A 72089-nucleotide genomic window follows, 5' to 3' on the forward strand; every position below is an offset into this window, starting at 1 on the left:
CTATTTGGATTTTACAAATAAATCTAGATTAACCCCACCACAGTTTTTGCCTTTTCCAAGCCAGCCTGTTTTTTCTTAGTATAGGCATTCTTTTTTTCTTGTTTCGTAAATTTCACTTCAGTAATTGTCTTTTTGATGATTCACGTGTATTGAAATATCTGCTATCATCTTGGAGAAATAAAACAGAGCATATATATAAACATACATTAATACAAAAATACATACATACATTACATTACATATCGACAAAACTGAATTTTCTGTATAATGTATTGTAGACCATTAACTAGTTCACCATTTCTAACTGAAAGAGTCATTTTGATTTGAACAGCTTTTGAAAAAAAACAATATATTAATTCATGTTTAGTGTTTGAGTGTATTTTCCCATACACTGCGTTCAGTTCAGTACTTTTCAGTTGATTTATATGTACTTTAAGTAAATTCATTGCTTTTTTAAACAGTTAAGAAGAGTTATAGAAAAGTTTTTTTATTACTAATTTTTTACCTTTTACATATGTATTTACTTTTTAGTCGTACATGATCTTTAACTTCGTATTTATTTTGGATGAAAGTGCCAATTTGAGTTTTTTGTAGACGAAACGCACGTCTGTCACGTTAAATAAATTAAATTGTATAACTTTGATGATCGTGTATAACACTGCCTCTGCTATGTCAGCAGTGGTTATATTGGTAACTGTATTTGATACTGATATTATACTTTTTTGCCACATTCCATTTCTTTGATACATGCATTCTTTTTGATTTATGAATTTTGAAAGTTATGATCTTGGTTATTAGAGAACTAACTACATGTACATAGAAAGCGAATTAATATTTTAAGTATATTTTCAAACTATTTATAAGTTGTGGATTGCAGTAAGGGTAGCGGATAGTATGTTATTGAGTATAATAAATATAACCCGTATTAGTTTCATCAAGACAGTAAATACATATGTAATACCTGAAACAAAAACAAAACGGTAACAGGATTCCATACAGCCTTCAACAATAACAACAAAACTCTCTAGACTTGTTTACTCTAATGTTTTTCTTTCTATCAGACCTTCTACAAGCTGTGAACTTGAAAAAATGTGTAGGCAAAAAATGTTAAAAACAGAGTATTAAGCAAGATTTATAATAACATATGTTTCTTTTACAGTTAGGGTGTCATATTTGAAGTCAACATCGGGATAAACTGGCAAATATGTACAGGAACTGTACTGACGAAAGAGGAATGATGCAGGCATATTATATCCACAAATTAAGGGAATCAGAATTTAGTTATTTTTGTTAGAAGTTTCCCGAAGAATGTAGAGAAGAAAACACTGCTGTTTTATGTTTCTAGCACTGACTTAAACTAAATATAGTACATGCAGCATTTAGTGTGTTTAATAATAGACATTACAACAATTATCATGTCAATTGGAAGAGAGAAAGTTAAAAACGATGAAATATATAAATTGTATGTATAGCTTTGATACGGGTTAAAGAAAAAAGTAAATAAGAAGGATATTTTATTTTGATTTTTTTTAAATAGAAAAAAATAGAATGAAAGACTCGTACATGCTTAGACTCATTTCGAAATACAATACAGCTTATTCCCTTTTTTCTAATATGACCTATCGAATTAGATTTTTTACGGGGTTAGTAATAATATGAGCACAGGATGTTATCTCCCAGTTGTTGATAGAGTTCGTGTTGCTTAGTCTTTAGTTTTCTATGTTGTGTCTTGTGTACTATTTTTTTTCTGTTTGTCTTTGTCTTTTTCAGCCATGTATTGTCACTTTGTTTTCGATCAATGAATTTGAACGTCCCTCTGGTATATTTCACCAATCTTTTATGGAATAATATAAAAGAAACTCCGTTGAAATAATCAGTGTCAGTTGAAATATTAGACGAAACAGCACAGACAAACATGTTACGATAAATAATGAACAAAATGATGTACAAAATTAAAAACAATAGTATACGCGCTTCCAATCTACAATGTTTCATTTGTAATCAAAGTCGTAAATAAATGTTGGTTGAAAATTTATAGGACATTAACGAAAATATATGCTTCTTTCGAAGGCAGATTGTGAGCGTAAATGAACGGTGACCTCATTTTTTTATTTCATTTTTCTATTAAGCAAAAGATAAAGTTCATTTATAGAGAAATACAGCGAAATCCTATATTAAATTAAAAAAATGATTTAGACCCGCGAGCCCCCTTCAAACACGGTTATGTGAAATTAAGCTATCTAAGTGCTCTAGAATTAACGTTATAAAGACAATAATAAATATCACCTTTTCTACCGGTTTACTAAAATTATTTCAAACCACTTTGGGTTTTCCCAGAATCTTTTGGACTTTTCTCTACATTCTTCAAAGTCATGTTTTATCATCCCGCCTTTTTGGTGGAGTTCGTTCCGGTAAGTCTGTAGTTTTCTATGTAGTTTTAAAAAGTTTTTTGAAAAGTTGATTGTCTGTTTGTCTGCTTTTCTGTTTGTCCTTTTCTTTTTCAAGCCATGGCGTTGTAAGTTGATTTTCGACTTATAAGTTTGAATGTCACGTTTATATTTTGCCTCTGTTTCTTTCTTAACTATATCATATGACTTTTGAGAACAGTTTGTTAGTGTAAAGTCAACAAATCATAGAATTAGAATAAGTACAACAGAAAAATATGAAAGTAAAATAAATATTTTAGGTACAAGGCTTATAACTTGGAACACCAGATGAGGGTTCTGTTTATAAGGTCGTAATCAGAAAGTAATAAAACCAGGTAAGTCAACAGGGAAATAATGTATCACCTAACATACGATTTATTTATTAATTGTCTAAAAGCATCACGACTAAATTCATTAATTGAAAACAGTGAAAATATTGTAGTATTTGTCTTTCTAAATTTATAACATTTACTGTTTAGTCCATTTTTGGTAATATCCTTTTGATATGGCTCTGTACTTTGTATCCCGCCAATGTGTTGTTGTGATGTGGTCTGGTTTTTTTTTTTGCATTCCTCTCTTTCATGTTTGAGTATTTGCGTTGTCCTTTTGCCTTTTTTGATTTTCCTCGTTTACATATTTGTGTTTTTTTTGTATAGGGATCAAGATTATAATACAGTATTGGATGCAAAACCCATATCTTGACATTTTTACCTATTAAGTCTGTTTGTTTTGTTCTCACATTCTTTTCAATATAATTGAATTTTATACGACTGTTTTACAAGCGAGAGGTTAAGCTACATGTAGCTATAAAACCAGGTTCGAACAGTAATTTTCTACATTATGAAATGCATGTACTAAGTCAGGAATATGGCAGTTGTTTTCCATCCGTATATTGTATTTAAGCTTTTGAGTTTGACATATGAACAAATCTTTTCCTTGCCACACATGATGTAAAATCCAACTAAGTACGATACAATATTTGAGGCGTCACCTTCTCTTTAGAGTTGTATTGTATTTTATTAACTGATGTATACAACGGAGAGGCAAATAGTATGCCTGTACAACAAACATTGATTCAAAAGGTAACCGAGCTGACTGTACCAAATTAAACGCAGTGGTTTGTTTATATCGTCCATACTCGATCGGTGCTCGAAATGCTCATAAAAACAAAGAAACGTTCATAACAAACTTAAATAAAGCTGTTCTTCTAGTCTATATCTTTTTGCTGCCAGGCATTTAAGATGGTACCTAACACTACAGGGAGATAACTCTGTGAAATCAGCTAAACGTTTTAATTACATTGTGTTGTTAAGGGAATATTAAGCTTCTCAATTATCAAAATTAGTGTCTGTCAAACTGCTATATAACCAGTGTAATTTTTCTGATAAAATGGTTGGTTCAAATATTTTGAAATTTTTATATTTTTTTCAAAGGGTCAAAGTAAATACTTTTACAAAATTTTATTAAAATTAAACGAACCAAATTGATTTTAGTGAAGGTGTTGGGTACCACCTTAACTTTTCCTTTTGCACACATGTCTGTACCCCTAGTAAAGTTAATGGTGGAAATACAGAATTGTTATGTTAGAACATTAAAATGAATCTTGAATACGTCAATTGGTATAGTGCATATCCAAGAACAGAAACCTGTAACCCAGTATCTGTCGTTAGTTGCTGTAAATCTATTTCATATACATCTTCTCATTTTTATAATTTTGAATAAGTATCATTGGTAAACTTATCGATATTTTAAATAAATCTAAAATTTTAGAAATACAACACTTTAATTAGATCTTTTAATATGTTTTTATTGATATTAATATTGATTTTGTTACTATTGAATTCAACTCAAACTATATATCATTTATATATACATATGCATATTCATGAGTCTACAATCTGTTGATACCTGTATCTAATTAGTATTGAAAAAGGTCATGTTTTTCTCTTGACTTTTAATTATGTCTAAATCCATTGGATGTTAGATGCGTACTTGTAGATATTTGAGTCTTTGGTGCACATTTTTGTATTAGTTGTAATTGGCCTTGAAGTAGTTGTAAGTGACTGCGAGTATTCTTAGATCTGTACTTAGTGTCTTTTTGTGTCTGGGATGTATAAGTACCCTGTATTATCCACTCTTTGTTTTTGTTCTAAATTGATTCCTGCTTTGTATTCATTTGATAATTTAAGCCCTTTTAACTGATTTTTATAGTTTGTTCTCATGTTGTATTCTTAACCCACTGTTCCAGGTTAAGGAAGGATTTGCACTTTCAAACTAGCTTAATCCCGCCAACATTTTGTATGTACCTGCTCGAAGTCAGGAGCTCGTAATTCAGTCTGGAAATGTAACTAGACACCAAATACATTTTTATTGGTATTTACAATTGAATTAAATAAAAAAACTATGTTCACATTTTTAAATATGAAAATATATTGTAGTCTTAATTTACTAGAGACTTTTCATATTTTTGTTCAGTTAATAATGAATGTAAGCCGAGTCCTTGTGGCAACGACAACATATGTATTAGCGAACAGAATGGTTACAGTTGCCAATGTCTAAGTGGGTATAGTGGTGCCAATTGTGACATTCCACCAGACTTTTTCAAAGTAAATGGATGTAAAAAATAATGCAACTTGTGTGATCAATTATGCCAATTATTCCTGTGTATGTGATTCATATTTCACAGGAACGTTTTGTGAAACACAACTTAGTAAGTATTGTTTTTAAGAATTGTTTGAATTAAGATGTTGGTAACGTTCATATAATAAAACTTAACAACACATGATATACAACAAAAAACAAACAGACGTTTTCAATGGCTAACACAGTTTAAATGCTGATATCAATGATGAGTGAGTTTATTTAGATACGTTGGTGGATGTTTCCACCAACCCATTTAATATCTATGATACGTATTTTTTTTCTTAACAAGCTATAAAATTCATTACATAGTTCAGATAATAACGAGCAACGCGGTTATTGAAATTTGACAGCAGCATGAAAACATCACGTGCAATCTTGTAGAGAAATAATTAATTGATATTTTTTAGATGAATACTATCTTTGGTTTTAGTCTTTGACAAAAAACTATTCTTGATAAAAAAATTTAACTGATAACATAGCCAGTGAATCTACAATTAAACATTGAATATACATCTTATATGTTAATTATGCCTTTTCAAATACAAGAATATCAATCTGGATGTGCTACGATATTCCTTTCAATCATATAAAAAGCGCTAGCAAAATTTTATGTCCGGTTAAATTGAGTAAATCAATTAGGTATTTTATTTTTCAGTGCATGGTAATTGGGGCTCATGGTTAGATTGGTCAAAATGATTACAATCCTGTAATGGTGGAACCCAGTCAAGAACGCGATACTGTGATAATCCTGCACCTGATCTATATGGATTGGAATGCACTGGAACAAACATGTCATCGAAGACTTGTAATACAGATATTTGTTCGGGTAAAATATATATATTAATCATTTGAATGGCAATGTTTACCTTTAATCTGAATCATTCTCAAAAATTCGACTAGTTAATACTATTTTATTATTATTATTATACATACAGTGTGGATTAACAAACTAAAAATAAGAAGATGTGGTATGAATGCCATTCAGACAACTATCGAACATAATTCATTCAAATTCAAATTCAAACATATTTCTGGGCACTGAACCATCCGCCTAACCTGAGATAATGGTTTAACAACACGGCATAAGGACACACTACCTAACTCAATAGATTAGCACAAAGAAACCAGCTATACACAATAGTATAAAAGTACTCGCAGAACAGTCTGATAGATGCTTGACCTTGTGCAAAGCTGGTCATATATGGAATGCTATTCCACCTCCATGTGCTCGTGAGTTATCATCTTATATCACTAAGTCTTTTATTGTAACATAAATGTACTAGAAAATTGATTTGAATTTGATCAAGAATAAATTTTAGAGTATGCGTTTTTTGTTGAATTTTATGTATTTATGTATATCGAAAAGGTGTACTTAGTCTTAAGTTGCGAAAGTGAAGCGAAGAAAAGCTTTACAGAGGATGACATCAAACTAGTTACAACAGTTCTTTTTTTTGTGTTTAATAGAATCAATTCAATTCCGCAACAATATCACCCCTTGTTTAACTACTAGTATGCCTTAAATATACTACTTCTCCTTCTCTTCTTTATATACAGAAAAAACATGAACTGGTTGATGATTACTTTCTGACGCATGCCTGGTTTAACAGTATTGTTATAGATTAAAAATATATTTTTAGTTTCATAATGATTTTTCGATTTTTATATATACAAATGTATATGTATAAGTAATATTTTTCAATTTTTATTTTTAATTTTTGGTATAAGATAAAACAAGATACATATTAAAAATGTACGTATTTGTAAGTGTCAAGGAGTGCTGCAGGCTGTTGGTTCAGGTAATTTGTTCCAGTCTTTTATAGTTTGGCAGAAAAATGAAAATTTGAAACTGTCTTTGCTGTCTCGAGGTTGTCGGTGTGTTTGTTCGTGGCTAGACCTGGAGTTTGATTTGCTTTTAATTAGTATGTCAGTATGTGGTATGGCGGTTTTGTTGTTTATAATTATATGGAACATATTTAATCGGCTTTTGAGTCTTCTTTCTTGTAAGGTTGACCAGTGAAGTGTGTTAAGCATGTTTGTTACTCTTTCAGTATATTGGTATTTAGAGCATACGTATCTCGCTGCACGTCTTTGAACTTTTCTATGGAGTTAATGTTTATCTGTTGTGTAAGAGTCCCAGACAGTGCAGCAGTATTCTAGTTTTGGTCTAATAAGTGCTTGATATACTCGGTCTTTGGTGGTTACTTAGTTTATTTTTTAGATATCTTCTGATGAATACAAGGGTCTTATTTGCTTTTGATGTCAAGTTCTGAATGTGTTTGTTCCATTTTAAATTTGATGATATAGTTATTTATACCTAAATATTTTGCATTTTCAACTGACTTAAGAATGTGACCGTGCATATCATAATAAAAATGGATAGGTGTTTTACTGGAAATAAATAGAAGCTTTCTTTAAAGTATTTTCACGATAATTGAATTAGTTCATTTTTAGTATCTTGTGAATCAAGAAGCAATCATCTGTGATATATTGAATATCTAAATAAATATCTGCTGTTGTCCACGTCATAATTTTTAGGTCTCCTAGTTACATGATTGTATAATCACATTAGATGTATGTTTCATTATAATACGTTATTCTGATTGGCTACATTGCAATCTCGCGTTATTCCTTAGTCAATTTCATTACACAATCAAATGTATCATTCATGATGACACGAGGTCACACAATAAAGTGCACAGGTAAATTAAATAAAAACTTGATAATAATTGTGTTTTCATGATCCTAGCTCAAAATGTAATTATAAGTATTGAATGCTTCTTTTTGTAACTTCATAGGGTTGTAAAAACGTTGACCGTGCGCACATTTTTAGAATGAAGTTCTTCCGCGCTTCATACAAAATGAGCTTCGGTCAACGATTTTACACCCAAATAAAATTGCAAAAAGAAGCATTCAATTTTTAAATGAACACGCTATTCTTCTAGATAATATACATTGTACCAGACATTTTATAATCAAAGCTATTAATTACATGTACCTGTACAAATTTAAAACACAAATACAACATTCTGTATTTTAAAAGGTTCCGATTCACCTAGAGCAGTGCGTGCAACTGCAGCTGTAACGTACAATGATGTGGATTGTAGTAAGGACGAACGAGAATTTGCTACGCTTAATCTGAATTTAAACAACCTCCAATGTGTGGAGAATAAAACATGTACGGTTAGCACGACTACATCTGAATGTGAAAGAAGACGAGGGCAATCAACTGTAACATCTGTTCAAACTGTTATACAAATTTATTCTGGACTGTCAGAACACCCGTTAATTTTAGAAGAGTTTTATTCTAACAAAATAGGTTTGTTTATATTTGTGTTCCTATGTTGAGTATGCGAAGGACCCCTAGTTTATTCAAAATTGATAAAATGCGAGTGGAGACAAAACATGATGCTTTTTTGCACAGATACTCATTACAGGATCATCCATATATTCACATGGAACAAGTGTTTTGTAAAAGTAATTACAAATAATCTTAGTTTAAAGGTAAAGCTGATGGTATTTGACCATGCCATGTATTAGCATTAATTTAAAACTTTTACTCATTATAAAAAAAGAAGGAGATGTGGTATGATTGCCCATGGGGCAACTATCCACCAATGTTCAAATGAAGTGAATGAAAGCATTCATCAAAAAGCGTGTTTCATAACCTAAGTATGCTTGGAACGATTTTCTTAATACTTTACATTATTTTTTAAATTGGTGAATAAGGCATAAGAGAAAAAGGGTCTTTCAAACTTGTTGACATGAAGTCTTGCTTTTGATTGTGTGTTCGTGGATTAACTGGATTAAAATGATAAATATTACTGCTTAACTGAATGGTAATTGCATTCACAAAGAATTGATATGTTTATTTTTTTAAAGTTTCTTCTGGATTATTGGAAGTGGTTACCACGGATGTTCTGACTATATATGACAAAGGCACTATTTATGCAGCTGATATGTCTTCACTTATATAATTAAAATAGACATAACATGTCCAGAGGGAACTGTCGAACAACAGTTAATTTGTGGTATGAATAAATCTGTTTAACCGTAAATCATATAACATTGTTCTGAAAGTTAGAAACGGACGAACCATGTTTTTACAGTGTAAGATGTGTTTGCCAATAAAAAGTTTGAAATCAGTTTTAATGTTCAGAATTTTTCACAAGGGGTTTAAAAGATAAGCAACGATAAAACAGATACAACTGAACTATAGTTTATTTTTCTTTAGTTACTTTCTGAACATTTTAAAAATCCGTTTTGTTCTATGAAAGTGGAATATAATTGGTTTTGAAATTCTACAAATTTATATAACTAAATTTCCGTATGGACAAACAGATTGTATAAAAATGTACAGAACACTGTTTCTTTTCTTACTTTATTTATTGGCGGTACTTACTTTTAAATGCTGATGCTGTTTGGTTTATATTTGATATACAATCCAGACAATTATAATATCATAGAAGTGCATTCAATGATTGCAAGGAACATTATTTACGATTATTTATGAAATATTTGTAGACGAATGTCCTTTTGGTACATATTGGATCAATGGAGTTTGTGTTATGTGTCCCAAAGGAACTTACCAAGACGAAAGTGGACAAGTTAACTGTAAAAGTTGTCCTAATGGTTTAACAACCTATTTTATCGCTTCTAAAAATGGAAGTGAATGTACGGGTGAGTAGAAACTTTTTTTCATAAAATTGTCCTAATGGTTTAACAATACAGTAAATCGCTTCTAAAAATGAAAGTGAATGCACAGGTTAGTAGAAACAATGTCTTTACACGAAAACTAAAGACTGAGCAACCAAGAAGACACATAGATATGCAAAATAAAAAACAAACAAAAACTGAACACCATGGCATATTCAAGAAACAGAAGTCATGACGAACACACACTAGGAACACCCAGAGTCAAAAACAGGACAGGATAGACAATGAATGCTGTTCTATTAGATCGTGGTACTTGCCAATGAACCTTTCGAGAAAAAAAGACAATATGTTCTTTAACAAAAGGCTGTCTCATTGATTGTTTGTTCAAATGACGTTTTACAAAGTTTGAGCTACAGATGTATGCTCTATAATATCGTATGAGTTGAATGAGAAATACATACCCTAAACGCTTGTAAAGTTTGAATGATGCTGCTAAGGTGAGGAATAGTCATTTTTTTAAAAATAAAATGGTCTCGTTTTTCAAAGATTCTGTTACTGCGATTATCTCTGTTGTGAAAACCGATGTTAAAAGTAAAATCACAAAAATACTGAACTTCGAGGAAAATTAAAAAATATACAATAAATGTATACAAGTATATATGAACCATAGAAATCTGTTTCTTTTAATTCTTTCGTCTCTAGTTGAGGAAACTCATGTGCCCGGAAGGTTCATCAGGTCCTGCTTACTACCCTTCATGTTATTCCTGTGTATCATATTCATTACTGTCCTTGCTCTATATACAACTGATCGTTCTCTTGCTCGTTTTTATTTTGTGTTTTTCCCTTGAGTCAAAACTGATCAAGTTGACAAATGGTAGAAGTAGTTAGTACATGTGAAGTTTAAAATAACATTAAATTATTCTTTTCATCAATTCATTTATTTGGCGAAGTTTAATAAGTAAATTACAGATATACATTTATCAACAAATAAAGCATGCAAGTTGTGTGTACTTACTCTTTTCCTCAAACACAGAATTGCTGGCTTAATTGTGTAAAAATCAAAACAATGTTGTATTTGTTAATGGAATTATATTTCTTTTTTTTCAGTGTACGACATCGTTACAGATACTCTAGTGACCGAGTCTTCAGGTAAATCTTACCACATAAATTGATAAAAAGCTTATCAGTTCAGTATACATAATGTTGTGTTTTTTCTCAAAGATATTAAACGTTACTACCTATACAAATTAGTCGAAATGTCTTGCTGAGAGTTTAGCTTGTTGTATAAAACCAGCACAAACCTACCTAGTAGATGAGCTGTTGGAGTATAATACTCGTAGATGGTCCTTTGATTTAAACCTAGTATACTATCTTTAAAATTTGTAATATATCATTATCATATATCCGATTAAGAATTATTTAATAGGATCTATATTCTATTCTGCATATAAATTTGCTTGCGTGTACAATCATTTCGAAAACGTTCAGTATCGTTTCTTGATTACGATATTCATACTCTTCTATAAGGTACAATAATAGTCCCTATAATAACTTAGCTTTAATATAGAAAAATAGGTTTTAATGACTAGTTATTCTGTATCTATTGTTGTTCCAACGGTCTAAGTAAAAGGAGGCACTAATTGTTAAAGTATCTATTTTAACCTCGTATAAAGATGACCATAGATAAATCTGCTATATTTGAAAGTCCTTATTTGTCATAAAGCTCCTTGAGTATTACAATATTTATTTACCTTTGGCTTTCAAAGGTTTTAGTTGGATGTTTCTCTGATGAACGTAATCCTGTAAAGCGTTTCAGATGCACCAGTTTTTTTTCAAATTTTATTTTCTGTAACCATTATACTAAAATCAGTCATAATTTGATTGAAACATTAAAGGTCATTTTTTTTTTACTTTTTTCGGTATTTTGGTGTTGATCGCATATGTTTTATGTATGTTCAACTTATTCTTAAATATTATCGAATCGGGTCAACTGATATATGGTCTATTGCCGAATTCCTTAAAACTCATTCATTTTAGCGAATGACAATATTAATGTGATACAAAAATGTGCCAAAAACTGCAAACTTATTTTAGACCATAAAAGACTTTTTTTATACCGATAATAGATGTAAATATTTTTTATGATTTTTATAAAACTTTTATAAAAAAGGTGTAAATACGATTTTTTTTAATCGTCTCTCATAATTCATATGACATATCATTGTGTTTGTTGTGGAATTCTACTTGAATGTTATACAAGTAAGAAGTTTAACTAGCAAATAAAACCATTTTCTGTATAAGGAAATGTCTGTCCGAAACCAGGAAAACTCATCATAAATATCATGCAGTTATACGTATCTATCACAGTTACGTGTCTAGTTCCCTGACACGTGGATTGTACGCCATATGGACATCATACGCCTATTAGTTCTTTCAATAATCAATAAAGCATGAATCACATAATATACAAGTACTGTGACTGCAAAAATGTCTGTTTAAAAACCATTTATTTAATCATAGTTAACCTTAAGTTGCAACACCAATTCAAAACATAATAATTTTATATTTTTCTAGGAAATCAATATGTTGCTGGTGTAGTCGTTGGGATAGTTATTCCCTTGATCATGATTGTTTTTATTGTGTATTTTGGATGGAAGAAATACAGGTAAGTATATACAAAAAAACTACAAGTATATTTTTCGAAGATATTGTTTTACTCAACTTGAGCATGTTGAGTGTTCATTGTAAACCTTGATATTAAAATAAGGAAATGAGTTGTGATGGCTAATTAAATAACTATCTACCAAAGTTGAAATGAAGTGGATGCAGGCAAATGCCTTCAATAGTTAGAAAATTTACACAGCAAAGGGGGCGTGGAAGGTAACAACTACAATGATACAAAAAATAAAATGTTTAATAGCAGTAAAACATACGACCTCTGCAGCTTAATGACTAAGCTGTAGTGTAAAGATTTTATTTTTATTCTTAAAATCGAACCTTTGCAATTGGGCTTTGAATCAAGTATAGTAAAACGTTGGAAATGTGTTAACGAAAAAGCAATCTATAAATACAACAAACCCATAAAAAGACAAATCATAATTGTTCTCATTGTTTGTTTTAGGACATACATATATGAAGTTAGAAGGAAGGAAAAGTTGAAGAAATTAAGGTATAAAATTAAACAAAAAATTAAAATATGAAAGAATTGTTTTTCGCATTAACACACAGATACACACCCAAACAATTTTAAATTGGAAAACAGTGTCTTTTATCATCACAATACAATACATTATGCATATTTGTTAGAATTTAAGCAAAAGATTCCAAATTGTAGTAATAAAATTAACGGTACCAATTTTCTTGTACCAGATGCGCATTTCGACAATACATGTCTCTTCAGTGATGCTCGTGGCCAAAATATTTGAAATCCAAAGCTTATATAAAAGATAAAGAGCTATAATCCAAAAGGTCCAAAAAGTATAGCCAGATCCTTGAAAGGAATCAGAGCTTTGCATGAGGGAGATACATTCCTTAATTTATAATAATTTTTATCATTTTGTAACAGCACATTTTAATAACACAAAAGATCTGTATTTTCATGCCAGTACCGAAGTACTGGCTACTGGGGTGGTGATACCCTCGGGGACTAATAGTCCACCAGCAGAGGCATCGACCCAGTGGTAGTAATGAAATTAACGGTACCAATTTTCTTGCACCAGATGCGCATTTCGACAATACATGTCTCTTCAGTGATGCTCGTGGCCAAAATATTTGAAATCCAAAGCTTATATAAAAGATGAAGAGCTATAATCCAAAATGTCCAAAAAGTATAGCCAGATCCTTGAAAGGAATCAGAGCTTTGCATGAGGGAGATACATTCCTTAATATCTAATAATTTTTATCATTTTGTAACAGCAAATTTTAATAACACAAAAAATCCGTATTTTCATGTCAGTACCGTAGTACTGGCTACTGGGCTGGTGATACCCTCGGGGAATAATAGTCCACCAGCAGAGGCATCGATCCAGTGGTAGTAATATGCATAGGACACGTTTGACACTGGATGTAAGCCAATTAAACAGCAACTAATATACATTTTCAATAAGTCAGTCATTCAAGGCAAAAACGAAAACTTTAGTAGAATTAAATACAAGCATTTTTAAAATGTCATAGAAATAACACAAAATAGTATGCAAGAATCAAACGAAGTGTGTTTAACCGTACTGTGGATTCATTTATTTTCGTGGGTACCAATTTTCGTGGATTAAGAAAAACTTGCATGTTCGTGGATATTTAAATTCGTGGTTTTGACGATTCTGCATATAAGCCTATAAGAAATTTGATATTCGTTGAAAATTTAATTTCGTGGTTCACCTGTACCCACGAAAGCAACGAAAATTGGTATTCAACGAATAATAATGAATCTACAGTATTTCAAAATCACAAACAATTTATAACTTATATGGATAGTGGATGAAACCGAAAAGCATGAATACATATGTAAATTAATTCAGAAGCACATATAAACGTTTTGTATTTAAAATCAGGAATCTCTTGAAAATTTATTTAGTAAACAATAATTGAAATAATTCTTTCAAAAAGGTTTTTGAACATGAATTGGTGTTGCGTTGAGCTTTTCAAAGTTTTAAGTTGAAACTAAATAATGTTGTGTGTTCATTTTGATAACCTTTGCTGTAAAAGAGTGTATTTCCATTCCAGCGAAATGAAGGAAAAGCAGGACGAGGCAAGCTGGTCGAATTTATTTTATCAACCAGACAACTTTTAGAAATTGAACTTTATATGATCCTGTTTTTATTTATATACTTTCTGTGTGCATAAGTTTTATGACAACAAAATGTTACCCAAACATATTAAATTTGCTAAATGAAAAAAGGGAAGAAGTAAATGTGGTTGATTTAATATAACTTAAAAGTTTTGAAATACATTTTAATTACATAAAGAGTATTGTAGATAAAGAGGGGAAACTTCTTTTTCAATTCTGTCAAACAAACAGATTTTTATCGCAGAGTATATTATATATATTTTAATTAGTTTTTTCAATCCTATTGAGATAGATTATCTTAACCAGCTTAATATATGTGTTTATTTGATAAAATCAGCACCAACTGTTCTAAATTAAGTTCCAAATTCTTTATTAAGCCTTCTTAGACACATTGGGTGTTTATTTCTTTTGAAAATTTGATATTGTAATTAAACAAGTCCTAGGTATGAATATGAATCCATTGTCTATATATGTTATTTAATCTTAAATGTGTAAAAATAAAAACACAAATAAAGGCAAGAGTAGTATACTGCTGTTCAAAAGTCATAAATCGATTGAGACAAAACAAAATCCGGGTAACAAACTAAAACAAAGGGAAGCTCATCTACCATAAAAGGAAAACAACGAAACAACAGAAACACTGAAGTGCAAAAAAAAACCGACAATGCTACATACGTTATTAGATAGCAACTGTAAAAGGGGGACGAAAGATACCAGAGGGACAGTCAAACTCATAAATCGAAAATAATCTGACAACGCCATGGCTAAAAATGGAAAGGACAAAAAGGCAACATTCCTGCCTTGTCACAAGATATTTAAGAAAAAAATGGTGGGTTGAGTCTTGTTTTGTGGCTAGCCAAACCGCGCGCATTTGTGCATCTTTACGAGCAGACTTGTTTGTATACTGTCATGAATCACAGTTTATGGTGGAACTCATTAAAGAACCGTCTGCATTTAACTGATAAATATAACAACACTTACCGTTAGCTTTATATTTTGTTACTTAAATAAGCAAGGATTCTCTAAACACACTGCTCAAATGTACCGAAAGGGACTTACTTAATATAAATCAAGTATTAACAGCAATAATTGTACTTTCCGGGAAACTCATTATATATATACAATGATACTTACTATAAAGGAAATCCTGGAGAATATTAAGTCTGTTTCATGTTCCTTTGGAATTTCAATCAAAAATAAGGAACTGGATATGTACATGTATTTGATACATAAACTACATGAAATTTCTTACAAACAACGGGATATTGCTGGGTCTTCCATTTACTCTACAAAACATCTTTATAAATTATTTACATCAACTTTATCAGCAGTCAAAGCCGGGCTTCATAGTTATAGTGAAACTACATATTCTGGAAGTGGATTCAGATGTTGATACTTAAAATTATAAAGATCTTTTAAAGTAAATACACTCTAAAACTGCTTTATGAAGATACTTGATTTCTTGATTGAGAACATATTTATTATGTTTAAAGGACGTGTTTTTCGACAAACAATCGGCATTCCCATGGAAACTAGATGTGTTACCGATTTGTGTCTCTATTCTTCATAAAAGGATCTTTATACAGGAACATCTTAGGAAGAAGAAAATCATCAGTATCCTTTAACTTTACTTTCCGCGATATAGATGATGTTCACTCACTAAATAATTCATGTTGAACGCATCTATCTAATCGATATTGGAATAAAAGATACCACGGGTATAGTGAATTCTCCGTCATATATAGAATAGCATCTAGAAACTAACAACGAGGGTCCGATGAAAACAAATCTTAGCGACAAAAGGGTTGATTTCAGCACCCCATTTGTGATCTTTTCATTTCTATGTAGCAAAAGTTTAGCAGCATCTGCACACGTAGTATATGTCTCACTATTGATACGATACAGCAGGGCTTGTTTTTCATATAATCATTCCCTTGAACAGCAATATATACAGTGATATTTTACTAGTATATATAGTTGGTATTCGCATTATACCAGTCCTTGCTTTCCTTCCTAGACGAAATGCAGTCTTAAATTTTAACGAATAGCTATTGTTAGAATTAAAATGTCAACAGGGGCTGTATTAAAGAGACGGCAACCTTACAAAAAAGAGAGAAAAGAGCCCAAGTCAACCAATGGGCATTCAACGCAACGCGATAATAATAAGGTAGTCAGGCTTCTACAGGTCTTAAAACAAGGAGGTTTGCTGGTTCCGCGAAATGGACGGCAGACTAAACTAGACCATATACATGAACTAAAATGAAAGAACATATAAGTCTTACAAAGGTCAGAGATTCCTGGCTTGGGTCAGGTATGTTGTTCATTTAACAAAAAAAGTTAATGCTTTCCATGAAATCAACTCGAATAAACGACCCAATGTCGAGGAGTGCTAGTATCTTAGTTTTCTAAATTCTAATATGGTTCATCGAAAACGTTGGCAGAATCAAATGGGATACAAGCAAAGCATATTTCAGTCAAGCAAGATGACGTTTTTGTTGCTAATTCATTGACCAATTAGCAAAAAGTTAGAGAAAAGTCAAGCTTCACTCGCTACCATCGATTCAATATAGACAATTTCAAAACTCCAAAAACTCACTCGGATAACCGATGTTATCACAATCAGAGTTTTTGATTTTAACTTTCCGTTTTGAATTTTCCATGAAGTTCGATATTTTTTTTTTGTATATTTTTGTTTGCATAATATGATAAATCCTAAATAATGGGACAAAGAATCTGAAATGAATATATTTAATGACTACTGTTTTATTTTGTACTATGTATTACAACTATCACTTGATATTCTAAAGCCTTTTAAGATTATTCGTGTAACCGGACTACACAGAAGTACTGAATCAGTATCTTGTCAGAGAACGTCTGGACTCTTTTTTTGAAAAGCAATATTGGTTGATGCCAAATTTCGATTGAAAATAGTGCATGTGCGTGCCAAAAAGAAGTTGATATATATCATATAGGGTAGTGTTTCCGTACAAATATTATTACTGTTTTTGTGATGTAAAAAAAAAAGTATGAGTAAGATGTAAAAGAGGGGCGAAAGATACCAGAGGAACAGTCAAACTCGTAGACCGAAAATAAACTGACAACACCATTGGTACAAAATGTCGCAGGTGCTCTGGAAGGGTAGGCAGATCCTGCTCCACAAATTGCACCCGTCGTGTTGCTCATGTTATTATAAACCCGGTATATAGGCTAATTCCAGTTGAAGGTCGTACATTGACCTATAATGGTAATCTTTTATAAATTGTTATTTGTATGGCGAGTTGTCTCATTGGTACTCATACCACATATTCCTATATCTATAATTCGGAAGGTCACATTTGTAAAAAGAGAACGGGATTGTAGTTACGACATAGAGAAAACGGTACAATCATACCGCATCTTACTAATAAGTTTTGTATAGCAACTAATGAATACGCTTATTTTTTCGCTCAGCTCAAATGTTTCAACATGAAAATTTAAAACTTCTGACTAAATAACGATTCTAATAAGATGCTGTTTTCATTTCAAAATAAAATATTGGCTTTCATACAATTTTGATTTTAATCGGATATCAAGAATTTAATTTGTGTGAACGTAAAAACATTAAATATTCATACATATAATATTTAATATAAATAAATTAAAAAAACCTTTAAGATATCAAAAGAAAGCATAAGTTATAGTTCACCAGTTGACATGCGTGAAGTAGACAGTCGCAATGACATTTGAGTCTGAGATTTACTCAGAGAACCACGTGTACTTGTCGTCTGCCGAGATGGAGATCTCGATTTCCGAAATGATGAAGGAGTTTCGTGTCTAGCAGTTAAAAGTTCCGGGGCAACAGTTCCAACAGCCATTCTCATACTTCCTAGAAGATTTTCTGAACCTTGAACAAGTTTTTGAAATGCTGAATCGTATTCTATAATAAGGGTATCACATTCTGATTGATCCTTGCACTTCCGGCACAAATTCTCGTTCACTTCTGCTAGTTTTACAGTCAAAGTTCCTAAATCAGATTCGATCTTCTTCTGTTCCTCGGTTAGATCGAATATATCTTTGTGCAATTCGTCTCTTTTATATCGCATTTCGTCAATGCATCGTAACAAATCCACATTATATCTGTGAAGAGTTGCGTCAGGCTTTGGTTTGGCGGATTTTTTCTTTCCTGACATATCTCTTTTATCTTATGTTCTTAAACCGGGTGCGTTATCCAGTAAACTTGGGGATCAAATATAACACGAACTTTTATTTCACTTTATTTTGCTAAGGATTTAAATCTAATTGATTTTAACTGTTATTTTAAGTTGACAGTCTATTTATTCTTTTTTCTGTAAGTAAACGTTCACTGGTATTAAGTACAATTAGAATATGTTAGTAAAATAATATTTGTCTCCAATGAAAACACATACACTAATATTTTGTTTCAATTTCGTAAATAAAAAAGTATTTCTCAAGTTATTTGTTCTGACGGTAAGCTCCTCTGTCACTGATATAAAATAAATTCCAGATTTACAATTTTAACAATCTTTTTGAACATTAGAAATGGAAAGAAAAATGAAAACTAAGTTAATTCACATTAAAACGTTAGTCCTGTTTTAATCTCTTGTTTATACGGATATATTGCTTAAGATTTAAACATGAACACAAAAAAGGTTGAATGTTTATCTAATATTATAAATATCTCCACCAAATTTGAGTTAGAACTTTATACGATATTGACTTTTCTTAATTTACGAGATCCTTATGAAAAATGGACACACTAAAAGAAACGTCAACCAGAAAAGCTGTATAAATCCCAATGCGTTATCAAAAACAAACACTTGAGAACCTGTAGTACGGTCTCTCGTTATCCATAAGGCGTGTATAACTTTAAATCAAATAAGGAATTAAAGATTGATACCACATGAGGGTCTAAATACGGAGATAAAATGTTTGACTATCACATGTAGTAATGGCTAACATTGATAGTATAAGTAGTTGTACAACAAGTACGTGTACATTCACTGATTAAATAGAAAATTCCATACATATCTAGACCAGAAAACCAAAACAATACAGCTTTGTCCAGTGTATATCACTGTATAAAAGGTCACAATAGAGCTTTGTTCAAATGAAATCTACTTTATTGTATATGATACATACTTTAAAATGTTATCATCGAAATAATACAAGTTAATTGATGAAATGGCTAGCTTTTGTAATATTTTCTTAAGAATCAATTACATGAGGTTCATAGATCAGGACTGTTTCAATTAGATTTAATCTGATTTAGATACAACATAAACTGTTTCTTGTATCAAAAAGCCAAAAACATCGAACACACGTGAAATTGCAAAATGTAGATGATAAAAATGGAACTGCGGCTTTTGCACGGAAAGTGCATATTACATTTGTATAACCTATATATTTTGAGCATGCAAACCGATAAAACGGTTAATTTGCGTTCTGTCAGAGAACCGATCAACTTGATTGGTGATCAATTCGAAGCAATCAAAAGGATTGCGTGTGTGCTTTGACAAGAAACACCATATACCAGATTCCATGAAAAACTCCCACCAATCTTTTTGTGTTTGGCAAACACTAATCAGCATTATTAATTTTGTTTGACTTCTACGACTACTAAACGTTAAAAGTTCGTAGTGTCCGTATATATATTTGTCTTGACTTGACCATCGTATATATATGGCTTCGAAGTCTTCTGATTCGAACTGATATAATGCTGCTAGCAAATTAATAAACAAAGTGAACAGTGAATTCAAAAGTTACTTTCATTTTATCTTTCTACTAAATCTGATGGTCTTCACTGAAAATAATGTTGATCGTATGAAACCGGTTTCTGGATGCACGGCATTTGTTTTCACAAATAACAAAAAAGAGAAAATGGAAAAATCTACAACCACTAATCATAAATTTTAAAAAAGATCAAACGCCATGACACTAAAACACAAGGTAATGAACATTAATGTCGAAATTTAGAGATTTTTACTTTTTTGATTTTAAGATACGCAAATCTTAAACTTGTAGCAATTCATTAAAAGTATCGGATTCAGAAGAATTTCACGGTATGACAATTTATGTTATAAAAAATTCCCATTTACGTAAAAGAATTGCTTGATTAAGGGCATATTTGACATTACAGAATTAATCAAAACGATTCCATGTAGAGCACCTTGTTACAACATTCAATAGAATAAGACGTTTATAAGAAATTAATGAACTGGATGACGGGTTTGTAAAATCTTCATCAGCTTAGGAGGGCTACAGTTTAAAACAAACGATCCGGAAATATCCGTACATATCGCACCTTAACAACTCAAAGTTTAAATAGTTATGGAAAAAACAGATAATTGATCACACCTTAATATGTAAAACGGTCTACAGAAGTCCTTAAGACATGCAAAGATTACACATCATGGATTTATAAATAAAAGATCCATGCAAGATAATTGTTTGCTTACTATTAATTATGACTGACAAGATCTTTTAAATGGTCATTAGTACATACACTTAGTAGTTTATGTACAAAGCAATTAAAGTAAACGACTAGGTACTTATATCTGCGGTATGCTTGTCAAATTGCATTAAACTCGTATCACTTACATCACTCGATGGATGTGTGTATATATAATTGTTTTATTCTAGTTCGACACTACATAATGTTACTATGGTTAGCATTTTTTTTCGTAAGGTCGAATTCATTGAAGATCGAATACAACAAAATTCCAATATAAGCATGCTTATTTCTAGAATTAGAAAAAGACGAGACGAGACTTTGACATACCCCTGGTGAATCAACTTTCTGCTCAGAAACGGATGACGTTTTACAAAGACTGAGTACTAGCTTCAAACTCTTGAATACCGAATGGTAAAAGATTCTCTGTATGGGAACACATAGAGTAGAGAAAATTAGTAATTGATTAGTTCTCATTTCTCTTGCTGACAATACTTCTAAAGAAGCATGGTTAAATTAAGACCAGGATGAAAAACAACTCTGGCAAAATGAGCTTTAATGTTGGAACTGCATCAATTCTTCACTTTTGGAGATATGTCAGAGCAAATCCTAGAAGAAACAGCTTTTACAGACAATGCAGATATGCATCTTTGAATGGGTGTAGTTCTAGCTGACACAAATATTATTTTTGTCAAATAGACAAAACATTGCAAATGGGTGCTTCTTAGCTTCATGACTCCTTTTTGCAATCCTTCTTACTGACAACATCTTTGGGTTGCATTTGTTAAACGTCCAAGTGGAACAAAGGTGAAATCCTCCTCTAGAAACTTTCTGGGAACTCTAAGGCTTCAAGAAATCTGGCCCTGATACCTATACCATTGCCCCTCGTACGTTATTGATAGCACTAATCGAGAAATATACTCCTACTCTTCTAGTGTGTTTTCAGTAGTCCAATGGTTCTCGTTATGTGTCTGCAGTTCCTATTTTTCGATCTCAGACATCGGGTCCTCCGAAATTTCAATTTCCCCCATTTTTAAAGGTAAAAAGACGGAGGCAGGTATCGGCAAATAAAAAATCATGAATTTAACTGATCCTTCTTTTAGAGGTAAATTCTAACAGAATGCAACATTTATAAGACAAACGTGTAGCGTACTTGATCTGCTGTTACAAAAGGAATACAATTTGGACTGACAAAAATAAACCTTAATCCCAAAATTAACCCGAGACAATAACATTTACCTCTCCATAATAAATTTCAGACCAGAATAAAAATTAACCCATTGTTTCAAATATCTGTCCTACCAAAAACACTGATATTTCAAGATATTGACAATACTAATATTGCCAAGCTTAAACTTGAGGGAGAATGTCCAATACACCTCTAAAAAAGAAATTTCTGCTTATTGCATATAGACTCGAAACTGGTCAGTTTGATGTTAAAAAAACCTGTCAGAGAATATTGTCTTTTGACATCGCTTACAGTGTCGACAAAGAGTCTTATGACTTGGAGAAATGCATCGATGATATCTCAGAAAGGAAGCATATCTTTCTAAGACTTTTTATAAGTAGCCGAAAAAAGATGGAGTTTTTTCTGTTGATCCCAATGAACTACTACGCCTTTAAACGGAGACAGAAGATCTGATCTCATGGGTAGAACTAGCGGTCATACAACAGCTAGATAAAGATCAGGAAACCATTCCTGTTTTGTCAAAGCTAGAACAAAAGCCAAACAGTTACCTCCTGTTATTATTGAAGTACAAGATCTGAAGCGAGAACTTAAATGGCGGGAATAGAATTGAGAAAGGAAATGGGGAATGTGTCAAAGCGACAACAACCCGACCATAGAGCAGACAACAGCCGAATGCCACCAATGGGTCTTCAATGTAGCGAGAAACTCCCACACCCGGAGGCGTCCATCAGCTGGCCCTTAAAAAATATGTATACTAGTACAGTGATAATGGACGTCACACTAAACTCCGAATTATACGCGAGAAACTAGAATAAAAAAATCATACAAGACTTATTAAGGCCAGAGGCTCCTGACTTGGGACAGGCGCAAAATTGCGGCGCGGTTAAACATGTTTATGAGATCTCAACCCTCCCCCTATACCGCTAGCCAACTGTAGAAAAGTAAACGCATAACAATACGCACATTAAAATTCAGTTCAAGAGAAATCCGAGTCCGATGTCAGAAGATGTAACAAAAGAAAATAAATAAAATGACAATGATACACAAATAACAACAGACTACTATCAGTTAACTGACATGCCAGCTCCAGACCTCAATTAAACTGATTGAAAGATTATGTCTTCATCATATGAATATCAGGCACAATCCCTCCCGTTAGGGGTTTAGTATCATACTATCATAAAATATATGAGAAGAACATAACCCGTGTCATGCCAACAACTGTTTTTTTTTAATAAATATGTTTAGTTCAGATGCAAAGACCCTATAAGTGAATCAATATTAAAGCCAAAATATGCAATCTTTAATGACTTGACAACAGTATCGTAACTATATCCCTTCTTAATAAGTATGTTTAAAGGTTTTGTAAGCTTTTGAGGTGAATACTGACATTTTTGTGCTTTGTAAAGAATATTATCATAAAAGATGGGATGTGAAATACCTGAACGTATAAGATGTCTGCATGTTGAGTTATATTTACGAATTATTTTCTTATACCGATGATAAAATTTAGTAAATGTTTTGACTAGTTTGTGATATCGAAACCCTGGTGTAAGAATTTTTCTGTAATACATAAATTTCTCTCACTAAAATCTAATACGCTGTTACATACAGTATGGTGTTTATATATCTCAACTTGTACGATTCTCTCGTGTAAAAATGGATAATTAACGATAGGAAATGAAAAATCATCTCTTTTATCATAAATTTTTGTATTAAGCTTCCCGTTAATGATATAGATATCAAGATCAAGGAAAGGGTAGTGGTCATTGTTAGTATTAGCTTTATTTAAAGTAAGTACAACAGGATAAATTTCTTTAGTATACATGTTTACGTCGTCATTACTGAGAGCCAATATATCATCCAAATATCTAAAAATGCATGATATAAAATAAGAAGATGTTGTAGGATTGCCAATAAAACTATTGCCCACTAGAGGCAAAATAACGTAGATGAAGGCAACTAAAGGTAGCAGTATTGCCATTTAGAATGAAGTATGCTGTTACGTCAGCTATAAAAGGCTCCGAAATTACAAAATGTGTACAATTGAAGAGACAAAAAAAACAGCTACCTGAATTATGAACAATAAACAAAAACATGGCACTGCCAGGCTTAGCATATATTTCCTTCCAGGATATGTTCATTATAGCAAAGGTTTTTGGACTTTGGGATAGAAGTTTGTTGATTAGACTGTTTGCAAACAAGTCTATGTGAGGGAAGCTCCGACTGAGAGTTCTGCTTCGAAAACTTAGTGATTGAACTCTCAAGCCGGGTTCACTGAGACCACCTGAATAAATGCTAATCTCTAATATTTTCATGCATGCTGTCAAACAAATCTGGCTGTAGACCGATGATGTTCGTTTAGATACCCTCCTAACAGGTTTGAGACATCTTTGCACATGTTTTAGAATTGAATTTGAATTTGAGGGCTCATATATCATACTTTTCCAAAATATTATGGTCTGATTGCAAGTTTTCTTGCAGCAAACTGTATAATAATAATATTAATAATGTCTTCTTCAAGGAAAAAAAAGTTTAAATTTCAGAAAATTCAGATGTCCGTGATCGAAACAAATAGAACTGAACTGAAGACACATAACGTGAACCCTTGAACTACTGACAACACCTTACAATCTGGAGATTTTTTCCCACTTTTATTTGAGAAAATGAGTAACCGACCAAACTAGATTGAAAGGAAAAGTAAAATAACAAAAATACCGAAATTCAAAGAAAATTCAAAACGGAAAGTCCCTAAGGAAATATTAAAATCGAAACCACATCAAACGAGTGGATAACAGCTGTCATACTCATGACTTGATACAGTTTTTTTACGTCGAAAATGATGGACTAAATCTAGCTTTATCTATACTCTCACATATTAGCTGTCGCATAAAATCCGCTATATTAACGGCGATAAGGAAGAGTAGAAGTTACATGATGGCTCTATTAGTGCGGCCAATAACCTACATTGGGTAATGATCTAGGTACCATGCCAGGTTTCCCGAAGCCTTCGAGTTACCAGAAAGTTTCGGGTGCTGAAGAGTTGAAGATTTTTTTTTGTTGCCAATAAAGATCTTACTCTTCTTGGAATTTGAAGAATTACTTCCCGAAGAAGAACATTAATTTTGACAAGATGATTTAAGCTTAGTTCCGCTTAATTATTCACCAAAGGCAACCCAGAAAGTTTTCTCAGTAAGAGTGGATTTCAATAGAATTCTGAAGCTTAGAAGCACCCAATGTCTTGTCATGTTGAAAAAATCTTTTTGTCAGCTAGAACTTAACTCTCTTTACCATTTTAGTAAAGAACTGTGTTCACTGTACCAAAAAAGAAGCAAATTAAGAAAGATATTTTCATTCTTAGCCAACGTTGATTGACAGAGCTTATTACCATGATAGGCTTTTGAGTCCCATTTTTCGGCAAATTTTTGTTGTTGTCCAACGCTACATATGCTATCTAGTTTGTCACATGCGTAACTTCAACATCTCTAAAACTTTGCATAGACCACTATCAGATTGAATGTGTGTACCAACTAAAATAGATATTATTGAATTATTTTTCTCAGGTATCCAAATGGTGGAACTTATTGGTAGAATGACCTTACTTTGCATGAATTATACAACTGAATGCTAGTATAGCTTTTTACTCTCATTTAAACAAATTCAAACGTAAGAAAATGTGTAAAGTATCTCAGCAAATGCAAAAGAAAGTAGCTCACAATAAATCATATTCCTATGAGAAATCCTTTTTTTTTTGTGTGAAAATATAAATATTTCCCTCACAGCAAAGGACCCAATCACAAACTGTACATTTCATATTGTTGTATAAGGCAGTGTCTGCGCGTACCCGCATGTGGGTACGAATCTACCCGGCCTCCGTTAGATACTTGGGATCTCATGTCATACGTCAGAGATAAAATTCAGTAGATTACCGAAAAGAATGTAACTGACAAAAACGGGCGATATTTACTAAACTCTTCAATAAGGAGGTATATAATTGTTAATAGACAGACGAAGTTCAGACAGCATGTCAAAATTAGGAGACAGAGACATATTTATATCATAGATACAAGCTAATACAGGTAATTAACACTTACCCCAAACCTACACAAAAAAAGATGATAATAATACACCTTACTTTTGATATTCATAACAGAAAAAACAAACCTTTACAAATTAAATTTAGATCTATCATGATCATCTGAGACTACTGTACCGTACTAGTTTACACTAAAACGGGAAAATTATTATCATATGAAAAGGGCAGAGTGTTTAGTCATGTGTAATTGAAAAACTTGAGTGAAGAATGTAAAAGAAAGTATATTTTTGAAAATCATTATAAGATAAGATAAGATAACTTTTTTAGTACTTACAATGACTTAGGCATTGACAATAAATGGTTATGACAACAAATTAAAGACAAACTACAATGCTTTCAAGTCGATCAGTCCCCACGTCGATATGGCCCAACGTCAGGCCCAATAAAAAATATATTTATAAGGAATAAAAATAAAGATATATATTAATTGTAACTCGTAAAGTTAATGAATTTATTATAATGTAAAAGGTGTATGTTAAAAAAAAATGTTTCACTACAAGTTTTTTAGATTATTGGGTATAATTATATTAAAAAAAAATATAACAAAATTTAGGACAATCAACAGACATCAACATTAATCAGCAGTTTTAAATTATCAATTTCTTTCAATTGATGTGATCTTAATTTAACAAGTCTTTCATCCTGTGTAATAACAAATAGTTACATACACAACGGTACAAGCCGATCCCCAAGCTGATACATACAAATTTTTTTTTGTTTGAAGTTCTTAGACAAGATGTTACCTGAAAAAAAATACAATCACAACCATTTTCGTATCGACTTAAAATATTTCATCTTTCTGGTACTCCAAATATATTCAAACTTACCTGTTGTCATCCATTATTGATACTTTTTACAAATTCGATTTATACTAATTAAAAGTCTTTATAGTTTATTCCATATAAATTATTATTGGGCCGGATCGACTTGAGCCGGATCGACGTGGGCCGGATCGACTTGAGCCGGATCGACGTGGGCCGGATTGACTTGGGGGTGGATTGACTTGGGGCCGAATTTACCTGAGGCTGAATGGGTTTGGGGACGGAACGACTGGATACCACTACAATAACATATATACAACGAAGAAGTGACAGTGGATAATTATGGGAAAATTATATAAAAGAGAAGCATATAAATCATTACAGAAATCAAGTACCTTTTAATAATGAGTTTGTCACCAACTAGCATTCATTTTAACAAGTTATATGATAAAGAAGGTAATATGTTGTTCAATAGACTTTTTTTTTAATGAGGTTAATTTATTATCTCTCACGTTGTTAGTTATAGGATGAACATTTTAAAAGGAAGTGTAGTTCATCTCCAATGTCTCCACTGTTGCAGCAAAGACATATACTCTACTCTGCTTTGGTATTTTTAGATATCGCCCGCTTTCAATAGATAAAGTATGAGCACTAAACCTTAATTTACATAATGTTGATCTATCAGATTTGAATTTATATTGATCAACATACGAGGGTCTTTTATTTGGTTTATATAGTATATAAAAAAAAGTATAATTTTGTATTTTGATTGGGGAAGGCTATATCATTGGTTCTCTCAATTATATATGCTAAGGACTTCATAGCTCAAAACAATTTTACATTTGGTATTGCCTTTTTTTTATTATGACTCAACTATACAGGTAGGATTTGCTAATGAGATTTTGCATGTTTGGGGTGCACAATATGTAGGTGTGCTTATTACATCTTTGTCAAATTTTAAGTTTCTTCTTATTAAAAATCGTAAATTTTATAAATCATAAATTTTGTGAAACTTATTTTGTGGTAGAATTACAATGGAAATTTACATACACATGTATGATACAGTCTATTCCTAAATGACGCATTTGTAAAATTGGCTTGTAAAAAAAAATTTGGTGGAAAAAATGGATTTATTATCTGGCAGGCCTCTTTTTAAAATTGAAACAAGCTTAAGTAAGCAAATTGAAGATTCTTGGTTTTTGATATAAATTGTTAGCTAACTATTCTTTTCCCAACTTTTATACTGACTACCTAACTATAGCAAGCTGTGCCTTTAAAAATCATGTACTAGTACAACAATATTTAAGATTTTAAGATAAATGTACAACTCTTATATACGTTACTATGTTGGCTCTTATTGATTAGGTATAATGGATGACAATACAGCCTGGGTTCCAAGATGTCTCCAAGATCCTGAGGTAGATGACCAGAAGACTTGGATGAAAGGATGGGTTGAGAGTGAGGAAGACCTCCAGACAGTACTAGAGGCTCATAGAAGAGCATCTCTAAGTACCTTTGTGACATGGTAATATTGAATGAAATAAAGTATATTAATATAGAGAAAAAAATTAAACCCGGAATATGTCAAAAAGAATTATTGCAAACGGATTAAAGAGTACGAAACAGTTCAAGGACAACAATGGTCCTAATCAATGCAGCAACAAATTCCTCTACCAAAACAATCATGTATACTAGCTAAGTTCAGCAGACTGGATCCCACATTAAACACCAAAACTACAAATGAACCAAAATTTGAAAAAAAAAGCTAATAACTAACATACACGTAGGCTAGAGGATCCTGTCAGATCTCAACTCTCACCTTATACCCTAGATTATATTGAATGAAAAAACAAACATTCAGCAAATTTAACCATTTAAGGCATTTACAAAAGCTTTGAGTTAAATGTTCAAAAGGTAAGAAATAGTAAAAGAAAGCCAAATTTCAGCGAAGGATTATACTAAATCTTTGCAATTTCTTTTGACCAATAATTAAGATTCTTTATATTCTGTAGACTCTGACACTGATCAATATTTCAACTGATTGTCTAAAACAGAAAAAGTCTTATTTATGAATGCATATAACCTTTCAATACCATACATGTACATGCTTTAGTTCATATAAGCTAAAGTTTCAACAGCAGTTTTCATTTCATATTATTACCTCCTTACTTTTATATTGAAAGGATTTCTACATTCAATATGTGCATTTTATCATTGTATACTAGGTCAGATGACTCAAAGAAAAAAAACAAAACAGAGAGAAGGATTCTATGGAAATATGGAGATGTCCAAATAAATCAAGGCAGTACGCCCTTCTCTGTAAACAGAACTATTATGTATACCTGCCAGTATGGAAAGCCAAGAAGGAAAAGTAGCAATGAAAACATGGTATAGTTTATGCTCACTTGGCCTTTAATGCCAGGTGAGATTTTCTCATCACTTGGTTTCCGACATCGCTGTCAGTTATCGTCGTTGTTGTACATCATTTTTAACTTTAACAAATATCTTCTACCCTGAAACCACTTGTACAAATTTAACCAAACTTAGCCAGAATCATCATTATGCTGTTTAGTTTAAAAAAATGTGTCTAATGACCCCATCTGCCAACAACCATGGCTGACATGGATGAAGATAAAACATAGGGGTAAAATGCATTGTGTGGCTCATATCTCTGAAACTAAAGATAAAGTATAACCATCCTGTCTCGAGAACACAGTTATTTTGTAGTGCATTTCTTTAAGAAAATAAATTAAAATTAAAAAAATCACACCTACTCTTTCTCAAAAAGATTTTTAAAGTGTAGTTTACTACAAGTGGGACAAATAATATCAAAATTATAGAAGCTTCTACTAGCTCTAACTCAAAATATGGACAATTTTGTGATAAGGGGGTCTAAAATTTAGTTTGACAGCTTCAAACGTACTAAAACTGTACCTTTTTTAACAGGACCAAATCACTAATTTACATAAAGATTCAGTGCCCAATTTTTTTTAACATGTAATTTTATCCCCCATACTTAGTATTTCATGCATTAAATATTTAGAAATTAATTGGGAAAGTGTATCAAAAAAATATTGCAAGTAATACACTGTAACACTAAGGACACCAAAGGAGGATAACTGTGTCCTTGGATCTTCTGGTTGCATTTTTTCATGTATCAATTGTAAACAAAAACATAAGGTGAGCAAAACAGGCTGAGCTTGAAGCCTCTAGTTTATATGGTATGAAAAGAAAACAATAAACTGAATTATATTGCAAGTAATTCAGTTTATTTCCTAAATATAGTAACATAGCTTTATTTTGTATAATGTCAATTTCATGTGGAACACTTTCTCAACAATCAGGCATCCAATCAGGGATGGAAATAAGTTGGACATTTGTGTTACAATTTAAAAAGCTATCAGTGTATTTATTAGTTCAGTTGCAGTATAAAAACAATATTAGGTCAATGTCATAAAAGTATAAACTTATTTGTATTCAGCGCAAAAATGTTGAAGGGCTTTTCAGAATGTTGCTCTTCCCCAGTTTCTCAGCCTCATACAAAAAAGTTTATATTTTTCTTTCATTGTCCTAATATTGTATATTTATTTAAATATCAAATGGCTATCTTAATCAATATAATACTACAGCATTAAAAAAAATAATTGATTGATTAGTAGAGTGGAGGGGAGGACACTTTTTTCAATATTTTTGCTGTCTATGTTTCTGTGCGTATTTATTGTTGCTTTTCATTCCATTATCACATCAACTATTACTGTATGATAAAAATCAGTTATTTATCATATCAATAAGTTTTTGCTATTTACAAATTCTTATTATTAAAAAAGAAATGTCTGAATTCTTTTATTTATGTGTTTACTCAAGTTTAAATAAACAGGCAATCTATAAAATTTTGAAATATTGTTTATGGTTAATTATCTAAGATTTAAAATGGACACATTCATGCAAAAAAAAGAAAGAAAATAGATGATTAATTTAAAAAAGAAAGGAACATGATTTTGCCTTTCATAAACTGATTGCTAGGTTATGTGATCTTTTGAAGTGGTTTCTTGATAAACATATTATTAGAACATTTTCTTCACTGTTCATTTCTTTTACAGGTTCTTTAATAAGTTATTCTGTTGCTTAAAAGACTTTGTGTGTTTTAGAATGAAGAAAATGATCACCAGTACATTAAAAAAAAAAGATTCCTGATACAAACAACCAAAAAGGTTGGTTGTGAGGCCAAACTTGTAGTGAGATATATTACCAGGTAAGTAAATTAAATGTTTTTTTTTTATATTTGTCAGATATCATGTGACAGTACAGCTAATTAAATGTCAGATTTCAAGGAAAACAGTATTAAAACCAGAAAACCAAATACCTGTGCTTTGATAAAGCAATAAATATAAAACTAATACCAGGCGGCAATAACACTATCAATTGATTTAATTCCTACCTGAACATTGGACAAGCACCCCAAGCATGTCACAGAGTCAAACATATTCGTGAATACTCAAACTTCCATCACAGTGTTGCATAATGTACATATATATATATACAACTCGTCTAAAAATCAACCCAACAATGATAGATCTGTGAATTTGCTTTCACAAATTTTTTGTTCTTCCCTCACCAGGATTCTATATATACAAAAATATTGATAATAGATTCTGTGACATATACTAGGAATATGGTGTCTGTTATATAAGTATGGCTGTCTATAACACAGTGACATCAGATTTCTTGACATATTACAGGGATCTGGTGTCAGCTGTCTATATATGGCTGTTTACAACAAAGTGACATCAGATTCTTTTAAATATTACATGAATCTGGTGTCAGCTGTCTATATATTGCTGTTTATAACATAGTGATATCAGATTCCTTGACATATAACAGGAATCTGGTGTAAGTTGTCTATATATTGCTGTTTATAACATAGTGATATCAGATTCCTGGACATATTACAGGAATCTGGTGTCAGCTGTCTATATATTGCGGTCTATAACACAGTGACATCAGATACCTGGACATATTACAGGAATCTGGTGTCAGCTGTCTATATACTGCTGTTTATAACATAGTGATATCAGATTCCTTGACATATTACAGGAATCTGGTGTCAGCTGTCTATATATTGCTGTTTATAACATAGTGATATCCGATTCCTTGACATATTACAGGAATCTGGTGTCAGTTGTCTGTATATTACTGTTTATAACACAGTGACATCAGATTCCTTGACATATTACAGAAATCTGGTGTCAGTTGTCTATGTATTGCTGTCTGTAACACAGTGACATCAGATTCCTTGACATATTACAGGAATCTGGTGTCAGCTGTCTATATATTGCGGTCTATAACACAGTGACATCAGATACCTGGACATATTACAGGAATCTGGTGTCAGCTGTCTATATACTGCTGTTTATAACATAGTGATATCAGATTCCTTGACATATTACAGGAATCTGGTGTCAGCTGTCTATATATTGCTGTTTATAACAAAGTGATATCAGATTCCTTGACATATTACAGGAATCTGGTGTCAGTTGTCTGTATATTACTGTTTATAACACAGTGACATCAGATTCCTTGACATATTACAGAAATCTGGTGTCAGTTGTCTATGTATTGCTGTCTGTAACACAGTGACATCAGATTCCTTGACATATAACAGGAATCTGGTGTCAGCTGTCTATATATAGCTGTTTATAACACAGTGACATCAGATTCCTTGACATATTACAGGAATCTGGTGTCAGCTGTCTATATATGGCTGTTTATAACACAGTGACATCAGATTCCTTGACCTATTACAGGAATCTGGTGTCAGCTGTCTATATATTGCTGTTTATAACACAGTGACATCAGATACCTGGACATATTACAGGAATCTGGTGTCAGCTGTCTATATATTGCTGTTTATAACACAGTGACACCAGATTCCTTGACATATAACAGGAATCTGGTGTCAGTTGTCTATATATTGCTGTTTATAACATAGTCACATCAGATTCCTGGACATATTACAGGAATCTGGTGTCAGCTGTCTATATATTGCAGTCTATAACACAGTGACATCAGATTCCTTGACATATTACAGGAATCTGGTGTCAGCTGTCTATATATTGCTGTTTATAACACAGTGACACCAGATACCTTGACATATAACAGGAATCTGGTGTCAGTTGTCTATATATTGCTGTTTATAACATAGTCACATCAGATTCCTGGACATATTACAGGAATCTGGTGTCAGCTGTCTATATATTGCGGTCTATAACACAGTGACATCAGATTCCTTGACATATTACCGGAATCTGGTGTCAGCTGTCTATGTTTTGCTGTCTGTAACACAGTGACATCAGATTCCTTGACATATAACAGGAATCTGGTGTCAGCTGTCTATATATGGCTGTTTATAACACAGTGACATCAGATTCCTTGACATATTACAGGAATCTGGTGTCAGCTGTCTATATATTGCGGTCTATAACACAGTGACATCAGATACCTGGACATATTACAGGGATCTGGTGTCAGCTGTCTATATATGGCTGTTTACAACAAAGTGACATCAGATTCTTTTAAATATTACAGGAATCTGGTGTCAGTTGTCTATATATTGCTGTTTATAACATAGTCACATCAGATTCCTGGACATATTACAGGAATCTGGTGTCAGCTGTCTATATATTGCTGTTTATAACACAGTGACACCAGATTCCTTGACATATTACAGGAATCTGGTGTCAGCTGTCTATATATTGCTGTTTATAACATAGTGATATCAGATTCCTTGACATATTACAGGAATCTGGTGTCAGTTGTCTGTATATTACTGTTTATAACACAGTGACATCAGATACCTTGACATATAACAGGAATCTGGTGTCAGTTGTCTATATATTGCTGTTTATAACATAGTCACATCAGATTCCTGGACATATTACAGGAATCTGGTGTCAGCTGTCTATATATTGCGGTCTATAACACAGTGACATCAGATTCCTTGACATATTACAGAAATCTAGTGTCAGTTGTCTATGTATTGCTGTCTGTAACACAGTGACATCAGATTCCTTGACATATTACAGGAATCTGGTGTCAGCTGTCTATATATTGCGGTCTATAACACAGTGACATCAGATACCTGGACATATTACAGGAATCTGGTGTCAGCTGTCTATATACTGCTGTTTATAACATAGTGATATCAGATTCCTTGACATATTACAGGAATCTGGTGTCAGCTGTCTATATATTGCTGTTTATAACAAAGTGATATCAGATTCCTTGACATATTACAGGAATCTGGTGTCAGTTGTCTGTATATTACTGTTTATAACACAGTGACATCAGATTCCTTGACATATTACAGAAATCTGGTGTCAGTTGTCTATGTATTGCTGTCTGTAACACAGTGACATCAGATTCCTTGACATATAACAGGAATCTGGTGTCAGCTGTCTATATATAGCTGTTTATAACACAGTGACATCAGATTCCTTGACATATTACAGGAATCTGGTGTCAGCTGTCTATATATGGCTGTTTATAACACAGTGACATCAGATTCCTTGACCTATTACAGGAATCTGGTGTCAGCTGTCTATATATTGCTGTTTATAACACAGTGACATCAGATACCTGGACATATTACAGGAATCTGGTGTCAGCTGTCTATATATTGCTGTTTATAACACAGTGACACCAGATTCCTTGACATATAACAGGAATCTGGTGTCAGTTGTCTATATATTGCTGTTTATAACATAGTCACATCAGATTCCTGGACATATTACAGGAATCTGGTGTCATCTGTCTATATATTGCGGTCTATAACACAGTGACATCAGATTCCTTGACATATTACAGGAATCTGGTGTCAGCTGTCTATATATTGCTGTTTATAACACAGTGACACCAGATACCTTGACATATAACAGGAATCTGGTGTCAGTTGTCTATATATTGCTGTTTATAACATAGTCACATCAGATTCCTGGACATATTACAGGAATCTGGTGTCAGCTGTCTATATATTGCGGTCTATAACACAGTGACATCAGATTCCTTGACATATTACCGGAATCTGGTGTCAGCTGTCTATGTTTTGCTGTCTGTAACACAGTGACATCAGATTCCTTGACATATAACAGGAATCTGGTGTCAGCTGTCTATATATGGCTGTTTATAACACAGTGACATCAGATTCCTTGACATATTACAGGAATCTGGTGTCAGCTGTCTATATATTGCTGTTTATAACATAGTCACATCAGATTCATTGACATATTACAGGAATCTGGTGTCAGCTGTCTATATATGGCTGTTTATAACACAGTGACATCAGATACCTGGACATATTACAGGAATCTGGTGTCAGCTGTCTATGTATTGCTGTCTGTAACACAGTGACATCAGATTCCTTGACATATTTCAGGAATCTGGTGTCAGCTGTCTATATATTGTTGTTTATAACACAGTGACATCAGATACCTGGACATATTACAGGAATCTGGTGTCAGCTGTCTATATATGGCTGTTTATAACACAGTGACATCAGATTCCTTGACCTATTACAGGAATCTGGTGTCAGTTGTCTATATATGGCTGTTTATAACACAGTGACATCAGATTCCTTGACATATTACAGGAATCTGGTGTCAGCTGTCTATATATGGCTGTTTATAACACAGTGACATCAGATTCCTTGACATATTACAGGAATCTGGTGTCAGCTGTCTATAAATCGCGGTCTATAACACAGTGACATCAGATACCTGGACTTATTACAGGAATCTGGTGTCAGCTGTCTATATATTGCTGTCTGTAACACAGTGACATCAGATTCCTTGACATATTACAGGAATCTGGTGTCAGCTGTCTATATATTGCTGTTTATAACATAGTGACATCAGATTCCTTGACATATTACAGGAATCTGGTGTCAGCAGTCTATATATGGCTGTTTATAACACAGTGACATCAGATTCCTTGACGTATTACAGGAATCTGGTGTCAGCTGTCTATATATGGCTGTTTATAACACAGTGACATCAGATTCCTTGACATATTACAGGAATCTGGTGTCAGCTGTCTATATATTGCTGTTTATAACACAGTGACATCAGATACCTGGACATATAACAGGAATCTGGTGTCAGCTGTCTATATATAAATGTTTATAACACAGTGACATCAGATTCCTTGACATATTACAGGAATCTGGTGTCAGCTGTTTATATATGGCTGTTTATAACACAGTGACATCAGACTCCTTGACATATTACAGGAATCTGGTGTCAGCTGTCTATATATGGCTGTTTATAACACAGTGACATCAGATTCCTTGACATATTACAGGAATCTGGTGTCAGCTGTCTATATATTGCTGTTTATAACACTGTGACATCAGATACCTGGACATATTACAGGAATCTGGTGTCAGCTGTCTATATATTGCTATTTATAACACAAAGACATCAGATTCCTGGACATATTGCAGGAATCTGATGTCACTGTGACATAGACAGCCATACATACATCACTAACACCAGATTATTGTCAGAGTGACATCCGATTCCTTGAAATATTACAGGAATCTAGTGTTAGTTTTGTATGTATGGTTTTCTATGTCACAGTGACGCCAAATAACTTGAAATATTACAAGAATCTTGTGTTAGTTATGTATGTATGTATGGTTGTCTATCTCACATTGACACAAAATAACTTGAAATATTACAAGTTTCTTGTGTCACTGTATAAAAGAATGACATTAGACTCCTTTTTTCGCACTGAAGTTAGTAGTTAGAAGTAAATTGATTTTGTTTGGTAAAATGTTTTTATTTAGTTGATTAATTTGAGGCCCTTGTATTTCTTTATCTTTATTATCTCTTTTTTTATATTACTTTATAATATAGGATTTAAAGTTAAGATGTTTTGACTATATAATTTGCAGATATCCAGATTACAGTCTCCCAGAAAAATCGGGTAGGGTTAAAAGGCAGACACAGCTTAATTGCCTGACAGATCATCTACAAAATGGAGTTGTCAATCAACAAAGTATTATGCATATAAAAATACCACTCAGTAATGCACATACAAACCACAAAATAACAGCTGAAAGTGGATATTCAAACACAATTCATCCTGATCTAAAAGCCTTAATTAAGCAGCATGTGCAGATGGGACTGACATCAGTGCCCTACTTAAGACGTGTTGTTAAGGAACATGTAAAGCTACAACTGTGTAACACCAACATTGTCAACCCTGCTGACACTGACAGAGCATATTACCCCACAAGTAGGGATATATATAATCAAGTGCATCAGTGTTTATCTGCAGGACAATACTCTGGACTTGACCAGGAAAATCTTCAACATAAGATTGAGAACTGGGAGAGTGGATCAAGCGATAGATTTTATTTTCGTCCCTGTACCGGAGAAAAGCCATCATCCAATCAAGTAAAAAGGACAGACAGGGTTTTCCCATTGGAGGATTCAGATGATGAGGAAGAGGAAGAAAGTGTATCATCTGAAAACGAGAATATCAGAAACACCTTTCTATTTGTGCATCAAACTAAAGAACAAAGTCAGCTGATGTGCAAATATGGAGAGCTAACTCTTATTGATTCAACTTATAAAACGAGTAAATATGCATTGCCATTATTCCTGCTGGTGGTGAGAACAAATGTGACGTACGTCCCTGTAGCACAATTCATAGTAGAATCAGAAAGTATTGAAAATATTACAGAGGCTTTGTTAATGCTCCAGGTCTGGAACAAGGACTGGAAGCCAGAGTACTTTATGATGGACTATTCAGATATAGAATACCAGGCAGTTCACAATGTTTTTCCTGATGCTAGAAATTATCTCTGTCAATTTCATGTAGAACAGGCTTGGCTGCGCTGGACACGAAAAAGTAAGTATTGAATTGTGTTTGACTGTTCATGTATTAGAACTAATCATTAATTATTGGTTAATTTGTATCCTACGATTGATGCTGCATTATGATTGTGTTTTATTGGGTCATAAATTATAATTATCAGTATTTAAATATCATGAATTTTCAACTGTTAAGGATCCTGCTTTCATAGATGAATTAAAGAAATATCATTCAGTTATCAACACCTCAAATCCCTGCAACATATTATATATATATATGTAAAGATGATTCATTTGACATCAAAATCTTACTGAGGAAGGATATCTGCTATCCGAAATATTTATAAATAATTACATTTATAGTTACCTTTTTTTGTATTTGGAGTTGTTGTGTACACTTTTTTAGGCGTTTATATAATTTATTTATTGTGTACATGTATTGTTACTCGTAACGATCCAGCGCCCTCGTGGGGAAAATCTTTGACTACTATTCAGACGTTTTATATATATATAAAAGGAATCAGTGTAGTAAAAATGTCTGATTTTGAAGAGATGGTAATAATGTCAATTGCACATTCCATTATTCCATTTATCATAAATAAGAGATCTTACTGACAACATCATGGTAAAATTTAAACAACAACAACAAAAAATCAAACAATCGGTAGTTTATAAAACACAAAATAGAATTTGCATGACCTCCCTACAGTATAGTTATCAATCATATAATATGCATTCAGGTGAACACTCAGTATTCAGAATTAATCTACACATGTCTTACACAATTTATGAACAAGATAATTATTCCCTGATTCAAATACTTCAATTACAAAAAATATTTGTATCCTTTTTACCATACTGCAATGTACTTTAAGCAATTATCATTATTGATAAAGAAAGATATTTTCAATTAAAAATATTGCTTACCATGGTGTAACTTATACAATGTCCTGTTTAATTTGTTTCACAAATACATGTATGGGGAATTATAATAGATTCAGATAGCTCAAAGATAGAGCACTTGATTTGTTATTAAAAGGTTCCAGGTTCAAATCGGGGTCTGAATATTTCTCACAAATATATAATGTACATGTATGCATCTTTAACATTTTGTTTATGGTTTTACCATTTATTTAGTTTAATTTGAATTTGACAATGTTCAAACTTTACCAGAGGTTTTAACTGCCATTTGGTAATTCATTTACTTATTATTTTGTTTTCTTAGAGAAAAACAATCTCACTGACTGTGAAGCAGAGCAATTGATATCAATGATGAGAAATGTCAGCATAGCTCGTAATGAGGAAGATTACGAGAAAAGTGTAAAGAATTTGAAAGAGTCAGATGTTTACAGAAACCATGAAAATGTCAGAATTTATTTGGAAAATTTCTGGTTGAGTATTCCTGAGGTAATAATTTTATGGGGTAGCATTTATATGATTTGAATGTTGAGGACTTTCTTGGCCTTCAAGATGCAAATTTAAAACCTTGTTTTACTGTTAATTATAGTTTTATCATTAGTTGTTTTTTAAGTTGAACTGAGACAAATAATAGTATATGAATTTTCTATTTGTTTTAAAAAACACATGGACTTAATCAAAGTAAGAACCATTAACTAAAATAAAGTCAGAAAAATGAATATACTTTTCAAATGCTGATTCCTAAACTAAAAAATATTGCCTACCATTGTTGTAACTTATACAATGTCATGTATGGGGAATTATATAGATTCAGATAGCTCAAAGATAGAGCATTCAATTTGATATTGAAAGGTTCCAGGTTCAAATCCTGGTCTGAATATTTCTCACACATATATAATGTACATGTATGCATCTTTAACATTTGATTTATGATTTATTTAGTTTGATTTTGATTTCGACTATATTCAAACTTTTACACCGAAGTAACTTTATTATTTTGATTTAATTCAATAGGACAAAAATCAGTATAATGTTAAAAAATAAATACACAAACAGCACTTCATTGATATTGTAATAGACATTTATGATATTATGATTTTCAGAGATGGTGCAGGGCATTCCTAGAGATTGGATTTAACTCCAAAGTCAGGACAAACAATGGAGTGGAATCATTAAATGGTTCCCTGAAAAACTTTTATACCAAATTAACTGGGACAGGCAGTGTCACAAGTTTAGTTGAAATACTAGTAAAAGATTTTGTGCCAGACCAAATTAGTACATACAGAAGACTGAATTACCAGTATTCCAGTCAATACCGTCAATACAATCAACACATTCCTGTGTTCTTGCATAATTTGCCAAGAAATGTGGTAAGCCATTGTCTTACAAGATTTGCCTATGCTGCCAATTTCAGTGGGGAACACATTGACGAACTTTCGACAGGATTGTTACTGGTAAAGAGTGAAACTGAAGAAAGTCTTTATTACACTGTAGACTTGGGTTCTCCTGAGAACCTACTGTCATGCTCGTGTGATGACTTTTTAAAATCATTTCTTCCTTGCAAACATATATTTGCAGTCTTGCGTCATACACACTACTGTTGGGATGACATTAGTTGCAGATATCTTGAAAGTCCATATTTACAGCTTGATCCAGACTTCATATCTGCAGAAGCCTTAGATATATCTACTGAAGCGGATGATCTGTCCAATTTCCTGGAAGTGTCTTCAGTTAGTGGCCAACCTATATCTTGTACTTCTAACAACTCAACAACAGCTATAGATGTCTCCAGGAGAAAGCTTAGGGAGAGCATTAAAATATTAGACGATCTCACCTTTCTTTCCCAAAGTGCTTTTGTTATGTCTGAGGTTAATCTAACTGTAGAAAATCTAATCAGCAATTTGAAGTTAACAGTGGACAAGGTTGACAATATTCCAGTACATAGAGGTCAAACTGCCAAGCTGTCAACAAAAACTAGAACACGTCAATTGCCTCTGAGAAGAAAAAAAAGTAAAATGCAAAAGAAACAGACTGCAACATCTTACATACTTTCTGTTAAAGGTAATATTAAATATGCTGTAAAAGAAGGCAATATTATGTAAAGTTTGATGTAAAATAAACCAAATATAAAAATTCAAAGACAGTCCTTTACAGAAATTCCATAAGCAGATAGCAGCAGTGAACCAAAAGCTCAAACACATCAAAAGAATAGATAACAACAACTGTCATACTTTTGATTTGGTACCGGAATTTTCATATCTATAAAATGGTGTATTAAACCTGGTTTTATAGCTAGCTGAACCTCTTATAATTTGTTCTTGCACAAAATCATTTAGCAGGACTTCAATCACATGAGTAATACTAACTGCATGCATGTTCTCTGCATGTAAGCTTGAGTGGTGGAAGAATTCATTTAAATTTGAAATGAACTTCAGTCTTGGAGAAAATAATTCATCTATAATTTTTAATTGGCTACCATTCACTAAATATAACTCATCTAAAACTGTTGATTAAGATTTTGTTCCTCATACTGATCTACTGATTTTAACAGTTTGTTCTATTGTTCTGTTTTTAAGATTAATCCTCTTTTAGCCACCAGAAAAAAAACATGTCTAAATTTGAAAAGATTTCATCAAAGCGTTTTCATGTTCATGTTAATGAATTCTAACCAACACTTTTTGGCAGCCACCCGTCCTCCTACCCACTTCCCTGCAAACATACCCAAACCAATTACCAATTATTCCTTTACAAATCTAGTTAAAAATGGAATTAATCGTTTGGAATAAAACAAATCTTCATGCTACTTTAATGATGGATACTTCGTGACCTAAGGTAAAATTAAATAAATTGAGAATTCAAAATTGATACTTTAAGCTGGAAGAATATAAGTTAAGGATCAAAATAAGATAATATATAATATATATATTTATATTTTTATATACAAAATATTGATAGATCATGGAGCTCGTTTTTTGACATATTTGATTTATAAAATATGGACGGAAAAAGCTGCCTCAGACTTTTACCTTATATTTGCATTGGTATTATTTGGGTCTCAAATCAAAAGAAAGAAATTTTATGAATCTGCTCCAATTATGTCAAAGGACCTATTATGAGCTATTAAAACTTAGGTTAAAAGATTCAAAAGGTTTTATGGGGCAAAATATTTTACCGGGTATTGTATGAAAAAACACCATATATAAAAAGTCTGAACATTTGACACTTATTCCATAACCTCACCCAAGTACATCCTTCAATACAATTGTTCTGAGCTCCTAGTAACTAGAAAAACATGCCTCTTTTCAAATACTTAAGTAACCAAAAGTTATATCAAAAGAGATTGAAGAGCAGTAAAGATATGTTCAAATTAAAGTAAAAGAGTAACAAGACACACAAATCAGACAAACAATAGTTTACAAATCTCTATTAAATTGATTTTCAGAAGCAAGCTACCATGGTGTGATAGATGACAGTGCAAGTATAGTCCAAAAAGGTATTTATTAATTAAGAAGAGAGCAAGCACATAACCTTTCAGTATGTTAAATGTTTTTTCTCTGAAACTTCATGCTTAAATTATAATTTGGGAAGAAAACAATTGTTCTATATGAAGTTTTATATAGTAATAAGTTTTACGTAAGTCATTAAGACCTTTTATGTACTGCATATTTGACATTGCCTGTCATGCATAGGGTTCCTTCACATGCTCTTTATCTTACTACAAAAAACATGTATTATTTTACATACACCTTCATTTGCCCAATACACTGTTCAGAAAATATACAGTTTAGGAATCAATTGTTTTAAAATACTAAGTTTAAAACCGAAAATAAGAGGACCTCTTTAATCTACCTAGTAGATTACCATAGCTGGTTAGGTCACTGCTTCATGCACTTATTTTCATTCAAAAAGAATGTTTTATATATTTCAGAGTAAATACATTTGGTAGGTATATGATTCCATAGTTTTATACTTAAAACTTTTGAACTCATAGAACTGGCTGCAAATGAAATGGTTATACATATTGGAGCTTTTGAACATTATACATATCCACTACTTTTATTTTAACCATATATCTGTTTGTTTTTAAACTAAATCGGGACACACATGATATGCATATATGTTATAAATAGACAACTGAAAAACAGAAATAGTGACACTACCAAAATTTGCATTCTATCAGAATTCTGTGGAAATCAGGATTATGTCAATATAAATTTCATAACATTTGGGTTTTTTAAACTATAGTTACAGACATAAAGGACAAATTCATCATTTTTGTATGTAAAGATTCATTAATCTAGGTAATTAAAGTGCGTAACACCAAAGGATATATGTACACACATGTGAACTGAAGGAATTACAAACAAGTGTAAAACTGAAAGCTCCCTCCGCCAGTCTCATAGTCTCAAACTGCATCAACAGAGTATATTCTTGAATGTCATTTGCTTTTTAATGCAATTGGCATTTTTCGCTTTTTTAACTAACACGATATAATCTCTGCTTCAGGTACAATCATATATACTAACTTCATACCTGTAAAAAGTCATTAACAGCTGAAATGCATTCTCTTGCTTGTGGAAACTTTTGGCTTTCAGTAACTGTTCAAATTCTTACCTTGGTGTGATCAATATCTTATATATATATATATATATTCTTTAACACAATGGTGTGATGCTATATAAGTTATGCTGTTTTACTACATTTTAATGAAAGATAACATTTCTGACACATTAATAACAAATATTTCAACCTTTAAAAATGGTATAATAAATGCATGGATAGCAGAATATTGTTGATAGTCCATCCAGCCCGGCTGACAGCAAGATTAAATGTCTAAATTTATATTTTAGGTTCCTTTTCACATAGTATCATATCAATAAGTCAGCTTTTAAATGATTATAAAAAGTCACCTGCATATCTTGAAAAATAATTGGATGAGCAGGTCCATTATGAAATAAAAGAACATAATTCATTTCAAATATGTATGAAAGTGCAGTCTAAACATGTTCTGTTTAGTATAAGGTTACAATTTCACTCTTGTATGGAACCTGACTACAAATTGAGTCAGTGGGATAATTTTCATTTCAGAATGTTCAATAATGTATTCAAATACAGCACATTTCATTTTCTAATGTTCCAGGAAAGAAAAAGGCCACAGATAATACATCAGAAAAAGAAGGAATGCTTGATAAATCCTCAGGTAAGTAGAACAATGTCGGACCTAGTTACAATACTATTCCTTATAGAGGTGGGTCATATAAAAATGTATCAACCATATCATATATGTTGACATATACATATCTGCAGATATACTATTATGTGATCCTGAACTCACGACTATTGTATGTTTTCCCTCTGTCTCTCTGCTATCTTTCATCCCACTTTTCCAACTCTTCAGTCAACTACACAATTAAAACAAACTTATCTTTAGAAATTAATAAGTTGCCCATTTTGCAGCCATTATTGAGAGTATATATAATGTAAGCTGCATGGGAGCACATTAGGTTTATTGGTAAATCTGCAGATGCATATATGTCAAGTATATGGTATGGTTTATACGTCTTTAAATGACCAACCTCTAGTAGTACATCTTCAGATGAATTATGTATCCTTCAATTAAAATCAGCTGATTTAATTTTAAATGTCAATTTTCATGCTCAGTTTGATCTTTGATTTCCGTTTAAGAGATACCTACGACTGTATAATTAGGGAATATTTATTCCAGGAGAGATGTACCCAAGGTTAAACTCACTCAATTTCATGTTCAGATTTGGAAGTGTTAAGAAGCAACGACATTGAAATTCCTGGAAACATACACTATACTTAGCATCAAATTATTTACCCTGAATTGTTTTATGTTCATGGACACTTTTTTAAATCTATCAGGATATATTTTCATAGGAAATTGTGTGCAGGACACATTAGAATAAGTAAAAATATTGTTCATGAACAGTATGAAATTATTTAACGAGAGACATCGTTGAATACTAAATCAACAATTCAGGGCGAAAACTTAATAGGAGTTAAGAACCTCACACATATTGTATACAGATGAAAATTATTCTGTCAATGTTTCAGGGAAAAAGAGAAAACCTAAAAGCACTGGTAACAATGCACTTCAAAAAGATGAATCGCAAGGTAACATAAATAAGAGTATCTGTAGTACAGTGTATCAAAGGAGTAGTTCCAGTAAGGGCCTATATTGGCCTAAAATTTCAGGTTCATCTAACAAAAGATTTTGAACACTTTTTAAACACTTCAGTGTCTATTTCAATTGATTCAATTAGTTGATATGAAAGATTTTAACTGATTTAGTCATTAAAGATACTCACTTTTCAGATTTTTTTTGGTCAAAAATGAAAGTGGTCGCATCCGTGTTCATACCAACCTTCATATACACCAGATTCCTGTAATATGTCAAGGAATCTGATGTCACTGTGTTATAGACCGCAATATATAGACAGCTGACACCAGATTTCTGTAATATGTCAAGGAATCTGATGTCACTGTGTTATAAACAGCCATATATAGACAGCTGACACCAGATTCCTGTTATATGTCAAGGAATCTGATGTCACTGTGTTATAAACAGCCATATATAAACAGCTGACACCAGATTCCTGTAATATGTCAAGAATCTGATGACACTGTGTTATAGAAAGCAATACATAGACAACTGACACCAGATTCCTGTAATATGTCAAGAATCTGATGTCACTTCGTTATAAACAGCCATATATAGACAGCTGACACCAGATTCCTGTAATATGTCAAGAATCTGATGTCACTGTGTTATAAACAGCCATATATAGACAGCTGACACCAGATTCCTGTAATATGTCAAGGAATCTGATGTCACTGTGTTATAACAGCCATATATAGACAGCTGACACCAGATTCCTGTAATATGTCAAGGAATCTGATGTCACTGTGTTATAAACAGCCAAAAAATGTTGTTATAAAAACAGTAGTCTAATATTTGTTTCAATAGAAAGCAATACATAGACAACTGACACCAGATTCCTGTAATATGTCAAGGAATCTGATGTCACTGTGTTATAAACAGCCATATATAGACAGCTGACACCAGATTCCTGTAATATGTCAAGAATCTGATGTCACTGTGTTATAAACAGCCATATATAGACAGCTGACACCAGATTCCTGTAATATGTCAAGGAATCTGATGTCACTGTGTTATAAACAGCCAAAAAATGTTGTTATAAAAACAGTAGTCTAATATTTGTTTCAATAATTGTTTTTAGGGAAGAAAAGAAAGACACATGTTGATGAGATAATTACAGAGACACAGTCACCAGGTAGGCAATGCAATGTGCATGTTTATTCTGAATTTGAAAAATATTAATAACAAAAATGTATTTAGATATTGACCCACATAACTATGTATCATGTAATATTGTCCTCATTTATGTAGAAATGTCTAGAGAAGGACAACATTCCATAGTTTCATTTGTTTGTATATAGACAATATTTCACAGATGAATATAATGGAACTTTGTCTTGTTTAAAGGTGGTTATATTTTGTGTGAATGGAAACAAGATTTCACAGATGATTACTATAAAAATTTTGTCCTGTTAAAGGGAGGTTAAATTTTGGTTGTATTTTGTGAGTATTGTGTCAATATTTCATAGACAAATTGTCATTTTATGGTTCAATAAAGTCAAAATAAATTATTGTCATTCATTATACATAAATTTCTTTAAAAAATAAGGCTCAAAGAACTTTTTATATTATTTATATTCAAACAATAACAACGTACACACATGTTGGCGTATGAATACACCACGTCAGAGTGGGCGTGTCTCTATAAAAATTGACAACATTGAAAATAAAACTAATACTTTTAACCAATCAGAAGACAGTAAATACACCAAATTTATTTATACTTACATACAAACCATTCCATGCCCATGGAACCTAAGTTTATAACACCTGCATTGCAATATTTCTTTATGTAGACCTACAATCAGATGTGACCTGTGTGCGCCAGTTTGCAGATAAGAAATCCTTTGTCTTAGAAAAAGTTAAAGGTATGGATACATTTTATTTTTTAATTCCTACTGAATAGTTAATTTCATTCAAAGAATACATAAGGTAATTACAATATGTTGTTGGTGATCATAACAAACTGGGCTAACTTAAAGGTAACCAAACCAGTTTCATTGTTTTAATTTTTACATATGTAAAATCATGGAACCTATGTTCTTTGGTCTAGGAGCATCATAATCCAAAACGGTGAAAAAAAAAACTGACAGCATTTTAATTAGAAAATAATCTGTTTCAAGCCAACATACTTTTAGGTTAATACAACCTTAAATTCAGGAGATGAATAGTGTTCAGTACCAGGATAAGGTATTGAAAGACCTACAGCTGAAATTGACTTATTTAAAAACTTAACTGTCATATTTTTTCTTTGCACAAGAGTTATTTTCAGAAAAATATTTCGTCAATTTTGGTTCATAAAATAAATCGATCATTCAATTGGTATAAGTCAACAGTAGTCACATGCTATACATGATACACAATAATGCATATGATGGACAAGCGGAAGATTTTCAAGACTTTTGAATTCACAAAAAATCTAACATGAATCTCTCAGTCAAGATGCAAAGTTTGAGAAGTCGCTATGGTATATTAAATATTTGTACTGTGCTACTATATCAGTTACATAATATTATTACTTTTCAGAATTTCTGTTTTCAATTGACGACCTACAATATCAGTGTCTGCTGACCGAAGCACAGAGGTCAGAACAGCGTCAATCTGCAGATATGACTGAAAGAATTGGTGCAGCTGTGTTACGTGATGTTTGTTCAAATGAAGAAGAAACTGAAGCATTGTTAATTTCATTGAAAGCCATAGCCCCAAGTAACCAACTAGAAACTGTGCAATACAGACTTGTCTACATGATTTTGGAGAAATTGGGTTTGTGTAATAAATGCATCATAATGCATAATTTTTTTTACATATAGAAGCAGATTTTTTTGTTGGTAATACATAACGCTTAAACAAAGTTTGAATACCATTGGTTTCAATATGTTTATATTGATCACTGATTTTTCACGTTAGGGGCATACAGAATACCTGAGAGTTAACTCCTTCAATATCATATATTTACTTGCATATTTCAAACTTAAACAATCAGTTAAAATAGTTAACCTTCTGAATGATTAAAATTAGTGTTTCTCAAACTGCTATATATATATTCCAATAAAATTATTTGAGTAAATTGTGACATGGTAAAAGTATAAGAAAAAAATTGATATATTAATTATTTAACAAGTTAAAGAAAATATTTTGTCCAAATTTTATGGAAATAAAACAAGCCAAGTCATTTTGGTCCCAGTGTTGGATTAAGCGTGCATACTGCCTTTTTAATGAACATGTACAAATAAAAATTATATTGATATGATTCTCTCTGGTACCTGAAACTGTAATTGATTGTAATTTAAATTTCAGTTGTCCAGGAGGTGATTGAAATTACACCAGCAAAAGATCCAAGATTAAAACAGGCCAAAATTGACAAGTTTATACAGGAACATCTCAAAGGTACTAATATTTACTTCAGTAAAAAAATATTCAATTTATATTTGCAAGGATTTTTTTTCTTACGTGATGCAATAAAATGGAGAATGGAAATGGGAAATATGTCAAAGAGACAACAACCCAACCATAGAACAGACAGGAGTAGAAGGTCACCAATAGGTTTTCAAAGGACATTTTATTGTCTTATTTCTGATTATTTAGGTTCATCATAACAAATGGACAAATGTTGACATATTTTCAACTCCAAAACTACTCTGTGTAGAGACTTACCTGTGCAGTTTGGAAAGTTTTAAGGCTGGACATCTATTAGATATATAAAAGTTAAATTTATTTTGCATATCAGAAAGATAAAATTCTTATTGGATTTTGATGGGCAATTTTTTCCCATTCCTGCAGAAGATGTAAAAATAAACAAACACTGAGTTGCATTTGATACAGTCCACTCAATTCCTATCTTAACTCACCTATAGCTGTGTATATTTATCTATTGTCCTGGTGCCAATTAAGGACAATCAATACATTTCAAACCAGTTGTCACATGAGAGGGGCCACCTCAAAGATGTTTTCCGAACTTAGTTAATTTATACACCTTCTGCAGAAACAAAAAAAAAGAATGTCCGTAATACGTAATCCATTTTCAAGCTTGAATTCTGATGAGCAAATAGAATGTTGTAAATGAACGAGTTACAGCATACATCATACATTTAAAATTGTTAACAAATTATCATGCATGATAGACTTTTTATAGCTTCCTCTGTTTTGATGAGGAAAGATTAGTGAATTGACACACAACATTACTTCATTTTAACAGGGTTGACAGAAACCACAAACAATATCAGCAGAAAAACAAGCTGTGGTAAGTGCCCATTACGATATCATGTATTTAATTCACTGCTTATGGCTGAACATTTGTTGAATATTATCAATGTCCATTAATAAAGGAAGTGTGCAACCTCTACATAGTAAGGCAATCAGGCTGTCCAGTTATTCCAAATGTAATTAAAAGGGATATATAATTGATGCAAAACACCCTTTCACTTATTTAGCACATAAGGGAAAATATGGCTAGAACATTGACATGTTGGATACTATCTGATGTTATCCTGCTAACATTATAGCTTCATTTACACCTTCTATTCTTTTAATGCTTGAATTGTTTTAACAGCATTAGAAACCATTTAAAAAGATTATATTTCTTATTATATATGTCCTTGATTAATTATACCATTTTGAGCAAAAATTCACATGTCTATGATTTTGCAATTTATAAGTCCAGGGGTAATGTGCTTCATAGAAAGCTAATTTAAGATTTCCGAAAAAAAAACAGGGGTTAATTGTTAACTGGTCATCTGCATCTAATATCATTAGTAGATAAAAAGATGAAATGTATATTAAATCTATGACATCAGATAACTTGCTTATATACAGAGATCTGATGTCATATGCATAAATGTAGGTGTATATAACTCTATGACATCAGATCCCTTGCTTATATACAGGAATCTGATGTCATATGTATATATGTAGATGTATATAACTCTATGTCATCAGATCCCTTGCTTATATACAGGAATCTGATGTCATATGTATATATGTAGATGTATATAACTCTATGACATCAGATCCCTTGCTTATATACAGGAATCTGATGTCATATGTATATATGTAATTGTATATAACTCTATGACATCAGATCCCTTGCTTATATACAGGGATCTGATGTCAAATGTATATATGTAGATGTATATAACTCTATGACATCAGATCCCTTGCTTATATACAGGAATCTGATGTCATATGTATAAATGTAATTGTATATGACTTTATGACATCAGATTCCTTGCTTATATACAAGGAACTGATGGCATATGTATATATATTGGTGTATATAATTCTATGACATCAGATCCCTTGCTTATATACAGGAATCTGAGGTCATATGTATAAATGTAGATGTATATGACTTTATGACATGAGATGACTTGCTTATATATAGGAATCTGATGTCATATGTATATATGTAGGTGTATATAACTCTATGACATCAGATCCCTTGCTTATATGACAGGAATCTGATGTCATATGTATATATGTAGGTGTATATAACTCTATGACATCAGATCCCTTGCTTATATACAGGAATCTGATGTCATATGTATATATGTAGGTGTATATAACTCTATGACATGAGATCCCTTGCTTATATACAGGAATCTGATGTCATATGTATATATGTAGGTGTATATAACTCTATGACATCAGATCCCTTGCTTATATGACAGGAATCTGATGTCATATGTATATATGTAGGTGTATATAACTCTATGACATCAGATCCCTTGCTTATATACAGGAATCTGATGTCATATGTATATATGTAGGTGTATATAACTCTATGACATCAGATCCCTTGCTTATATGACAGGAATCTGATGTCATATGTATAAATGTAATTGTATATGACTTTATGTCATCAGATTCCTTGCTTATATACAAGGAACTGATGGCATATGTATATATATTGGTGTATATAATTCTATGACATCAGATCCCTTGCTTATATACAGGAATCTGAGGTCATATGTATAAATGTAGATGTATATGACTTTATGACATGAGATGACTTGCTTATATATAGGAATCTGATGTCATATGTATATATGTAGGTGTATATAACTCTATGACATCAGATCCCTTGCTTATATGACAGGAATCTGATGTCATATGTATATATGTAGGTGTATATAACTCTATGACATCAGATCCCTTGCTTATATACAGGAATCTGATGTCATATGTATATATGTAGGTGTATATAACTCTATGACATCAGATCCCTTGCTTATATACAGGAATCTGATGTCATATGTATATATGTAGGTGTATATAACTCTATGACATCAGATCCCTTGCTTATATGACAGGAATCTGATGTCATATGTATATATGTAGGTGTATATAACTCTATGACATGAGATCCCTTGCTTATATACAGGAATCTGATGTCATATGTATATATGTAGGTGTATATAACTCTATGACATCAGATCCCTTGCTTATATGACAGGAATCTGATGTCATATGTATATATGTAGGTGTATATAACTCTATGACATCAGATCCCTTGCTTATATACAGGAATCTGATGTCATATGTATATATGTAGGTGTATATAACTCTATGACATGAGATCCCTTGCTTATATACAGGAATCTGATGTCATATGTATATATGTAGGTGTATATAACTCTATGACATCAGATCCCTTGCTTATATGACAGGAATCTGATGTCATATGTATATATGTAGGTGTATATAACTCTATGACATCAGATCCCTTGCTTATATACAGGAATCTGATGTCATATGTATATATGTAGGTGTATATAACTCTATGACATGAGATCCCTTGCTTATATACAGGAATCTGATGTCATATGTATATATGTAGGTGTATATAACTCTATGACATCAGATCCCTTGCTTATATACAGGAATCTGATGTCATATGTATATATGTAGGTGTATATAACTCTATGACATGAGATCCCTTGCTTATATACAGGAATCTGATGTCATATGTATATATGTAGGTGTATATAACTCTATGACATCAGATCCCTTGCTTATATGACAGGAATCTGATGTCATATGTATATATGTAGATGTATATAACTCTATGTCATCAGATCCCTTGCTTATATGACAGGAATCTGATGTCATATGTATATATGTAGATGTATATAACTCTATGTCATCAGATTCCTTGATAATACACACATGTCTGTTGTTATTTATGTATTATTGTCATTTTGTTTATTTTCTTTGGTTAAATCTTCTGACACCATACTCGGACATCTCTTGGACTGAATTTTAATGGGCGTATTGTTATGCGTTTACTTTTCTACATTGGCTAGAGGTATAGGGGGAGGGTTGAGATCTCACAAACATGTTTAACCCTGCCGCATTTTTGCGCCTGTCCCAAGTCAGGAGCCTCTGGCCTTTGTTAGTCTTGTATTATTTTAATTTTAGTTTCTTGTGTACAATTTGGAAATTAGTATGGCGTTCATTATCACTGAACTAGTATATATTTGTTTAGGGGCCAGCTGAAGGACGCCTCCGGGTGCGAGAATTTCTCACTACATTGAAGACCTGTTGGTGACCTTCTGCTGTTGTTTTTTTCTATGGTCGGGTTGTTGTCTCTTTGGCACATTCCCGATTTTCATTTTCAATTTTATGTAAAGTATTTTGAAATGATGTGATTTGTATAAAACATCACTTAATTTATTCATTACATGTCTTCATTCTGTCTTTCATTCGTTGGACTTTATTTCCTCTTTGTATAATGCAGAAGAAATGAAAATACTTATTTTTTGCAGGTTCAAAATCCACAGTCAGCTTCACCAAAGAAGCTATAGAATTAAAGAAAAAGGCACAGCTTAATGCAGACTGTTCAGGTATTTAATGAAAACATCCATACACACTGGATAACTTCACAAGAATCTGAATTGATTTTGGCTATTCAATGCAAATATGAAGTTAGTATGACATGAAGATGTTATGGTATAAAGATGCAATTTGAGGTTAATTTTGATTTTTAAATTGATCATTTTGTACAGTTATTCTGTGGTTTAAATTTATGTTTCTTCATTTTTAGAGGATTGGTGATAAGTTTTGTTATATTTATTACCTTAATATATAAAAAATGTAAGCTCCAGTACTCAATTGAGTTTAGTGATAACTATATTGGAGTTTAGAGTACCTAACATTGCTTCTCACCATGACTCTTAGATACAAAGAACAAAAAGAAATGAACAGAAATAATATATATTAAGATATTGTAATTTCTTAATAAACTGTAATGCTGCTTCGAAAATTGTTTTTTTTAAAAAGCCATGTTATAAATTATATTCAGATGTTTGTATGACCTTTATGTGAGGGATCTCAGGTAAAAAGCCTAAGCATTTTTTTTATGTTAAGTTATGAAGAATCGTATATATAGTTCTTGCATCTATACAAGAAATTGTGGAAGTGACTGCACTTGAAAAAGGAGAATTCATAATATCTGACACAATAATTTATTGACTTCAGCTTTAATTTCAACAGATTGAAAGTTTTACATGAATAGTTATAGTATTTTAGCAGATACAGGATACAGGTATGAATAATCTGCCTAGCTAGGATCTGAAACAGAAGTAATTCTGATTGTATTATTCGTATCATTTGCACCTAATTATCTGTTCTTTTAATTTTTGTACAGAATGCTATCCAGGAGGAGGTTTGGTTAATCCTAGAGGAAAGAACTTGTGTTTTGCAAATGCACTGCTGCAGTGCATGAGGATTGCAGATCTTCATAGAATTCTTCAGTATCACACAGCTTGTACAGGTATTTGTCTTATCTCCTATACATTTCTAGAAACATGATTGGTTTAAAGCGTCCGTGTGGTGACTGTGTATATTTCATATTAGGTAAGTAGGGTCATTGAGGGCATCATCTAAATGGTTAACTGGATCATCACATATAGACAAAAATGTAATGATATGTTGTTACATATTATTAATGTCTTAATAATAGTATATTTTATACCTTTTTTGTAATTTGGGTATTCATTTTTAGTCTTTATCCTATTATAACTTAGCATTGATATGATAGCTTTTGCATATGTGTAATGAGCGGAAGTACATGAAGATCAATTATAAAGTTCAACATTTCCTCATCTCAGATTTCTGAAGGTCCTTGCAAGGACACAAATGAATTCAGTTTTATGGGATTTTATTATATCTATATTTTTAAACATGAAACCAGAAGAAATTCCTTTTAATAGTTGTAAGATGTGGAATGATGTCTTAAGGTTTTTTTTAAATTTTGTTTCTACTTTTTTGTAGATGAAGACAGCTGTTTCACATGCAGCTTGAAAAATTTTATGACAGAAGGTTCCATAACTGCAGAGCCTGTATGCAGGAAAATGACAAGTATGTGATAAGAATACACTTAACTGCATCAAATAGGAATATCTATAAAAATATTTCGCAAAAATGACCATTGACATTTTTAAATTTTGCAGAAATGGGTAAAAAATCAGGCGCTAAAATGGGTTATACTTTAGCGCTGAAACGTCTGATATTTTTCGCTTAAATATCCTATCAATGCGTTTAAATGTCCTCTGCCGTCTCTGGGACAGTCTTGTCAAATGAAAAGGGCAACATTTAAGTTTATCCACCAATAAATAATTTTGCAATGTTATTATCTATGTAAATTGGGTGAGGTAGAAGATGTTAATCACTTTATACTTAATGTAGTGTGAAAAGTATTCTTACTACAGAATAAGCTTAAAATTGTTATTTCTAAAAATACAACGTATACAAGATTGAAGCATGTTGTAATTTCAGCAATATTATAAATGTTTAGATAACAGAAATTTCTATCCAATACCTCTAGCCAATGCAGAATAAACAAACACAAAGCAAATTACACACAGTTAAACTCAGCTTACATAAAAAAATAAGGATTGCGATGTCATATATTATTTTATCATTCTGTATTCATTGCAATAAAGTACTGATATATAAGCCTTTATCTATTATTGTAGTTGTGTTTATGCTAATAAAAGATTTGTATTTGTAATCTTAGAATGAACCTTTTCATTAGGCATGCAATGAATTTTACAAATTTTGAAACAGGCATTTGGAGTTCTTATAAAGTTGGTCAACAACAAGATTCGCACGAGCTGCTGCATATAATGATGCAAGAGATCGAGGAGAAATGCTTTGGGTATATTTATTAAATATTTATTACCTTATTGTTGTTACACGTTTCTCACAGAAAGCGATAACTCTCTTTTCACCCTCCAAAGAGTGGGATTTATAAATGTGATATGAAAAATTAGCTTATAAGATTAGTAAGTTCCATTAATAGTGACAATATATAAATGTTACAAGTTAAAAAAAAAATGAAAACAGAAGTGTGTGAACCATTATAAGGAGTAGAAATGAAAAAATGCTGTTCTTCTGAAACTGCAGTTCAGAAAGGAGACTACAGAATATCTTCTAGGAGAGTTTAAATTAAAGAGAATTTTAATGATGATATGTACGAATGGAATAAAAGAACATTTTTGACAAATATTTCTTATTTCTTCATCAACAGGACTGCTGGTTAACAATTATAGCTGAATTGAGCAGGAATATTTAAATTTCTAATAAATAAACAACGATTTATTCTTTACAGGTCAGACAATACTTTATATAATGAAGAAAAAAGATTGTTTTATGGACAGGAGAAGAGCGTGTGTAAGTCATCAATTATTAACATAATGCATTTGCAGATTGGGCTGTAATCAAGGTGTATAATGCATTTTTCTAAAAAATGAAATAAGGATGTGTTCTTAGGACCCTTTTAGGCCAGGAGAAGATGAATATTTTTAAATAAGAGTCATGTCAATTTATTTTAACAGTAATTGGTGGTTTTGTGAAAAGTTTTTATTGAATTATTTCATTTAAATACTAGTATTATCATTATTTTCTGAGGATTAAAATTTACAGTTTAAGGAGGTCAGAGTTGAAATTTTTGCTGGAACAAAACGACACAGTTTGCATATTAATTTTCACACACAAATTGTTACACGTGGGTCTCATTTGCGTCTAAGCATGACGCATGATTGCCGATTTTTTTGTCAATGTGACACGTGAAAGTCAAATTATTGTGTCGTGATAACAGGATATGAGGTCTAGCGGGACCTGGGAAATGACAAAAAAATGAAAATTGCTTACGTACATAGTGTAAGCGGAATAAGGGAATCTGACTAAACAGTAAGCGGGATCCGGGATCAGAACCCCTAAATGAGACCCCCTTACAAGCCAGATGGAATAAAACACTTTCAATGACTACCACAATAAAAAAAATTAAGAAAGGAATTTGTTTTCCTTTCTTTAAAAATATAGGGTTCTGAATAGGTGTGTAATCACAAAGTATTCAAGCTGTGTGATAATTGACAAAATACACAATGAAATACTTATCTATGTTAAGGATTATGTACCCTTGTGTTGATTCAATGCTTAACATATTGAAATTTATAGGAAATCCACAGCCTTTCCCCTTGTACTCTCATATTTGGCAATTCAATGCTTGATAGATAGAGGATTATTGCATGCAGTGCTAGCAATGATTTTCTTAAAACAAGTTTATAAATTGATAAATTGGTTAAAACAAATATATAATATGGACCAATTCAAGTACACCTTTTAGGCTGTGCTCGACTTTGGTGACTCAGCACGAGGTATTTTGAAATATAAAGGTTATTTAGGACTTTTTGTAAACAATAAATGCTAGCTGATCATAGAAAAAACAAGTAAGTAATCTATGTCTAAAACTTTATAACAAAAATCTCTGTACTTGAAAAGTCTGTGGATTTTCTAAAAAAATCTTTATTTTTTTTTCACTAAATTCTCTTTTTCTAATAAATGCAATTAAACTATAAATAATAATGCTTTGCACAAAGTTTCCTCATGATATATTTACAAAATGGCCTATCTCTTTTATTCAGTGTATTTGCTGTTTTAAAACTATTGCAGTTTAAAAATTTTGTAATTGACAGGCCACCGAAGGGCTTATAAACCTCAAAACAGTGAAACAAATTTAGTCAATATTGCTTGAACAAAATAAATTGTTAATAATATTTGCTTCATTTCAGTGATTTGTAACAGTTGCCAAGCTGTATCGTCAACAAAAGCTGCATTTTCCTCATTTAGCTTGCCCATTGAAAAGGTAAGATAATAGAAACAAAGCAAACAATGGATCAGTGAATTTTATGCACAGCTATATATTTAATGCCAATAATAATCAATTTGTGCTATTCATCATTATAAATGAACTGATTTATGTTTAATGTTTTGAATAGAAATATCCAATTTATGTTACGTATTGTAATGTACTTTAACAAAAATATTCTTTGTGAATAGCTTTAAATAAATTGAAGAACCTAAGACTTATATTGGTAATATTTTTCAGTTTTTGTGTTGTCTTGACTGTAATTGTTACTGACTCTTTCATGCTTTCAGATTATTCAAACATTCTGACCATATTCAAACTTGATTTATGAAACCAACCTGTTCACCTGGTTAGATAAACTCCATTAGAAAACCACAGCCAAGTTGATAATATAAAGCAGACTTATAATCAATTGATACTTTAATAATCCCATCTTCTTCGATATTATTAAAATGTATTTAAGAATGTCTTATAAGTATACTTTATTTTATCACATTTCACTTTAACTTTAACTTTTAAGACTTGGCTGTAGTTTTTCTGAAGCAGTTTGTTAAAATTTCATACAAAAATGAAATTGCAATTGGTCAGAACTTTCAATAAAATGCAACAGGTGTGGAGCATTACTGACTGTCAAATCACAGTACTTTTTTCATACCTTCAAAGCAAGTTGTGTCTGACAGTTAAACCCAATTTACTAATACAGTGAGAAATAATTAACAATGTTTATGAAACAAAAATGATATAAATGAATGAAGGAGATTTTTTTTTTCAATTTAAATGTAGCATCAGAATATTGCTGAAGCCATTGGAGGCTATTTTAAAAGTGAACAAGTGGAAAGGAAATGTGATTTGTAAGTAAAATGTAACCAAATAACATCAAAATAATAATGAAGGAACTCATGTTTGGCAAATAGACTGAAATAGAAAGTGTGCAAGTCTTTTATTGCAAAGCAAATGAATGTTTTCCACAGAGTTATCTCCTCTTGCACTGTGGGTCTTTATCATTTCAATATCTTCTAAGAGAAATCTAATCAATCATTGATTACTTTACCTGAATAAAATAGAAAATCTGCTTTAATAGTTGATGAAAGTACATGTATTTACTCACACAACTGTATGTGATGTTGTTTTTATTAAATATCAATAACATATTTTCAAACTGCACAATGCAAACATTTCATTTAAAAGTTCATTTCTGACAATTTCTCCCTGAAGTTCATATTGAATTCTATTCTTTTTTATATATTATATTTAGGCCTTCTTTACCAACCACAAAAAAATAAAAGAAAAAGTTTCTGAAAGAGGTATTTTGCAAGAAATCACATTTTAATGATGAAATCAATGTTATATGTATCATAAGTATAAATTTCTGAATCAAGTTCATAGGTGGAAATCTGGATAACATATCTTTCTAGAGTATAAAATTTCTATGTGAGACATATACCGTTATTAGATTAACACTTAGAATATGTCAGTATTACAAAAATTTAACATGAAAATGTTGAATTCCTACGAAAGTTACTGTATATTAATGTTTTAGTTTTGATGACTAACAGGAATAATATTACCAAATATGTATTGTGGAAAAAATTTACCTTAGGAATGTTTTGTTTGATGCAAACAAAAATTACAGCATCTTAAGTCACCTTGAGGCTTGAAAGGGGTTGTCAATCTTTAACTAGAATTTTCAATTATAAAAAAAGAAAATATTTTTATTTGTTTGTAGCTGTAAAACAACAGCAACTGCCACAAAGAAAATTACCTTGGAGGAAATCCCTAAGAATATTGTGATTCAGTTACAAAGGTACTTAAATTTTCTAAATATTATGTAACAGTTTCAAAAGAAATAATATATATGGTTGGACAAGATTAATTACTTGAGATGTTATTGTCAGAAAAGTTGTCACGAGTTATTAATTTGATTATGTGTAAAACATGACAAATACACCTTGATGTTAAAAATTACTGGTAGGAATAGTGAGAAAAATTTCTACTAGATAATGTATTCAAATTCCACCTTATAAAGTGGGTTCAGATAGTGAAAGTTTGAAATGTAAGGAGTGATACGATTATGGTTGATACAGAGATTAATCAATACCAGAAATATGCTATTTTACTGAGCAAACAGTAAATGTGATATCTCTGTGGTAGATAAATCATAGGTTCAACTGAGACAAAAGTGAACAATTGTTTCATTATAGGACTTTTTATCCTCCAATTTCGAAGTATTTGCTGAAGATTCTTTTAAAACTATAAATTATGATATGGTTGTTGTCCTTATTTTCTTCCTGACATAAAGAAGAATTGTTTTTATTCCACTGTTGAAAGTTTTGTCAATATTTGATTGGTTGAGACTATTCCACGTGTCATTGAACAAATCTTCCAATTCCACTCAAAATAGCATATTCCACTCTGGAATGTCGGGATAACATCATGCGATGTTACATGCGGTTAATGTGCATAACATTTTGAACTTCTTTTTTTAAATAGCAAAAGCAAAAATCATTATTGTGTTCAAATCTTTTAATGATGTTAAAGCAAAATGACTAAATTTAAATAATCAAGTTTTGATTTGTACTGTTTATCTATGTGCATATGATGTTCAAACTAATATTTTATGTTCAGGAAGTAAACATAGCATATTCCGCAAAACTTAATCTAGCAAACTTTACTAGTTTGGATATTAGCTAAAAGAATGAATATTTTCCATTAGTTGGAACAATGATTATATTGTCATTGTTTTTATTACTGAAAACAATTTCACTTTTTTCCATCATTATTCTGAACAGGTTTGGAAGTACCAGAAGAAAAGTAATGAAGAAAATAGATATTCATTTAGAAATTTATTTGAGGAAATATGTAGAAGAAAACAAGGTATGTAAATGTCTTACAATATTGTGTAATTTTGTGCTGGCCTTAGAAAGTTAGCTTTTAATATAGTTAGATAGAAAGTTTATCAACGTCTCACCATTAATATACACAATACAATATTTACATATAACATAAAAACACGATTATATATATAAAACTATATACATGTACTTATTCAAATTTCTAAAACAAATAGTATAGCAACTCTTTTCACAAAATTATATGACTATGAAGTTGAAAATAAGTTATACTGAAATGTGTATGCATGACCTGTAAGAATTTTTACTTTTAAGATATGTTCTATAAGGATGTTCACTACTCTGTTTCAAAATAACAAGCTTTTTAAATAGCTTACTTATAAGTTGTTAGTATAGTGTAAGAAACACACAAAAAAGCTGAGAAAAATGAAAGGGTTTTCAAGATATTGGCAAATGAAAATATAGAGGAAAATAATTCTCTCTGGATTGTTCATCCATTTAACATGATGATGGTGCCTTTTTTCTTTTAAAAGTGATGAGAAAATAACAAGGATTTAATAAAATTATCAAATATTTCATTTTAAACTATATGTAATGAAAATATGAAAAGAAAAGTAGGGATAAGTGGGCAATGCCACTACAGTGATATAACCTGAGGATTCTGAGTATATGACAAAAACGAAAAAAACAAAAGGAGCAAACGTACATTCTCAAAGAGCACAGATTTATCAAATCAAACTGTTAATCATCCACCCAAAAAAAAGCTGACAGAAAATAATCACATTTTGGATTTTTTTAATTTCTAACTTTGATAAGATAAGTTTAATTTGAATTTGTCAGGATAATTCCTCTTATAGCGAACCCTATGATAGTTTTCCATAGATTCACCTGCAAGTTACCTGTCGATTTAAACTTTTGGCAGTTCTATTGTCCCATCTAACAAATACAACAGGTATTGTTCTCTGTATAGTTTATTCACCAGGACCTTTAAATTTCTTCTAGGAGAAATATATCACTCATTGATTAATATACCTGAACAAAAAATTGAACTGTCAATGATGAAAAAATACTTATACCAATACTAAGAAAGGACTCACAAAACTGCATGTGGTGTTGTATTTATTCAATACCAAAAACTTGTTTTTAATGTGTTCAATATTAATAATGATTTAAAAATTAAAAGTTGATTTCTGATCAAATATTCAATAAATATTTTTGTGTGTTTGATAAATAAAAATTTGAATATTATTATTTTTAAATTAAGGTCTTCATAAACATAGTCTATAAATTAACAACAACAAAAACATGCAAATTCATTGGAAAATACTAAAAAATGTGTCTAAAATAAACTTTTTATTATTAAATCAGATTTTATATTGAACAGATTGAAAATATATTAATGATATATTGAATAAATACAATATTGCATACAGTTTATGTGAGTTTATAGAAGTATTTCAATAAAAAAAACAGATAATTTTTTGGTCAGGTAAATTCATCAATGAGTCATATATTTCTCCTAGAAGAAATTTAAAGGTCCTGGTGAATGAACTATACAGAGAACAATACCTGTTGTATTTGTTAGATGGGACAATAGAACTGCCAAAAGTTTAAATCGACAGGTAACTTGCAGGTCAATCTATGGAAAACTATCATAGGGTTCGCAATAACATATCATGAAAATGATTGTTTCTTATAACAGGTTATAGAAGATAAAGCTAAACTGTATGGCGTAATCGTACACAAAGGAAATACTCTGTCTAATGGCCATTACTATGCCTTTATATTATTTGGTTCACAGTGGTATCTTGTGGATGACATGCGGGTTAGTTTAATGAAGATATGTATACCAGATGAATAGAAAAAAGAGATTGGATTTGTCCTGTTATCTTAATGATCTTGTCATAAATTTTGAATATTAGTGATATGTTTCTGAGAACATTAAGATATATTAAACATTCTTTGTATGAATTATACTCAGTGATAGATAGGTCTGCCAATGTAGAGATTTCTTGATGAGTCCAAAACGTTTAAGAATATACAATCACTAGGTTAATGGACAAAAAGTCAGAGGACAATAATTCAAAGGACATAAAGTCATGAATTTGATAGGACAAAATGTCAAATGTATTTTTTTGAGAATCGTTTAAATGTATCTTGAAATATTCCATTTTATAACATATACATGTATTAATTTTTTTAAGTGAAGGAAATTGCTTATGACGATAAACCTTGATAAATGAAAATATATTAAATTTTAATCATGAAAATATATTAAATTTTAATCATGAAAATATATTAAATTTTAATCATGAAAAGATATTTTTAATAATTGGCAAAATGAACCCATTTAAATACCAAGCCACTTTGACATTTTATTTTCATAACAATTATTTGATCATTTTCATATTAATTGGATAAATTTGTATAAACAAATTGCTTCACATATCAAACTTCAAGAAAAAAAAAAGAAAAAAAATCTAAATAAGTTTTATTGGTTCAAAGAAAAATAATCTCAAAACTGAGACTCGTTGTCCTGTGACTACCTGTCTGTGACTTTTTCGGTGACTTCTTGTCCAGTGACTTTCTGTCCTACATTCAATCACAATCATGAACTTAATTATTATGACAATTCATGTGTGCTATTCTTGATAACATTTGTTAATATGAAATATTACATCTATAGAATCCCAAATGAAGATTTGCAAGGAGGTTAATAATTATTATTAATATTTATTTGTTTATAATTAACTGCTTTGTTTATTTGATGGGGTCACATTGATTTGAATATGCTGCTGAATTTTAGACACAACTGCTATATTCATTTTAAAAGTATATATACATATTTAAACAAAAACAATTGGAAGAAAATATGAGGGGTGGTATCAAATTCAATGAAAAAAAACAGTCCACCAGAGACCACATGACATAGAGGGTAATTTTCACATTTTCATTTTTATTTTCTTTTGTAATAAAATTATGATGTTGGTTTTTTTTTAGGTGAAACAAGTTACTATTCAAAGTCTGCAGAACATAGACGGACAGCCATATTTACTTTTCTACAGAACAATGCCAAGGCCATATATATCCTAAAAATTGTTTTTAGGATTTTATTACAAGGGTACTTACTTATCTTTTTTTTATGATAAGCTGATTATTATTTTTTTACAGAAGATGTTTATATGGACCTTATTTTTTGTAACCAAACAAGTTTGCTGTGATATTAATAATACAAAACGGAATGATGTTCAAAATATTAAATTTTTACTTTGCATTTATTGTTTTCAAAATTCCAATAGGGAACCAACTTTATATAACATTGTATCAATAAACCAATTTTTCAAGACGTTTCGGCCATTGGCCTTCTTCAGTTCTTTATTTCTCCTCACAACTACATGACTGACATTACATTTTCCAACTTGCTGTTTAAAAAATTTGGGTCTTTAAGGTGGTACCTAACACCTTAACTAAATCTAATTTGGCTCATTTAATTTTGTTTAAATTTTGACAAAGTATTTACTTTGACCCTTTGACAAAAATATAAAAATTTCAAAAATTTTAAATTTTTGAACCAACCGTTTAATTAGAACATTTACACTGGTTATATAGCAGTTTGACAAACACTTATTTTGATCATTGAGAAGCTTAATATTCCCTTAATAATACATTAAAACATTCTGCTGATTTTACAGAGTTATCTCCCTGTAGTGTTAGGTACCACCTTAAGTCATTTTTTTTTTTTCATTTTTTTTGAAATTTCAAGATAAAGATCATGTTCATTGTAAGAAGCTTTGACTTGCATTTGAAATTGATTTATTTTCTATTAAAAGTATTAGAGAGTACATGTATGACATGTATATCATATTTTGCATTATACTCATGTTGAAATACTTTTTTGTTATCAAATCATGTTTTTAATAATGTCATCTTCAAACTGAAGTGTTTCAACTGTATTTTAATTATATGATCATTTTCAAAATGTTTATAAAATTTTGAATTTTTTAAATACTAAGGCTTTTTTACCTCACACATAGATTGCCATAGCTGTATTTGGCAAAACTTTTAGGAATTTTGGTCCTCAATGCTCTTCAACTTCGTACTTTATTTGGCAATTTGATCTTTTTTTTTTATTCGAGCGTCACTGATGAGTCTTTTTCAGACGAAACACACGTCTGGTGTATATACTAAATTCAGTCCGGGTATCTATGATGAGTTTATTTCATAACACCATAAACAAGACTATTTCTTGGCACCCTCAGTTTTCCAATTGACTTGATTAGATGAAGTTCATTAAAGTTACATAGTGCTCACTTGTCATATTGTACCTGTTACAGACAATTAAACTGAAGAGTTGCCAATCAATACATTTTACAAATGTACGAAAAATTATCTGTATATGTTAGAAAAAGTTATTTCAAACAATGCATCTAAAAAATGATATAACAAGTGTAAATAATCCAGTAATTGCTTTGAATTCTGAAATAGGGAAGATATATACAATGTAATTTTGAATATCATCTTCACTGTTCAAACCTTATTATTAACTATGAATTATTTTAAGAACATATTATGATAGGATGCATATATGAGGTAAAGAAACTCGCAAGGATAAAGTGAATACAATGTGGTTCTCTAGCATAGATTGTAATTTGTTACCAAAGCTGGACATACAATATGTAAATTAAAACCAGTAATTTTACTCTGTACCTAAATTTATCAAAGATAAGTTATATCAAAACTGATGTAATTTGTGGAATGGATATATAAATAAGTTATTACAGTTAGACTAAGTAAACTTAATACTTGTTATTTTTCCTTTGAAACTCTACCTTCAAGTTGTTTTCACAAAATGTTTTGGATCCAATTGATTATATGAAAATGAAGTGTTGGTCTTGTGGCTTTCTGTCAGTTTAATTACCCCTTAAATAAAGATGAGGATGAGATATACTTTATAACTGAAAGCCCTCTAAGAATTGAAAAAATAAGACCAGGACAGAATCTGATTATACAATAAGATCTATAACATCTTAATATCACTTAAATTAAATATATATTAAGTATGACAAATTTGAATTCATTATCTTTGAAAAATTCTTGAGATATAGCATGTGTATAGCTTTTTAGATTAATATTCAATGCTAAAATAGCATTCAAACTGAAACCCTGCTGTTTGACAAGTCAAAATGAACTGACTATATTCATTGCCCAGAACAATGTATAATGTGTGTGATGTTGTGTGCACAGAGAAGACATTATAACAAGACAGTGTTTGTCTTGTACACTTAAAAATTCTCTCAGTTTTGCAAAAAAGCTTTTACCAATTATAATGTTGAACTTTATGAAGTTGAGGTATAAACACAATAAAGTTTACATTGATTAATGTTTATATATACTGTAACCATGTTATTTGAGTCAAATTATAAAATGATTGTTGTGTGAATCATAAGGATATGTTGTCAATAGCAGAATATATTTTATATCTTTAATAGATGCATTTTGAAAGAGAATAATATTAGAAAACTAACACAAAGGTGCCATAAAAATTATAAACTGCACTATTTTTCTTTCATATGTTAACATCTGGATAGCATAACATCATAAAAATTAATTTGTGTTTTTTTTTACTTTTTCATGTTGCTAAATGAATAAACTTGCATTAATTATAATAGTTAATTCATTCTTTCAGAAACAAAACTTGTAGAAAAGCTGGTTTCTACCAGTTAACTAAGTTTGTGGATGTTGATTTCATATTACATGTTATTTATGTACATATGTGATCTATATATCTGATGATCCAAGTGTAAATGTATCTAACACTTATTATATAATGTATAAGTCAATAAGAAAGTATATGTATTGTTATATATACATTATAAGTTTCAAACCTCTATTACTATGATGTATTATCTTTTATATGTGTTTAATACATGTGAAGGCTGAGTATGCTGGTGATTACAGTTGTAAGGATGACTGTCCAGCTGTGTTTAAGTTTAAGTTATATGTTATGTTAAAACTGGTTGGCATAATCTAGGTGACTGGTCAGAATATATCCTGGTTTGATATTTTAAGTGCTTATTGTTTAAAATAGATGAATACTTGGGATAAGTCATTGCAAATTTCAGGTATTTTGATAAGTCGAAAGATGTCTTCAAGAAATTACTATGTCATTAGATATGTGTTTTTTTGTTGTTGTTGTTATGTTGTCAGATAGATGACATTTATTGTCAAGTTAAGACTTATACAACACTTCATGTAATGTCTGAGTAAAATGATGATTTATATATTATAAAAATGATATCATAGTGTCCAATTGTATTGATTCATTATACATCATGTTGTATCTTATTGAATGGTTATTCATAGTTAGACAGATGCTGTATTTAACAGATAGCAAGTTTCAAGAAATATTATAAATATGGGAACCATAATACATTGTAAAACAAGTATTATCGATAAGTGTGAAATATTGATGAAGCATACATTAAATATTCCATCATTGTTATGAAATAAAAAATATACAGATATATATTTTGTTTTGATATTGGTTAAATCTTCAATATGCTGTGAAAAAGTTCAAATGTACTTTTATTAAGGTTTCATTTGTGAGTTTGTCTCTTGTCTTCACTCTATACCCTGAGTTGTTTCTGTGCATCAAGTTTTCATTGACCAAACGTTATCGAAAATTAAAACTATTTTGAAATAAGAAATTGTTGTATGATTGGCAAAGACAACACTATATACCTGATACAAACAAATGTAGATGTTGACAAATTAAGATCACAATCTAGCCTTCAATAATGAGCAAACACATACTGTATATAAAACTATTTAAAACAATTCAAATGAAAATTTTATTTTACAAACAAACAAATTTTTGGTGCAACCAACAACAACATGCAAATTACAGTACTATAGCGCATATGGTGAATTTCGTTATGTTTGTGAGTTTGTTATCCTCCCTATTTTGGGGGCATTGGGGTAACAGGACAACAGAAGAAAAACTAAAGATCTGTTGAAAAGGGCTGGACTCAACAGATGGACACAGAGTACACAAAACACTAAATATTAAAGGTATATATTGATTTTAATCTCCAACTAGGAAACAGATTTAGAAAATTCCTTAACTTTTAAGATGTAATTAAAGTGGTCAAAAGGACCACAAATAGAATTTGAACAATGCTTCCAGGAATTCAATATCAATTTTGATTTGTTTCTTGATTTGTCTTTTCATCCCCAGTTTCTTTGTTTTGAACAGCAAAGTTCATGTTATACATCTACCTATATACATATGACATCAGATTCCTATATATAAGCAAGGGATCTAATGTCATAGAGTCATATACAATTATACATATATACATATGACACCAGATTCCTATATATAAACAAGTAAGCTCATGTAATAGAGTCATACACAATTTCATTAATACATATGACATCAGATCCCTGTATATAAGCAAGGGATCTGATGTCATAGATTTATATACATCTACATTTATACAATTTTTTATGACATCAAATCCCTGTATATAAGTAAGGGATCTGATGTCATAGAGTTATATACATATACAATTTTTTATGACATCAAATCCCTGTATATTAGTAAGGAACCTGATGTCATAGAGTTATATACATATGACATCAGAATCCTGTATATAAGGAAACAATCTCAATGTCATAGAGTCATATACAATTACATATATACATATGACATCAGTATTCTGTATATAAGCAAGTCATCTCATATCATAGAGTCATATACATCTACATTTATACATATGACATCAGATCCCTGTATATAAGCAAGGGATCTGATGTCATAGAGTTTTATACACCAACATATATACATATGACATCAGATCCCTGTATATAAGCAAGGAATCTGATGTCATAGAGTTATATACATATGACATCAGATTCCTGTATATAAGCAAGTCATCTCATGTCATAGAGTCATATACATCTACATTTATTCATATGATATCAGATCCCTGTATATAAGCAAGGAATCTGATGTCATAGAGTTATATATATATACACCAACATATATACAAATGACATCATATCCCTGTATATAAGCAAAGGATCTGATGTATTAGAGTCATATACAATTACATTTAAACATAAAAATGATATGACATTAGATCCCTGTATATAAGCAAGGGATCTGATGTCATAGAGTTATATACATCTACATGTATACATAATTTATGACATCAGATTCCTGTATATAAGCTTTAAAACTTATGTTATACAGTTATAATTTACATCTACATATATACATATGACATCAGATAACTATATATAAGCAAGTAATCTCATTTCATAGAGATAAATAAACCTACATATATACATATGACATCAGATTCCTGTCATATAAGCATGGAATCTGGTGTTATACAGTTATATTCATCTACATTTATACATATGACATCAGATTCCTGTATATAAGCAAGGGATCTGATGTCATAGAGTTGTATACACCAACATATATACATATGACATCAGATCCCTGTATATAAGCAAAGGATCTGATGTCATAGAGTCATATACAATTACATTTATACATATGACATCAGATCCCTGTATATAAGCAAGGGATCTGATGTCATAGAGTTATATACACCAACATATATACATATGACATCAGATTCCTGTATGTAAGCAAGGGATCTGATGTCATAGAGTTGTCTACACCAACATATATACATATGACATCAGATTCCTGTATATAAGCAAAGGATCTGATGTCATAGAGTCATATACAATTACATTTATACATATGACATCAGATCCCTGTATATAAGCAAGGAATCTGATGTCATAGGGTCATATACAATTACATTTATACATATGACATCAGATCCCTGTATATAACCAAGTATCTGGTGTATTAGAGTCATATACAATTACATTTATACATATGACATCAGATCCCTGTATATAAGCCAGGGTTCTGATGTCATAGAGTCATATACAATTACATTTATACATATGACATCAGATCCCTGTATATAAGCAAGGGATCTGATGTCATAGAGTTATATACACCAATATATATACATATGCCATCAGTTCCCTGTATATAAGCAAGGAATCTGATGTCATAGAGTTTTATACACCAACATATATACATATGACATCAGATCCCTGTATATAAGCAAGGAATCTGATGTCATAGAGTTATATACATATGACATCAGATTCCTGTATATAAGCAAGTCATCTCATGTCATAGAGTCATATACATCTACATTTATTCATATGATATCAGATCCCTGTATATAAGCAAGGAATCTGATGTCATAGAGTTATATATATATACACCAACATATATACAAATGACATCATATCCCTGTATATAAGCAAAGGATCTGATGTATTAGAGTCATATACAATTACATTTAAACATAAAAATGATATGACATTAGATCCCTGTATATAAGCAAGGGATCTGATGTCATAGAGTTATATACATCTACATGTATACATAATTTATGACATCAGATTCCTGTATATAAGCTTTAAAACTTATGTTATACAGTTATAATTTACATCTACATATATACATATGACATCAGATAACTATATATAAGCAAGTAATCTCATTTCATAGAGATAAATAAACCTACATATATACATATGACATCAGATTCCTGTCATATAAGCATGGAATCTGGTGTTATACAGTTATATTCATCTACATTTATACATATGACATCAGATTCCTGTATATAAGCAAGGGATCTGATGTCATAGAGTTGTATACACCAACATATACACATATGACATCAGATCCCTGTATATAAGCAAAGGATCTGATGTCATAGAGTCATATACAATTACATTTATACATATGACATCAGATCCCTGTATATAAGCAAGGGATCTGATGTCATAGAGTTATATACACCAACATATATACATATGACATCAGATTCCTGTATGTAAGCAAGGGATCTGATGTCATAGAGTTGTATACACCAACATATATACATATGACATCAGATTCCTGTATATAAGCAAAGGATCTGATGTCATAGAGTCATATACAATTACATTTATACATATGACATCAGATCCCTGTATATAAGCAAGGAATCTGATGTCATAGGGTCATATACAATTACATTTATACATATGACATCAGATCCCTGTATATAACCAAGTATCTGGTGTATTAGAGTCATATACAATTACATTTATACATATGACATCAGATCCCTGTATATAAGCCAGGGTTCTGATGTCATAGAGTCATATACAATTACATTTATACATATGACATCAGATCCCTGTATATAAGCAAGGGATCTGATGTCATAGAGTTATATACACCAATATATATACATATGCCATCAGTTCCCTGTATATAAGCAAGGAATCTGATGTCATAGAGTTTTATACACCAACATATATACATATGACATCAGATCCCTGTATATAAGCAAGGAATCTGATGTCATAGAGTTATATACATATGACATCAGATTCCTGTATATAAGCAAGTCATCTCATGTCATAGAGTCATATACATCTACATTTATTCATATGATATCAGATCCCTGTATATAAGCAAGGAATCTGATGTCATAGAGTTATATATATATACACCAACATATATACAAATGACATCATATCCCTGTATATAAGCAAAGGATCTGATGTATTAGAGTCATATACAATTACATTTAAACATAAAAATGATATGACATTAGATCCCTGTATATAAGCAAGGGATCTGATGTCATAGAGTTATATACATCTACATGTATACATAATTTATGACATCAGATTCCTGTATATAAGCTTTAAAACTTATGTTATACAGTTATAATTTACATCTACATATATACATATGACATCAGATAACTATATATAAGCAAGTAATCTCATTTCATAGAGATAAATAAACCTACATATATACATATGACATCAGATTCCTGTCATATAAGCATGGAATCTGGTGTTATACAGTTATATTCATCTACATTTATACATATGACATCAGATTCCTGTATATAAGCAAGGGATCTGATGTCATAGAGTTGTATACACCAACATATATACATATGACATCAGATCCCTGTATATAAGCAAAGGATCTGATGTCATAGAGTCATATACAATTACATTTATACATATGACATCAGATCCCTGTATATAAGCAAGGGATCTGATGTCATAGAGTTATATACACCAACATATATACATATGACATCAGATTCCTGTATGTAAGCAAGGGATCTGATGTCATAGAGTTGTATACACCAACATATATACATATGACATCAGATTCCTGTATATAAGCAAAGGATCTGATGTCATAGAGTCATATACAATTACATTTATACATATGACATCAGATCCCTGTATATAAGCAAGGAATCTGATGTCATAGGGTCATATACAATTACATTTATACATATGACATCAGATCCCTGTATATAACCAAGTATCTGGTGTATTAGAGTCATATACAATTACATTTATACATATGACATCAGATCCCTGTATATAAGCCAGGGTTCTGATGTCATAGAGTCATATACAATTACATTTATACATATGACATCAGATCCCTGTATATAAGCAAGGGATCTGATGTCATAGAGTTATATACACCAATATATATACATATGCCATCAGTTCCCTGTATATAAGCAAGGAATCTGATGTCATAGAGTCATATACAATTACATTTATACATATGACATCAGATCCCTGTATATAAGCAAGGAATCTGATGTCATAGAGTCATATACAATTACATTTATACATATGACATCAGATCCCTGTATATAAGCAAAGTATCTGGTGTATTAGAGTCATATACAATTACATTTATACATATGACATCAGATCCCTGTATATAAGCCAGGGATCTGATGTCATAGAGTCATATACAATTACATTTATACATATGACATCAGATCCCTGTATATAAGCAAGGGATCTGATGTCATAGAGTTATATACACCAACATATATACATATGACATCAGATCCCTGTATATAAGCAAGGAATCTCGTGTCATACAGTCATATACAATTACATTTATACATATGACATCAGATCCCTGTATAAAGCAAGGGATCTGATGTCATAGAGTTATAT

General features: G+C 31.2%; 3 protein-coding genes and 1 pseudogene across 3 annotated transcripts; 3 read left to right on the forward strand and 1 right to left on the reverse strand.

Annotated features, from left to right (window-relative positions):
• The first annotated feature begins 8948 nt into the window (after positions 1–8948).
• Positions 8949–14955, forward strand: LOC139522345 (uncharacterized). Its single transcript, XM_071315876.1, has 6 exons — positions 8949–9097; positions 9591–9746; positions 10830–10871; positions 12297–12387; positions 12844–12891; positions 14442–14955. The coding sequence occupies exons 2-6, from the start codon at positions 9635–9637 to the stop codon at positions 14506–14508; spliced, it is 360 nt and encodes a 119-aa protein (XP_071171977.1). The 5' UTR covers positions 8949–9097; positions 9591–9634; the 3' UTR covers positions 14509–14955.
• A 3224-nt stretch (positions 14956–18179) lies between these two features.
• On the reverse strand, positions 18180–18674 carry LOC139525021 (microtubule nucleation factor SSNA1 pseudogene; annotated as a pseudogene).
• A 9694-nt stretch (positions 18675–28368) lies between these two features.
• LOC139523334 (uncharacterized) lies at positions 28369–31255 on the forward strand. Its single transcript, XM_071317213.1, has 3 exons — positions 28369–28524; positions 29225–29387; positions 31148–31255. Exons 1-3 carry the CDS (start codon positions 28370–28372, stop codon positions 31253–31255), a joined length of 426 nt encoding a protein of 141 aa, XP_071173314.1. The 5' UTR covers position 28369.
• Positions 31256–37057: 5802 nt separating this feature from the next.
• Positions 37058–60051, forward strand: LOC139525022 (uncharacterized). Its single transcript, XM_071320198.1, has 15 exons — positions 37058–37910; positions 46057–46110; positions 46772–46843; positions 47502–47738; positions 48273–48362; positions 49171–49215; positions 52739–52816; positions 53620–53751; positions 54246–54332; positions 55041–55131; positions 55585–55646; positions 57047–57120; positions 57907–57974; positions 58850–58927; positions 59913–60051. The coding sequence occupies exons 1-15, from the start codon at positions 37058–37060 to the stop codon at positions 60049–60051; spliced, it is 2160 nt and encodes a 719-aa protein (XP_071176299.1).
• The last annotated feature ends 12038 nt before the right edge of the window (positions 60052–72089 follow it).

This window comes from Mytilus edulis, chromosome 5 (genome assembly GCF_963676685.1).
Source record: "Mytilus edulis chromosome 5, xbMytEdul2.2, whole genome shotgun sequence".
In the NCBI taxonomy this organism is placed as follows: Eukaryota; Metazoa; Mollusca; class Bivalvia; order Mytilida; family Mytilidae; genus Mytilus; species Mytilus edulis.

Excerpts from the sequence above, each read along its gene's own strand:
- LOC139522345 (XM_071315876.1), top strand. The coding sequence starts at position 9,635 with ATGTGTCCCAAAGGAACTTACCAAGACGAAAGTGGACAAGTTAACTGT. Across the intron at positions 9,747-10,829 it reads AAATGGAAGTGAATGTACGG|TGTACGACATCGTTACAGAT; the intron begins GTGAGTAGAAAC and ends CTTTTTTTTCAG. Across the intron at positions 10,872-12,296 it reads TCTAGTGACCGAGTCTTCAG|GAAATCAATATGTTGCTGGT; the intron begins GTAAATCTTACC and ends ATATTTTTCTAG.
- LOC139523334 (XM_071317213.1), top strand. The coding sequence starts at position 28,370 with ATGGATGACAATACAGCCTGGGTTCCAAGATGTCTCCAAGATCCTGAG. Across the intron at positions 28,525-29,224 it reads CTAAGTACCTTTGTGACATG|GTCAGATGACTCAAAGAAAA; the intron begins GTAATATTGAAT and ends ATTGTATACTAG. Across the intron at positions 29,388-31,147 it reads AAAGTAGCAATGAAAACATG|AATGAAGAAAATGATCACCA; the intron begins GTATAGTTTATG and ends TGTGTGTTTTAG.
- LOC139525022 (XM_071320198.1), top strand. The coding sequence starts at position 37,058 with ATGCATATAAAAATACCACTCAGTAATGCACATACAAACCACAAAATA. Across the intron at positions 52,817-53,619 it reads GCTTAATGCAGACTGTTCAG|AATGCTATCCAGGAGGAGGT; the intron begins GTATTTAATGAA and ends ATTTTTGTACAG. Across the intron at positions 55,647-57,046 it reads TGGACAGGAGAAGAGCGTGT|TGATTTGTAACAGTTGCCAA; the intron begins GTAAGTCATCAA and ends GCTTCATTTCAG.